At 41.4% G+C, this 72,089-nt stretch overlaps 1 protein-coding gene across 1 annotated transcript; it reads right to left on the bottom strand.

Moving 5' to 3' along the window:
- Positions 1-14,124: 14,124 nt before the first annotated feature.
- On the bottom strand, positions 14,125-45,919 carry gal3st3 (galactose-3-O-sulfotransferase 3). The gene is made up of 4 exons (XM_048236952.1): positions 45,633-45,919; positions 19,120-19,250; positions 14,605-15,671; positions 14,125-14,535 (listed from the first exon to the last, which is right to left on the bottom strand). The coding sequence occupies exons 2-4, from the start codon at positions 19,200-19,202 to the stop codon at positions 14,429-14,431; spliced, it is 1,257 nt and encodes a 418-aa protein (XP_048092909.1). The 5' UTR covers positions 19,203-19,250; positions 45,633-45,919; the 3' UTR covers positions 14,125-14,428.
- Between the last annotated feature and the right edge of the window lie 26,170 nt (positions 45,920-72,089).

The raw sequence follows: 72,089 nt of genomic DNA, 5'->3' as shown, positions 1-72,089 counted from the left end.
TACTCTTTTGATCCCGTGAGGGAAATTTGGTCTCTGCATTTATCCCAATCCGTGAATTAGTGAAACACAATCAGCACACAGTGAACACACAGTGAGGTGAAGCGCTAATCCCGACGCAGTGAGCTGCCTGCTATAGCGGCGCTTGGGGAGCAGTGAGGGGGTTAGGTGCCTTGCTCAAGGCCACTTCAGCCGTTCCTACTGGTCGGGATTTGAATCGGATTTTGAAGTCCGACGCCCTAACCAGTAGGCCACAGCTGCCCCAATTCATCCTCCTCTTCCCTTCTTCTCTCAACCTCTCTTCTCTTCACCCAACATCACTGCTCTCTCCATTTCTTCCTTCTCTTCCTATCTCCTGTCTTGTTTTGCGTTTCTCCTTTCCTTTTCCTCTCCTACTTATCTTTTCGTCTGTTCTCCTCTCTTGGCTCCACCTCTCATTCTCTCCTCTTATCTTCTCTTTTCTCTTCTCCTCCCTCTCCTCCTCCTCTCCTCTCCTCTCAGGAGGTGATGTAGCTTGCTCTTAAGTGTAAGTCTGCTCCTCTGTTTCTCCCTCCATCAGGGGTTGCATTGTGTGTGCTAGGAGGCTATTACCCAGTGCACAATGACAGGGACACATGCATACGCTTACATTGCTATTAGATTGCTATTATCGTCTTTGTGTGTATGCATGTGTCTGTGTCTATGTGTTTAAATGTGTACGTGTGTGAGTTTGTGTGTGTGTGTGAGTTTGTGTGTGTGCATGTGTGTGTGTGTGTGTGTGTGTGTGTGTGTGTGTGTGTGTGTGTATGTGTCTGTGTGCCTTTGTGTGTGTGTCTGTGTGTGTATTTGTCTGTGCATGTGAATGTGTGTGTGTGTGTATGTGTGTGTGTGCGTGCACGCACGCGTGTGTGTGTGTGTGTGTGAAGTGGGCTTATAGCCGGCCCTATTGAGACGAGGTAATCCAATTCGGAGAGCTGTCCCTCACCCTCCCTCTGGGAGGCCAGGCTCCACAGGCCCTCAGCTTTAATGGGAGACAGAGTCAGGTTACCCGGCCACACACACACACACACACACACACACACACATGCATACTAAATACACTTATATGCACATACAGTATGTATGCACACACACATACCCACACACACACAATCACACACACTGGCAGCAAACGCTCTGCCTTGCCATATTGCATGGAATTTACAGTACTAAGCTGTCACTTCATTACGTAAACAGCGCTCGTCACCGCCCCTACAACGCATTTTGCGTGCCCACAGCTGATTCAACCACAAGCGCAGTTGAATGAAGTTAACCGATGGCGACAGAAGAATCAAAAGTTTTGCGATCATACATGATAATACGATGTCAACAAACAGCAACATAGAGAGTAGCCTAGTAGTTCTACTTCACTTTTTTTTTTTAAAAACTCTTTACTGCACATAACAGACAGACTTAGTAGCCTAATACCCTGGTCTAGCAGATTGTGAAATGGATGTCATGAAAGTGAAAATACATTAGAAAGGCAAACAAAAGTTAAGGTTGCTTTTTACATAGTACAATGATAGAAAGCTGGTGCTCTGATTCTAATTCTTCTGTTGTCTCTAAAAGTTTTCCAAGTACGTAGTTTAGTGACAAACCTGGGTAAGTTAACTCAAAGTAAGTGGTAAACCTCCTAATAGAATAGCCGTATGGCTTCATTCTCCTTACAAAAACAATGCATAGGGCTCTTGTTGTAGGAGCTTTTCAAAAAACTTGTTTTTTCTCCTTAGCCCAGTAAGACGCTCTAACCTTGGCTTGACACTAGGAATGTAACACTTGTAGCTCATATGCAGACTCCAGCCTCAGTCCACTCCTTGTGAAGTTTCCCTCAAGTTCTTAAATCGGCTTGACAATTCTCTCTAGGCTGCAGTCATCCTTTGCTTGCCCACCTTTTTCTACCACACTTTCCCCTTTCAGTCAACTTTCCATGAATATGCTTTGACTCTGTGAACACCCTGCCCTTTTTAGCAATGAGCTTATGTGGCTTACCTTCCTTTAAGAGGGGCATGAGTGTCTTCTGGATCAAGTCAGCAGTCTTGTGTTTACTGAACCAGACTAAGAGAATAAAGACTCAGGAAACCGACATTTCTGTATTATAAAATCTTTATTGAAATATTTTGAGAAACTTATTCTTGAATATATATGAAAGATTCACTTTTTGAAATAAATTAGGGGAAATTCAATATTCAAATTGTTTGAGACCCAACAATATTCAAACCAAAACAACTGCACCCTAGAAGCTATGACACTTTTTAACAAGACAAGTCAGTTTTTGCTCCTTTCCGTACCCCATGCCACCTTCAATCCATGCCCAACTGGCATCAGCATGTGCATCCCCCCACACACACACACCCCATCCACACTCTCTATTTGGGCCACTCTGGTGCATCAGCGTGGAAACATTAGAATATCAATAAAGAAGTATTTTGCCTGATGTGCTGGAACAGACAAACCATTTCTGATCTGAATGGCAAATCGATAAATATTGACTACTCTGTATGGTGTTACAACATTAAATGCAATAAATTCTTTGGCAAATCTCTGTAATCAGGTTTCTTCACTCAACTAAGATCATCTCACCCTCTACACTCCCTGTCTCTGTCAGTTATATAATCATTTAGCATAGTATTTTACAGTTTGTGATTACAACTGATTATTTTGGAAAACAGTAAGTGAAATGTATTTATATTTGGTCTGTGTGTGTGTGTGTGTTTGTGTATGGACAATGGGTTTGGAAACGGTCCTGTCCCAAAGGAGCCGTGGAAGTATTGACAGCAGTCACTAAAGAACTATCAGTCTGTTCTCTCTCTCTCTCTCCCTCTATCTCTCACACACACACACACACACACGCACGTACACACACACACACACACACATGCTCTCACCGTTCTCCTTCTCTTTCTATCTTCTCTCCCTATCCTTCAATTCTGTAACCTGAACCCCTCCCTGTCCATCTGTGAGAGACGGGTCAGTGTGTTTACAGAAGAGCCTCTCTGTTTAGACACAAACACACACACACACACACCTTACCATCTATTGATGTCATTGTGGTTCATTTTTTACCTGTTAAGGATTAGCATAGAGGCATGGTTGCCTTTATCGGTGTCCTTTGCTCATCTAAACTTGCTCATCTTTACTTGCGTACTTCACACCAGAGTTGATGCTTCAGCAATAGCCGTCACTGAAATACTGTGAGCTTTTTTGTTCTCACAAACCTACCTAATTACCAATTACTCAGTGTGCCCACACTCCACACACATCTACATTATATATAGTGTATATATATATGTATATATATTAAAATTGATTATATGTTTTAATCATGTGTCGTGAGGCTACACAACAAACTACACAACAAATCGGACAGACCAGATTCAAATGTTTGACGGATCCGACTGATTGTGGGCTAAAATAGCAGACATATTTTAAATACATATACATATTTTAAATACATATACATATATTTTAAATACATGTATCAGAAATACTGCACATCCCTGTGCACAGCTACCAGCTAGCTACCACTACACTCAACACCAACTCATCTACATCCAAGCTGGATTTGAGACTGCACACTGCGCAGATGCACAACTGAAAAAAAAAAACGGCCCCAGCTTAGAGCCAGCCCTGATGCAGGGTACTGTCAAGCAGTGAAGTGATATGCAGGTAGCCAATGTTCATGTCACCTAGCTGAGTTAGACAGAAGACGAGCCCTGCTTGCTCTGTTATGGTATTTCTGTCAGTGTTGTGCCAGTTCACAGCTTTTCTGAACTACTGTAGTTCAAGTTCAGTTCATACATGCTCAAAGTGAACAGTTCAAGTTCAAAGTTCACAATTTTAATTCTGAACTAGTTCAAAGTTCAGTTCATTTTACTTTTTTCGTGAGATATTCAAATAAATACTTTTTGACACTACTTAGCCTAGAAATCACTATAATGCCTTTGAAGCTGCTCATTGTAGACATTTGCTTATGACACTGCAATTGTGGGTTTCTTACCAGGTGATGAAACTTGCAGCAGTACAGACAAGGTAGACCAGTTCTATACTTAGTGCAATGAGGGAGGAACTTTCTCTCGAGAGAAAACAGATGTCACTCAGTTTTCAATGGAAAACAAATTCCAACGTTCATTTACAGTGATGTCTGCCATTCATGACACATAGGGTGTGTTCCAAACGGAAGACAGCTGCCTACTGCCTCCCTCCCTACATAGAGAGCTGTCTCACTAGACATGACTTTGGATTAAATGCATCTTTTAAAAATGAGCGTAGCACTCTAGAATCTTTGGTTAACACTACGGTATGACGTTAGCAAAGGCCTGACGTTAAACTAAATTAGCTTACGTAAGCTAGCAGGCTGACGGTATAAATTAGTTTTACGGCCGACAGATATATCAGACCAGACGCTATTAATGTAATGGTTACATCAATGGCATAATCAGATAGTAAATTGTTTATTTCTAATCTGTAATCTGCAAATCTAAGCAAAATAAGATCACACAAATGACATTTTAAACAGATTCAGCAGCCATTACCGATGTCATCCGCCATGTTTGTTTACCTTTCACAGCTGTTTCAGATGTTGCCGCAAGGGATTATGGGTAGGAGGCAGCATGAAGTGTGCATCGATGCTGCCTTCAAAAATGACCGTTATTTGAGAATTCTAAGATAGGAGAATTTGTTTTTTCGGTTTCGAACCGCACTTGCTGCCTTGCTCCCCAGTTAGATATCTTAAAAGGTAGCAACTTTACCCGTTTCGAACACACCCATAATGTGAACTAATTCACGCTTCAAGTTCTTTATTAAAAATGTGTTATGCCTCAGTTCAACGCTCCGCGAAAAAATGAGCGTGTTCAATGAACGCGTTCTTTTGAACTCATTCACTCACAACACTGATTTCTGTCCCTCCCAAACTGCGTTAAAATGGTGTGTTTAAAAGCACCCCTGGACCCTAATAGGCCAATATGATCCACAATATTAATCATAAGTAATAATAACAATAATATCAATACAATATCAAATATCAATAGTAATAATAAAAAAAGAAAAAGAAAATAAACTGTCTGCACGGAATGTGTCTGGCCGATCATGGTGCGTGTGGGCCGCCTGGACCAAAAATGCCAGGGCTGATTTTTGTCCCAGTCCAGCCCTGCCCTAGCCATCTGTACCCATCAAGGTACACATTATTGTTCTTCAGAAGGGTACTGCCTCAGTGACAAGCATTTGCAAACTTTCACTTCTTGTGTGTGCACATGTTTTTTCTTTGCCGGTATCATAAAAGATGTGAAAGCGGTAAGAGAACATACACCCGTTGGTTTCGTGTAGACGAGCCTTAGTCTATGTGTGCTGTACCCACTCTCTCTCTCTCCCACACCGCCTGGGATCATATGATGTTGTACTGGCACTCTCTTGCCTACGGTACCACACGGTTCCCATCCACCCCTCTCAGAACACACACACACACACACACACACACAAACATACACATGCAAGCACACACACACACTCTCTCTCTAAGCCTTTTCAATAAGCCTAGTCTCCCCATTACCCCTCTGTCATTACCCTTCTTCATGTTTATACACAGTCTTCTGCATGAATATATCTCTGAGCTATGATTAGTTTGTCTTTGATTAATCATCAAATCATCATCACCAGTGTGATGATTAGCAGATCTAAAGTGCTAAAGTGACCTCTAACGCGTAGCCTGGCGTAGCCATACTCAATTCTAGTCAGAATATGAGTCTGATACCGCTCCATTGGGACGTAATTATGGGGCTTGTTTCAACCGATACAGGGGGATGCCTCTACACTCAATTGGATAGACCTAACTAATCAGAGCAACGAAATAACTTACCGTGAGATGTAGGAAGAACACACAAACCATCCTTCTTCTCCACAAATGCCTTAACATTGTTTTCTGGTCTTTTGTAAAAGTTATTGTGCCGTCAATATCTCCTACATATGGAAGCCCGTTTGCGCCACATAATCTGATCTATGATATCTCATTATTGTGAGATACTATCTTGTTATTCTGATAGTATCTCATTATTGTGAGATAGTATCTCGTTATTGAGAGATAGTATCTCATTATTCTGACATAGTATCTCGTTATTGTGAGATAGTATCTCATTATTCTGACATAGTATCTCATTATTGTGAGATACTATCTCGTTATTGTGAATTCTTAATGTAAGTTATTTACTCAGAACCACTTTATTGAGAGTGCTGTCAGAACCGTGATGTTTACCAACACGTAATGTTCAGAAACGAATGGCATTTGGTGATGTTTATCAGCATTTTTCGTTGGTTTCCTTAATCAGTAGTTCAGGCGCCTCGAACAAACTCCAGAGCTAATGTTAGCCTGCTCCTGCTGCATGGGGTAGGCTAGTGTAGGTTTGCTAACGCGCATAATGTGTAGACTTGACGGAAACTGTACATTTCATATAGTCACAATGGGGTAATGATGTTAAAAACCCCTTCAGCCTATGAGGTGATGTTAGCAGTATCATGGCATGGACAATAAAGGTCAGAAATCGGTGGACAACACTCAATACAGTGGTTCTGAGTAAATAACTTACATTAAGAATGGCAAAATGTGCACCCCATCTGCTCGTCAACTGTGGCATGCGTGCGTGGGCAGCGAAACTGAAATTAATATGTTGCCTAATCCTGGTCTATGAACGAGATAGTATCTCACAATAATGAGGTAGTATCTCACAATAACGAGATACTATCTCACAATAACGAGATACTATCTCACAATAATGAGATACTATGTCGGAATAACAATATAGTATCTCACAATAACGAGATACTATCTCAGAATAACGAGATAGTATCTCACAATAATGAGATATCATAGATCAGATTTTTTTTGTATGTGGCGCAAACGGGCTTCCATACCTACAACACTCATTAGCAAAATCTAAGAGTTTTCTTAGTAGGGTACGAAGGGTAGGCTAGGAAAAAACTGACAGGGAGTGTAGAGGGTGAGATGATCTTAGTTGAGTGAAGAAACCTGATTACAGAGATCCGTTTTTAAAAATAATTCTGTTGAACACTGATATGCTACAAACATGTTATAAACAGCTGGGAAAGGCTGTCGCAAATCCCTCAAACAGGTGGTCAATCAGAGATTTCAAACGAATGCACAATGCAACACACTGTTTTCCCTTGATGAAAGTGAAACCATGAGTTTTCCCCACATCTCAACTTTGGCCAAAGTTTTCAGAAATAATGGTTTTCAGTGATAAAAAACTCATTGAAATAATATGCATTTTCCATATGGGGTCTTAGAAGCCATCTGTCTCCTTCTAGCCACAGCGTTTTTGTTGCAAACATAATCAAGCATGCTCAGATGACGTGATAGACGAGGCGCGGTTGCTCACCTGTCCATCATCGTAAAGCCCGATTTGATTGGTCCATCAGATTTGGGGCGAGCATAGTTTCTCCACAACGGAGCAATGCCAGACCGAACTTCCCGAACCTCAAATGTTGTGGGCGGGACTAAGTTCGGCTGGCACCCAGGGTATCTAACGCATGCATGTGCATGTGTGTGTGTGTTTGTTTATTTGTTTGTTTGTTTGTTTGGTTGGTTGGTTCCAGGTGGTCCCTAAAAAATGATGGTATTAATGATAACTGACGCACACACACGCAGAGAGAGAGAGAGAGAGAGAGAGAAGAGATCGAGCGAGCATGTTTATTTATGTGTATTTTGCTCTTCAAAAGGGAAGACACCGTGAGAGGATTACTCAGTCTTTCCAAATCTTCTTCCTTTTTTATCCCTCTCTCGCCAGCCCTTTCCTCTCTTCCTTTCTCTCTCTCTCTCACTGTCCCTTTCCCATCCATCTCTCTCTCCCTCTTTCCCACTGTCTCTGTAGGTGGGCGAAGAGTTTCTGAGAAACTACAGCCTCCTGTCACAACACCAAACACTTCAATCCCAAAGAATAAACATGTCGTTGTTGATGAGGCCAAGCTGCTCTTGCTCTCTAGGTTGAGTTCTGCAGGATGTAGGCTAACATGGCTATGCTAATGTATGAGGATGTAACATGGCTAATATGCTAATGTGTCGGGATGTAACATGGCTAATATGTCAGGCTGAGTAACATGGCTAATATGCTAATGTGTCAGGCTGAGTAACATGGCTAATATGCTAATGTGTCAGGCTCAGTAACATGGTTAATATGCTAATATGTCAGGCTCAGTAACATGGCTAATATGCTTATATGTAAGGCTGAGTAACATGGCTAATATGCTAATATGTCAGGCTGAGTAACATGGTTAATATGCTAATATGCTAATGTGTCAGGCTGAGTAACATGGCTAATTTGCTAATGTGTCAGGCTGAGAGTGAGTGAGAAAAAAAAACAGTGGATGCATGACGACCTGTCTCTCTTTTTTATGCCTCCTTTTCCTCTTTCTCACAGTGTGTGGGCAGATATGAGTATAGTCACTGGAGTTTTTTTCCAGCCAGACACACACACACACACAGCACTGTCTATTGGAGTGTGTGATAATTGTGGTGAGATGAGAACTGGCTGCGTATCACACAAGAGGAGGGATTCAATCTGTAGCTCATCAGTGTCTCCCTCTCGCTCTCTCTCTCTCTCACACACACACTTATGTGTGTGTTCTGTACATTGTACAATTTACCGTACATTCTCAGGGAGCTACAAGTGAGCATTTTGGAAAATGGCCAGACATGAATAAAGACCACTTTACACAGAGCAATAGTGATGCGTTGTGAGTATGAATGTTAGTATGCACAAATATGGCCAATTATAAATTATTATGTGCATACAGTACACACTTGCATGAGTATAATGGTATCATGTCTGACTCGTATGTCTGTGTAATATGTCATATGCTGGTAGATATGTGTGATTGCCTAATTTCAGTCTGTGTGTATGTGTATGTGTGTGTTTCTGTGTGTGTGAATGTGTTTCTCTGTGAGTGTGTGTGTGTGTGTGTACCACAGTGTTCCACGGGAGGAGACGCGTGTTACTTTGTGTTCCCTTTCAATCAGCCACCTTATCATCCCTGGCCGAGGCCTTTGCTGGGTGCTTCTGAAGCTTTACACATCACAGAGACGCCAGTAAGCATCATCCTCGCATCCTCACCTCATCACCATGGCAACAGTCAAATGAGAGATGTGTTGACGATGACGATGGCATTGTTGAGCTTTATCCCATGCTGTTCCACTCCTGTGAGCCAACAGTGTATCTTTGATTCTCTCTCTCTCACACACACACACACACAATAGCACACTGGAAACTGGAGGCACACACAAACACTCCAACAATAATGTTTACAGCAGAAACACAAACACATGTGCCCATGCACACACACACACAGACACACACACACGCACACACACACACACACAAAGAGAACTTGGCTGTGTGTATCTGAGTCAGGTTCAGATCTGTCTGAGGAACAGTCAGCACACACACACACACACATCCATCACAGTATTTGAGTCAGCAGGGTCTTGTCTTGTAGACAGATCACAGTGGGAGGAATGGACAGATCAGAGACTAAGCATCAATCTACTGCACCTCACTGCGGCAGACATGACTGATTAGAATAACAAGGGCTGGCTGTTTATCGCAATCACATTTCTCACAAGATTTGTCTTCTTCTTGCCTTGAGCAGAGAGCACTGCGCTTTTCAAAAGCAAAGCAATTCAACCCCAAAGACACTCAATTAGGTTATTAATTTGATGGTAGTCTCAGAGGCATGGATGATAGGGATCTATTTTGAGGAAGGTGTGTATTGTTGCTCAAAGACTGGACTCTTCTCATTCGGCTTACTGCTTGGTTCTGTTCCAAATTCTGTTCCTGAGAGAGACCTACAGCACTACATGTCTGTGGTATGTCTCTGGTCCAGCAACTTGATTTTATAGTAGTGTTGTGTTTTCAACAAATCAGGAGCAAGAGTTAAATGTCAACCAATCAAGAGTACAACTCTCTTGGGGTGTTGTGGCTCAACTGGCTACAGCGCCCGTACCATTTGGATTTAAGTGCCCACGGTGACCCGGGTTCATGTCCGACCTCGGCCATTTCCTAACCCCACCCTATTTCTCTCTCTCGCTTGCTTCCTGTCAGTCTTCTCCTCACTATCCCATCATAATAAATCAAAATAAAGCCCCCCCCCAAAAAAAAAACAAAAGTGTAACCCATACAGTACTGGGAAACATTGTGTGTCCCTAAGCATTCCGACAGGAAGCAGCACAGCCATGAAGGACACCTCACCATCACCACTGGACAGAGGAAAAAAAGTAGCCTCTTCTTTTCTTTTTTTTTTTTTTTTTAGTATGGCAAAGGCAAAGCTCATCCACGGACTAAACTTACAAATCTCCATTGAAATTCAGCAAGTCAGCGGAGCAGGCATGGTTCTTTAATCCCTGTCCGGGAAGCACTCCAAAACTGCAGCAGGCCATTCCGCTGCCTTTAGGGGGAAAAAAATGAAAATACGCCTCTCGAGTTGATCTGCTTATGAAAGACTTGCGGCGGGGTTTAAGGTTAGGTGTGGGGTGAATGGGTCAGCCAGGATTTGAGTGCACTGCTGAGCTATGAGTCACTGCTTGAGTCACAGAGTGTGTGTGCGTATGTAAAATTGCAAGTGTACAGTATGTCTGTGTGTATCCATGTCAGTGCATATGTGTCAACAATTCACAGTACACAAGTTTATCTCAGGGTGTCTACAGGTATGTGCGTTTGAACTGACGTTTAATTCCATGTACAGTGTGTGTAAACCCATAGTATGTGTATATATGTGTGGTTCTGTATAAAAATTAAACCAAAGGAAGAGGGCCGAGAGAAAAGAGCAGATTAGGAAAATACACAACAAATCACAGTGAGAGACACACTGATCATGTACAAGAGACAGGATCCTTTGTTCACTCTCAGACACGCTTCGGGCCCGAGTTTGGCTGCGATTTAGGTAGCGGGAATCTATGTATGTCAAGGTAGGGACACTGAAATGGGCAAGATCACATGCAACGAGTGTTAATTTCGGATCTTTCTATCTATCTATCTATCAATCTATCTATCTATCTTTCTATCTATCTATCTATCTATCTATCTATCTATCTATCTATCTATCTTTTATTAATTAACTTCGGCCTGACTCTGCCCACTTTGTGTGTCTGACTTCGCTCTGGCCACAGTGTGCATGCACTGTCGTCAAAATATAATGTCAAACTCGCACCCACCATCGTTCTCTCTCTCTCTCTCTGTCCTTTCTGTCTCCTTCTTTCCTTCTATAAGAAAAAACAGAGCTGCTGTGTTCATTCTCATGAAAGACAATAGACATCATCATCCATGGCAACATTCCGAGATTGTTTTATTTAAATAACTCCTATCAAGAATGTCCAGAAAAGAAAAAGAAAACAAACAGCCCAAAGTAACCAAATTGAATAATGAGATGAAAAACAAAAAAAACTGTACCGCTATTTCAAGAATGTACTTATTGGTTCTTCTTAAAACACCTAAGATAACAAGTCTGTGTGTTCCTTAATACAAAACAAAACAAAACAAAAAAATACAAAGAAGCAAATCCCAAACTAATCAGAAAAGCACATCTGTACCATATATAAATATGTACATTTAAAGAGCACTTTTGATTCCAACCAGGCATACCATTTTCCCTTTTATACAATAATAATAATAATTAAAAAAAAAAAAAACGACAACTTCATACAGGCCTAAGGCTCATCATTTTGTCAATCACTTGGTGGAAGGAATTCACCAGTCCACGGACAGGTGCTGCTGTTAAAATTCTAGGTCCAGTCACAGAAGATGAGCACAGATGGTCACCATTCAGAGCTCAGTCCTTGAGGTCCTTCTCTTACTCATGAAAACAACAATATTAAAGCAGCAAATTCATTTTCTTTTCCCTTCATCAACTTCAAAAAGCAGAGTTCCTTCACCAGCAAGTAGCCTTGGTAAGTACAGTACAGTATGTGTTTCGTGTGTCCTTAAAGGGATATTCAACCATTTGGGGAATTACACTCATTTTCCACCTCCCCTTGAGTTAAACAATTAATTTTTACCTTTCTCCATTTCATTCAGCCGTTCTCGGAGTCTGGCGATATCAGTTTTAGCTCCAGCCTAGCATAGATCATTGAATCTTTTACCAATCTTCTGTTGGTCTTATTACACTTTCTAACTTGAGAGGAGACACGTTTTAAACAGAAAAATTATCGGAAATGCTAGCAGGCGAGAAGCTAATGGTCTAATCAGATTCAATGATCTATGCTAGGCTGGAGCTAAAATGGTATCGCCAGACTCAGAAAACAGCTGGATGAACTGGAGAAAGGTAAAAATCAATTGTTTAACTCAGGAGGTGGAAAATGAGTGTAATTCCCCAAATGATGCCCTTTAAAACTTTTACCTATAGGCCTATGTGTTTCATGTAGTATGCTGTGGAATGCCGTTTGTATGTACACCTATACTAAGTACTGTGTGGAGTTTATTTGGTATGGTGTCCAGGATATCCGCTTCTGAGAGATAGTAAGAGTGAAGGAATAAACACAGCACGCCCTCCATGTACAGTATTGCTCTAAGTGCAAAATGCAAACTATATTCTTCCCCCTTCAACCATTCTTCTTCTTTAAAAATAAAATACGTCACATTTGAAGTTGCAACATATACATGACATTTTGACAGTCTAACCGAATTCTTGGTAAATATATATGATCAAATCATTATTGATTAACAGTGTTTTCTGTGTCCTTGTGAGGCTAAGTGAAGCTATGTCCCCCTTGATTGTCCTGCATGAATGTCTGTCCACCATCTTTCGCAAAACCAGATATAATTGTTCAAAGAACGAACGTTTATAACCGACACCGTAGCCGTTGACTACAGAGGCAGGGATAATCGAGATGGTGTGAGAACTGCCTGAGGGGGAAATAAATATTCAAATGCTAAAGGGTCTGGATCCTCCAGGAGCATGGCACCTTTTCTTATGTTGCCATGTCAACAGTGTAGTAGGCTTCCGATTGGGGAGAGAGCAACCTAAGTCCCACTCTTGGAACTCAAGGTCACACACACACACACACACACACTGTGTACGATGTCAAGCTGCTCAAAAATAAATACACATACGTACACAAACCTTTTAGGATAAATAATTACAAATAATAACTACATCTTAGGCTTGAGATCACAGTTAAAAGACTTTAACCTGGTCCATAGGGACAAAGTGGACTGTAGTGTAGACTGAAGAATTACCAGTGTAAGCATGTGTGTCTGTGTGTATGTATGTGCTTGTGCGTATATTTGTTTGTTTGTGTGTGTGTGTGTCTGTGTGTGTGTGTGTGTGTGTGTGTGTGTGTGTGTCGCGTGACCGAGACCCAGGAGATTGACTGATGAAATATTCAGGTGCGGCTGACACACGAGTAGGGCTTCGGTGAGACGAGACGGACCGCAGCTCTCCCACAGCTACTGTACCAGTAATTTCTTACTGGCACAGTACTCTTAGTTACTTTCACTAGTGCTTTAGAACACACACACACACTACACAAAGCTCTCTCTTATTTGTAAAGCCACTTTTTTTAGTAAACAAATTACATATTTCTTTCTTTCTGTCACATACACACTCACTGTCCTGGACGGACACACACACACACACACAAAGACATATTCCAGTGTGACTCAAAATAAACATTAGACAAAGGAGGGTTCTCCGCGCTTCTGTCAAACAAACCGGTGCAACCAGGCCAGGACAGATATTTCAGAGAGAAGGAGGGACGCTGGTGCAGCTCAGATGTCTTCTTAATTTTCAATTTATTTAGTACAAGGTGCAAAACATACGACTAACGTTTCGATGTAGTACTTGAGTACTCTGATGAAGATGTGACTACATCGAAACGTTAGTCGTATGTTTTGCACCTTGTACTAATTAAATTGAAAATTAAGAAGACATCTGAGCTGCACCGGCGTCCCTCCTTCTCTTCAAAATAAACATTGCTTGGAATCATTGCATTTTATATTGCCTGAATGGTGGTCCTAGACTGGCTGGCACAAGGGCCGGCTGTCTATCTCTGGTGTAGATGGATGATGGGATGAAAGTGTTCACACACTTTCTGCCCTGTCACTGTCTGGGGGCAATCTTTCCATGTTTTAGTATCTTTAGGGGAATCAAGGTATTTGAAGCAGCTTCCTCTTGAGGTGAAGGCAGGGAATTCTGGGTAATTGTTTCACTTGTCCCTTGAAGGAGGAATAACTGAGAGTTCAAATCGGGGGCTTGATCTTAGAGAGTGATTTCCGGTCCATGTCGGAGTGATCCCAGGAGAGGTCTGCCTGTCCCTCGGAGGCCTTCACCAGAGGTCTGTGCTTTTCTATACTTGTTTATATTTATGTGTTTGTAAATTTATCACGGGGTGTGTGTGGGGGGAGGGGGCGGCTGGGGGTCAGTGCGGGTGTGGGTGAGTGCGCCGGTATCGTATCATCTGTGACCTTAGCAACAGCCGTGAGTACTGCACCTCTGGCATGACCATCTTCACGCACATGTCTTTTGCTATGACTCCTCCCCCTAACTCCCCTTTGCGCCCTCCTCCTCCTCCTCCACCACCTCCTCCCCCCTGGCCCGTGGTGGCGGCGGCCCCGGAGCCGTTAACCGGCAGGTCGTAGCCGACGATGGCCACTTTGCTGCTGGGCTGCCATGGCCGCAGGTCCTTGTTGCGTATCTGCATGCTGGAGCGCAGCGGCGGCGTGTCCTCGCCGAAGCACTCGCGCACCAGGGACTCCTGCGCGCGGCGCATCAGCCGCAGCTCGCGCTCCACGCACGGCCGGCCCATCTGCTCCAGCTGACGCCACAGCGTGGCGTTGAAGTGGTCGTAGAGTGCGCTGTCCAGCCAGTTCCACGCCCGAATCTGGGCCGGCACCGGCCCGTGCAGCGTCAGGCGCGACTCCTCCGTGCGCATGTTGAGCTTCAGGTACAGCACGTCCTCGGGCTCCCAGTTGAGCAGCCGGCGCAGAAGCACCAGCGACTCGTCAAAGTGCTCGGCGATCATCACCAGCGAGAAGACCGACTCGATGCGCGTGACAAACCCCTGAACATACTCGCCGTCGCCCGCCGGCTGATGGTCCTTGTCGCCGCCAAGGTCGAAGGCGACCGTGTTGCGCGCGTACATGGAGTCCTTTTCCTCGGCACGGTAGTAGCGCGTCGGATGGCGGAGGAACTCCTCGAGCGAGCCGTTGGGCACACGATGGAAGCTCTGGCAATGCTGGTTGTAGTAGCTGAAGAGCGACTCGAACATGGCCGCCGGCTCGCGGAGGATGGTCACGTAGCGCGTGCTGTTGGGCATGAGCCGCCGCATCTCACCTACGTTGAGCCGCATGTGGCTGGTCAGTATGTCCGGCGGGACCGTGTTCGGGTGGACGAAGCGGCCGCTGAACATGTGCGGGTAGCAGAACTGGTGGCCGCAGGAGGGCACGGGCAGCGCCACGGTCAGGTTGTGCCGCTCGGCGAAGCGGAACAGGATGTTCTGCACCGTGCTGCTGGCCGTCTTGTGCGTCTTCAGGAAGGCCACGCTGGTGTGCTTGGGCTTACCAGGCGCTGTCATTGTGAGGCCGAAACCGCCGCCGGCATTGGTGAGACGCCACGAGCTCAGGGGAAGCGAGGAGCATCCCAAACTGAAGGCCGACATGGTCCTAAAAACACAAACACACACACACACACATTTGATTTATTTTGAATGACTAATAGTGATTAAAACAAGACAGCATCCAAATATGAGGAATGAACACACACAACTCCCCCATCACACACACACACACACGCTGGAGATTTTAACCATGCAGATCATAAACCTGTTCTTCCAAAGCTACACCAGCATGTTGATTTTCCAACAACAGGAGACAACATCATGGACCTGGTCTACACTACACACAAAGGAGCATACAAAGCCACCCCACTCCCCCACATTGGACTGACCATATCACTGTTAAGCTAATTCCCGGATACAGACAAAGAGTGAAAGCAAACAAACTGGGTCGCAAGCAGGTAAAAGTGCCTGAGGGAGCCTCTGATGCTCTTCAAGACTGCTTTGACACAACAGACTGGGAAATGTTTAAGCAGGCAGCCACTTACAACAACCAGACAGACATAGAGGGAGTATACAGACACTGTAACCTCTTACATCACCAAGTGCATTGATGATGTGACCCACACAAAAAGACATCATCACTGGCTAACTGGAAGCCATGGCTGACAGGGGATGTCCTCAGGCTGCTGAGGGCCAGAGACAAAGCCTACAGAGCTGGGGATGAAGCTGGCATGAGAACAGCAAGAGCCAACCTGTCCCGCGGGCATCAAGGAAGCAAAAAAGGAATACACTCACAAGATAACCACCCACTTCAAAGACAGCAGGAACGCACAAAGCCTATGGCAGGGCATTCAGGCCCTCACAAACTACAAGCCCGCGCCACAGAGCTGTGAGAGCAACATCCCTCTGCTCAACAATCTGAACCGCTTCTTTGCTCGCTTTGAAGCACAAAACAGCACCTGCCCACAGAAGACCCCTCCCCCTCCACACGAGCAGCCCCTGTGCCTCTCTGCCGACAGTGTGAAGAGGACACTTGCTGCTATCAACACCCGTAAAGCAGCAGGCCCAGACAACATCCCAGGTCGTGCGCTGAAGGACTGCGCTGAGGAGCTTAAGGATGTCTTCACAGACATCTTTAACACTTCCCTGAAGCAAGCCATCGTCCCATCATGTTTCAAAGCTGCCACCATTATACCTGTGCCGAAGAAAACTGCTCCATCCTGCTTCAATGACTACTGCCCCGTGGCATTGACACCCATCATCATGAAGTGCTTTGAGCGGCTTGTCATGTCACACATCAAATCCATTCTCCCCCCCACCCTGGACCCCTTCCAGTTTGCATACCGAGCCAAACGGTCCACAGAGGATGCAATCTGCTCTGCCCTCCACCCAGCCCTCACCCACATGGAAAAAAGAGACTCATATGTGAGATTGCTGCTTATAGACTTGAGTTCTGCATTCAACACCATAATACCACAACAACTCATCTGCAAACTTGACAAACTGGGACTCAGTACCTACCTCTGCAACTGGCTACTGGACTTCCTGTCAGAGGCCTCAAGTAGTACGTGTTGGCAACAATATCTCAAGCAGCATCACACTAAGCACGGGAGCCCCCAAGGCTGCGTGCTCAGTCCGCTGCTCTTCACCCTGCTGACGCATGACTGCACTGCAACCTACAGCAACAACCACATAGTGAAATTTGCTGACTGACACAACTCTGGTGGGTCTCATCACCAAGGGCGACGAGACTCAATACAGGATGGAGGTCGACCTTCTGACCACGTGGTGCAGGGACAACAACCTCCTGCTGAGCGTCCAGCAAGACCAAGGAGATTGTTGTTGACTTCCGTGAGGGTCACACCCAACACCTGCCACTGACCATCGGCGGTTGCTGTGGTGGAGAGAGTGAGCAGCACCAAATTCCTGGGGTGCACATCAGTGAAGACCTCTCCTGGACCACCAACACTGCATCACTGGCGAAGAAAGCTCAGCGCCGCCTGTACTTCCCGCGGAAACTCAGGCGAGCAAGTGCTCCACCAGCCATCATGACCACATTCTACCGAGGCACCATTGAGAGCATCCTCTCCAGCTGTATCGCTGTGTGGGGCGGAAGCTGCACTGAATACAACAGGAAAGCCCTGCAGCTCATAGTGAACACAGCTGGAAGGATTATTGGTGCTTCACTCCGCTCCCTGAAGGACATTTACACCTCCCACCTCACCCGCAAGGCGACCACAATTGTGAGTGATGCCAGTCACCCCGCTCACAATTTGTTTGATCCACTGCCCTCTGGGAAGAGGTACAGAAGCCTGCGCTCCCGCACCACCAGACTCACCAACTGCTGAACTCTCTCCCCCCTCAGCCATATAACATCCTGGACTTTTGGACCCACAATGGCTGCCTTGCACTACTCCACTTGTACACTTGCACACTTTGCAACTTGTTGTTGTTGTCCTGTTGTCCTGAAAACACTTCTGAACACACTTCTGCTGCTCTTACATAACTTGCACTACTATGCCACTTGCATATTTAGGTCAAACAGAACTACCTCAGCCATTTATTGGCCTGACTTTTGCACTATTATATTGACTGTCTACTGTATGCACAATTGCACAATTTCAACCCAAATTTTGCTGCTCTTATTTCTTCATTGTATGTGCCTTCTTATTTACTTTTTATATTGTTTACTTGAATGTTATGTTTGTCTGTGGACCTTATTGGTAAAATATGTCTTGTCTCCACCGTGGGATAGTGGAAAACGTAATTTCGATCTCTTTGTATGTCTTGACATGTGAAGAAATTGACAATAAAGCAGACTTTGACTTTGACTTTGACTTTGACACACACATATGAATTCTGAGAGGTTCTTGTTGAAAAGGAGAGGCTTGTTGTTGATAATGTTTCCCTTCTACACTGCCAAACTTTCCCTTTTTATATTTTATATTTTATAATACTTAGGCAACAATCCAATGCCCCTTGAAGTGCCACCTTTTCAAGCAAGAATTCTCAGTGGAATTTCAGGCCAACAAAGGTTTTAAGTTTGAGGTGTTTAATCTTATCATGTATCATTATTAATATCATGCTCATGTTTGATTTAAATGATGGTCATACAGAATCAATCATTCTGGGCAACATTTGCAAACCACAGCGAGACAATGGAAAACTGTTTAAAGACTCACACACATGCAAGTACTTCACAGTGCACACTTGCACGCACGTCGCACGCACATGTACACACACACACCACACACAGACAAACACACAGACACACACACACACACCACACACAAACACATAGACACACACACACACACACACACCACACACAGACAAACACATAGACACACACACACACACACACACACACACACACACACACACACACACACACACACACACAGACAAACACATAGACACACACACACACTCTCACGCACACATACACCACACACAGACAAACACATAGACACACACACACACACTCACACACACACACACACACACACACACACACACACACACACACACACACACACACTCACTGTACTCACCAGTTAAGATGACCTCCCCGGTGAAGAAGCAGACTGACTGTGCTGACAGCCACCAAAACCAGGAAAATCTTCTTCTGAGACATCTCTCTCTCTCTCTCTCTCTCTCTCGCTGTAGCTCTGTGTCACTGTACCTGAGAGAACACAAACACAGAAAAATGACACCGGTGATCATGAGATTAGAGGGGATCATTCCTAGATTATGAAACAGAAATACATTTAAATTCTAAATTTAAATGTATTTCTGTTTCATAATCTAAACACTTACAATGGCACTCGCTAGTTTGAAAACAGTAAACTCGAAAGGCCGCTTTAATGATTAATATTCACGGTTTGAGTTGCTGTTGGGTTGATTTAAATATGGGCACCCCTGCTTAGAGGTGCCATTTGTTCTTACCCAGATAGCAAAAGTAGTGGGCAGGCGTGGCCTACTGGTTAGCGCTTCAGACTTGTAACCGGAGGGTTGCCGGTCGAGTTCTGTGCTGAGTGTTTCACTAATTCACAGATTGGGATAAATAAGTAAGTATAAGTGATAGGTATATAAGTATAAGTATATATACTCTTTTGATCCCATGAGGGAAATTTGGTCTCTGCATTTATCCCAATCTGTGAATTAGTGAAACACCAAATGCAGACCAAATTTCAAAAGAGTATATATACTTATACTTAAAATCAGATTGGTAGATAGCGGACCGCTGGTGGTATGCTGCCGGTGACGTGTTCCGCCATTGGACCACCATCTCTTTAAATTTTACTTGTCATGAATATTAAGAAAAGCTATTAAAATTATATATGGAGTATAATTGAACAAATGAAAAAGATTTTAGACCAATAGTGGCAAAATATTGGGCAATTTGTCTGCAACCCGCCAGCAGACCGCCAGAGAACCGATGAGCAAAATGCCAGCAGACCGCCAGCTATGCCCCCAGTGGTCCGCCAGCCCCTTGCTATCTGGGTAACTGATTGTGGTGTTCCCAATTACTGTAATAATGAAAGACAACACTTTCTGGACAAAAAAACTGAAGACTGAAGAGACAAAGTGATTCAAATAATAGTCAGGAAAATACAGGAATATCTTCCTGAAACTATAAGAAAATGTTCCAAGAGCTTTTATAAGTCCAGCACTGAGCAGCAGTGGACCCAGATGACAGTGGGTAGCCTAAAGGAGTTGCATCACATTATCCAGATGCTTTATAGTAAACGGTGACGCCTAAACCAGGTAAGAAGAACATATTTACAAAGGAGAAGGGTCAACATAGTCAAGCAATTGCCCCTTAAAATATACAGTTCACTGTCTGTTACTTGTGTTACTGGGAGTTGCTTGTGTAGGAGTCCACAATCATAAGGGCCATCTATAAAACTGAACTTTATTGGAGGGTGGCAAATTAAGCCAGAAAATTGCGTAAAATATCCACGTCATAGCATTTACTGATATTGCTAAAAACACGAGGAAGGATTTTCTTGACACATTAAACTGAGATAAAACCTTTACAGTTACAGGCTACTGCAAATAATTAAAAAGACACTAGAAGCACCATCCCACCAGTGAAATAACATCATTGGGTGGGGTTGGGGATTTGTTATCTCTACTGTGGACACTAGGGAAGCTTTTAGAATTGAAGGGACAATGAATAGCGATAAAGTTTTGACAGTGGCTTGTAGCTCGAGTAACTCAGTCAATGGAAGGACCATTATTCCATATACATTTTACGAGAAGGAATTGTGTTTTTTTTTCTCATTTATTTCTTTTTAGTTAGCCTTTAAAAGTTCTCTAAATAACAAATGTTTACGGTGAAATTACTGAATGGGAAAATATGTGTATCTTTTTTCAACGAGTAAATTGGTGATTTGCAGTTGGCTAAAATACTTTAGCAAGCCACTATACCTTAAATCTGGGCAGTAGTGTGTGTGTATGCATGTGTGTGTGTGTATGTGAGTGTGTGTATATCACATTCAGCAATCATCTCCTCACAACCCGCTAGCTGCCCATTCCATGAGTACACTGTACAAAATCTGATCACTGTAGGCAGCCCAGGCTCCGAAAACTGGAAACAAACAAAGTGGGGGCAGGCTGTCCCTTAACAAAAACGAAACCCCAGTTTCTCTGGGAATACTGAAGGGATGGGAGAGCTACCTCTCTGGTGTGTTTTGTTTTGTCCTTGGTTAAAATATAATGTATGTTGTTTTGGACAAAAGTGTAATTTTAAATATAATCATTTAACAAACACGACTCCCGTCAAATTCGCTGGCTGCATCTTTCATTGTCTCTCTGTACCCCATTCCATACACGTGATTTTAACACACGATAGACCTCTTATCCAAACTCATTATACTCTTCAGCACTCACAAGCACATTGCATTGATTTCACACAGTCACTTGCCCCCCCCACTCCCACATTCTCTCTCTCTCTCTCTCTCTCTCTCTCTCTTTCTGTCACTCACAAACACACACACACGGTTCTGTGTTAAATCACGAGGCCGGTGCAGAGGGCAGGCGGCTCATGTTTCGCCCTCTCTGTGCCGTCATATCTCCGCTTGATCATTAGAAACCCAATCACCCTGCTTTTTTAATTAAAGGTGAGTGTGTGGGGGGGTAGATAGAGACAGTTTCTCTGTGTGTGTGAGAGAGAGAGAGGGGGTAGATAGAGACAGTTTCTCTGTGTGTGTGTGTGTGAGAGGGGGGGGTAAATAGAGACAGTTTCAGTGTGTGTGTGTGTGTCTGTATATGTGTATGTGTCTGTATATGTGTGTGTGTGTGTGTGTGAGAGAGAGAGAGAGAGGGTGGGGTAGATAAATACAGTTTCAGTGTGTGTGTGTGTGTGTGAGAGAGAGAGAGTGGGGTAGATAGAGAGAGTTTCAGTGTGGTAGTGTGTGTCACAGAAAAGGGAGAGAGCATGGGAGAGTGAAAGAAAGAGTAAAAGACGTGTGTGTGTGTGTGGGAGGGGGGTGCATTTGCGTGTGAGAGAGACTGTGGACATGTCTGTGAGTGTGTTTTGAGCACCATCTTGTTTCTGAGTGTGATCCAGCTGGTGTGTTTGTGTGTGTGTGTGTGTGTGTAAAATGACATAAAAGCCCACTCTTCTCGCTGAGTGGGGTCTTTGAGCTGTGATTTCTCCTGGGGCAGGATAGTTTTACCCCTTTTACAACTGATCTGTGTGTGTGTGTGTGTATGAGAAAGACATAGAGAGATAGCCATCATGTCCCAGTTCACCTCTATATGTGCGTTTGTTGAAAGGCCTTGCCGTCTAACTTTACTTCTTTTTCTTCCTCTCTCTTATAATCTTCACTCTCTTCTCTCTCTCTCTTTTCTCCCTAATCCTTTCCTAAACTCACCCTGCATTCTATTCACTCCTACCTCACTCCCACACTCTCCTCTCTTTCCCTCTCTCCCTCTTCCTGATTCATTTTTCATTCTGCTCCTCTCCCCTCTTCCCCCTCTCTGTCTTCCTTCTTTTTTAGTTCTGCATTTCTTTGTAGTCATCCTGTTCCTACCTCTCTCTGGTTCACCCTGTTCAATTTTCTCCCTTTGATCTTTTCCCCCACTCCTTCTCTTTCTGTCTTCCTCCTCTCGTCCGCCATCCTCTCCTCTCCTCTCCTCTCCCCTCCTCTCTGTTCCCGTCATCTCGCTCCTTTGTCCTGCTTCCGTCCTCTCTCTTCATTACCAGTCTGCCACCACTCATTTTACTCCCCTCTCATCGCTCTCTTTCTCTCTCTCTCCATCTCTTTTCCACCCTCTTTCCTTTCACTCTCCCCCCTCTCTCTCTCTCTCTCTCTCTCTATATATATATATATATATATAACTGACCCTTGTAGCCAAGGGATCTTATGTGAACCAGCTGACCTCTCCCCCCATCACTATGTCTATAGTGTCCTATTTTAGTTTGATAGTTTCCCTTCCAGTTTCCCAGTTCTGTGATCTCGGCAAATATGGCTGGCTTTATTATTGAAGTCACATGTGAGATCCATATAATGACTGACTCAGTGAGGCTTCAGCTCTGTTTCAACTGCACTTTAGTTACAGTTAGGGCACAGCCTGTCCTTCTCTCTCTCTTTCTTTTTCTTACACTTCCTCTGTCTGTCTTCATCTCTCACTGTCCTTCTCTCTATCTCGATCTTTCTCTGTCTCAGTCTGTCTTTCTTACACTTATTTTATCTGTCTTCATCTCTCTCACTCTCTTTCGGGGCTGCCTACTGGAGTCCAACCCTCACAGATCTGATAAGGAGCGGACCGGGCCAGAAGTGACCATTGTTGGAGGGCCGCGCTGAGATATGCCAATGAAGCCTCAGGGAGACGGACACATAGAGCGATTCACAGAGGAACCTTTCACTTCACTCTACTCTCTTTCTATTCTCTGCAATCTTTCTCTCTCCTTTCTCTGACTGACATGTTCCCCCTTTTCTAGTTTTGACTATCCCTTTCACCATCACTGCTTGTGACAAAGCGACAAAACATGTCCTTTTCTCTAACACACAGTCTCTCTATCTCTCTCTCTCTTCCCTCCATAGCATTTCCAAGTTCTCTCTCACGGCCTCTCACTCCTTCGCACTGTATATGTAGTCATTTCACTCTCATTATGCTTTTATCTCTTTAATGCAGTTTATTTGTATTATTAGCAGTATAGCAAAAGTGTTTGAAAAGATAATATTCAACCAAGTATATTAATGAATTTTCTATCTTATCTCCATACCAATCCACAACTACTGCCCTTCTAAAGTTTACAAATTATGTTTTATCAGCTCTGGTTAACAATATGTCTGGTCTAATACTGGTGCAATATTCATGGATCTTACAAAGGTCTTTGAATGGTTGATCATTACCCTGTTCTTAATAAGCTACACGCTATAAATCTTTCCAATTATTCTCTTTTATAGTTCGACTCATATCTGCACTACAGATCAGTGTGTACCTTTTCATGGTGGTCAATCAGAATTCATAATTATGGCTAAAGGTGTACTGCAAGGTTCTTTCTTAGGGCCTCTTCTTTTTTCTATTTTTATTATGACCTCCCAAAAATATTTGCAGGCTGTCACATTAATTTATATGCTGATGACATGCTGACATGCGACCACCTAAATCTCGAAGACTTTCCATTCACAAGTTCCATTGACTATTTTGCATTTCTTTAATTACCCTTCTTACTTACTTACAAACTGTATCTAATTCCTTACAGGTCAACATATAGCTTAAGACATACTGATCATCCTTGTGATCTTTTCCCAGTATAGCTAAAGAAGTTGGGTCACGTGCATTTTAATTTAAAACCCCCTCAGACTGGAATAATTTGCCCCGTTCTATTAGATCTATCACCTCTTTCCATCATTTCAATTCATCTCTTTGTACCCATCTGCAGACAAGCTGTACTCGTCTCAAACTCATTTATTTATTAAACGTTTATTTGTTTTTATCTTCTTTCTTTTTCCCTTTTTTTCTAATGTGCAAGCACAGGCCTTGATCCAGTACAGAATCATACAGCCTAAATCTACGGTGTGTATTCAAAACTACTGTAACCAATCTAACTGTATAATCTGTTCCTATTGGTGGAACAGTGGGTGTGGATGTGGTTAGCTTTTGACTGAATATGTAGTGTATCTGTGAGTGTATCTGTGACTTGTCTTGTGTATTGTTCTGTTTTTTTTTCTGTCTGTGTGTACAAAGGGATGAGACCATCTCAAGGGGTAGATCCTATTAATAAACTTCATAAACTTCATTCCAAATCAATTTCACTTACTTTATTTACTTGTAACTTCCTCAACTTTGTCTTTCCTCCTCATTTGCTCCCACCCTCCCCTACTGCTCATCTCTCTCTCTCCTCTATTCCTTCTAACCCAAGGATACGCTCTCTCTCTCTCTCTCTCTCTCTCTCTCTCTCTCTCTCTCTCTCTCCTCTCCTATTCCTTCTAACCCAAGGATACACTCCCTCTCTCTCTCTCTCCCTCAGGCCTCTCCAGCTGTTCTCCAGCCTGCTCAAAACCTCCCCTGAGTCCCACCAGGGTCACTTGGGGTCATCCCCACCCCCCCCATGCTCTGCAACCCCCGAGGGCTCCAGTGTCTTGCCTGTGAGTACTCTCTGGCCATCCTCTCTGTCCCGTATCCGTTTGCCCCCCCCTCGCCCTCCACGGTGGCAGCTGTGCCGTCTGCTGCCACATCTGTCGGCCTCGCCCTCGGAATCTTAAACCTGCTCTTCTCTCAGCTTTCCACTTTAACGGCGAGGGCCAGTTTCACATGCATGCCTTACGCCTAGTCCTATATATTTTAAAAGACTAAGACTAGGCTTATGCCATGCGCGGGAAAACATTCTGCTAGTATTTAACTGCCTCTTATGCCCTTGTAAAAACAAGAGAAAAGACAGCTCAAAAAGATAAAAAGGTTCACAAATAGTTGTTTACGTATCCCATATCTACTGTACCACCATCGTTAGCATCTGTGTCCATTTGTTCATGCTAAAGCCCACCTTTGTCACTATGTACACACGCAGTGTCTTCCTCCATCCTATGGACCCTTTCAACAATAAAAACAAAAACAATGCTTGAACGTTCTATTTGGGCCCCAATCTACTTCCTCTGCATTAAGATAACATATGGAATGTTAAAACGGAAGTCTTGTGGGGCCAACTATAATGCTGATAATGTAACTCTCTTGAAAGGGTCTATACACTCTAACTGTGCATCCTTCCCTCCTACGTCTCCTATGCAGTTTATCTCCTCTCCCCCTTGCTGACCTGTGTGCTGACTACAACGCTGCCCCTCTGGGAGATGCTCACTCGCTCATCTCCATTTCTGCTGGCCGTGCCCTCGCTACTCCCTCTCTCTCTCTCTCTCTCTCTCTCTCTTTTTTTTCTGCCCACAGTGCCAACCCTGACCTCTTTGTTCTGCCCACTCAGTCTTGCCCTCTCCTCTCCTCTCGTCTAACTGGGCCCTCTGGGTTTCAGATCATCTCTCACTCCCCTGCCACACACACTTTCTCTCTCTCTCTCTCTGTCTTCTTCCTCCCTCCATCTCTCACTCTCTTCCTCTATCTCTCTATACGACTCTCTCTCACTCTCTCTTCCTCTATCCCTCCCTCTCTCTCCTTTCAGCCATGCATCTCTTCAGCCAGCTATCTCTACTCAGCCTCCCTCTAAGGGTGGGTAAATTTGGACGGTTGAGTGTGTGTGTGTGTGTCTGTGTGTGTGTGTGTGTGGCGGTGATGGTGAGCTAAGCTCAAGGGTGCCAGTGTGAAATCCAGCCTGGACACCCTGGCTTGACATTGGCACTCATATGTGGGCACTGCTATGGTCAGCTAACCAGAGGGAGGGGGGTGTGGTTTCCTAAAATGCCCCAAATTGAAAAAAAGTCATTCACCCCCCATAATTCCATTGGGTTAACTGGAACGGCAGACTTGCCATGCCAATAATACCCCACAGCTTCATGTTTAAATGTGTGTCTGGTGTGTGTGTGTGTGTGTGTATGTGTGTGTGTGTGTGTGTGTGTGTGTGTGTGTGTGTGTGTGTGTGTGTGTGTGTGTGTAATAGGGTCACAGTAACCCTGTCATTAAGCCATTAAGCTCACTGATGAACAGGATTAATTGGCTTGTTAACACTAATGTAGGGGTTAGCTGAAGGCCTTAAAGGTATTGGACTGACTGTTGATTACAAACAGACAAACACACACACACACACACACACACACACACACACACACACTCACACACACACTCTAACAGACGATAATGGTTGTATTGATGGCTGATAATAGCCGGCTGGTGAGATGGAGGCCATCAGATCAAACAAATGGTGGGAACAGACAATGGAGAGAGAGAGGGAGAGGGGGGGAAGAACAGGGGGAGACAGAGGAAGAGAGGGCTGTAAAGAAATGGAAAGAGAGCAAGAAACCAAGAAAGAGAGGGCAGCGGCAGAGAGAGTGGATGGATGGAGAGAGTGAAGCAGCGAGGGGATGAGAAAGGGAGCGAGGGAGAGAGAGAGTGATGGAGAAAGAGAGAATGAGTAAAAACAAGCAGGAAATGCAGTGCAGTATCCCCCCAAACACAGACACACATACACACACACACACACCCCACCACCCACTGGGCACTGCCTGTAGGCACACAGGGGAAGTGGGTACACTGTCACAGTGGGAGGCAGGGAAACAGCGAACCCAGCACACAGAGCACAGGGACATCAGAGGTGTGTGTGGTCCCACCTCACCTGCCCCAGGCACTGCAGCACAGGAGACAGTGTGTGTATGCGTGTGTGTGCGTGTGTGCCATGCAAACTGATTTGCAGCTTCCTCAGTACCGCCTTCTCCTCACACACATTTAACAACCAAACCCAATTTAGGTGACATGACACACATGCATTTAAATAAATCACTTGAAATCGTATATACATCGCATTTGTATGGTTTTGTTTACATCCTGATGCATGTATGAATTCATCTGCCCACTTTGGATTCTCTCTTCTCCTCCTCAACACACATACATACACAAACATACAAGTTAGCTCAAACACCCACACAAACATTCAAGTTAGCTCAAACACACACACAAACATACAAGTTAGCTCAAACACACACAGAAACATACAAGTTTAGCTCACTCACACGCAAACACACACATACACAAACATACAAGTTTAGCTCACTCACACGCAAACACACACATACACAAACATACAAGTTTAGCTCACTCACACGCAAACACACACACACACACAAACATACAAGTTTAGCTCACTCACACGCAAACACACACATACACAAACATACAAGTTAGCTCACTCACACGCAAACACACACATACACAAACATACAAGTTAGCTCACTCAGAAACAAACACAAACACACATACTGTACACACCCAAATTAAGTCATAAACTTAAAAACTCTTTCACCAAAAATTTCAAGCACTACCAATAAAACCCTTGGGAAAAAATGGAAACTTTGCTTTCTCTCCTTTTCAGAACCATTTCATACCAGCCCAAACCAAAGATTTCCCATTACACGGGGTAGGCGCAGAACCATTTCATACCAGCCCAAACCAAAAATTTCTCATTACACGGGGTCGGCGCAGAACCATTTCATACCAGCCCAAACCAAAAATTTCTCATTACACGGGGTCGGCGCAGAACCATTTCATACCAGCCCAAACCAAAGATTTCCCATTAAACACATTCACGGGGTCGCCGCAGAAGAGGTCCATTTTCTGCTACAGTTTCACTCTTCTTTTGAGTGACCGCCCCTGCACTAGCACATATTATACGAGGAACATGAGACCCTTAAGCGCTCCTTTGAGCTTCGGGCGCCTGTGGTCCAGCAGGGTTTGCCTCGTGGGTTTTGTGCAAAAGGGGGGTTGCATTCAGTGAGCAGTCACTATTTTTTTTTTCAGTCACTCTTTTTCACTCTTCCTTTCATTCTTTCATTCTCACTGAATAAAGCAAACAAGGCTCGCAAAACAAACAGCTCGTTCCCGGCGACACACATCAATACGTTCAGCGATCGCTAATGGACTTCAATGTCTGTAGAGTGGTCGTGGTGGCTAGAGTGGGGGGTTGCTATACTGTCCAACCCCCTCCCAAACTCACCCCCTTGGTCTTAAGGGGGGGCTCAAGCTACCACGCTTTCAAAAGCTGCATTGTGCCGTTTCATTGGACCAACAACAACAGCTTCTGGTTGATGGTGGTTAAGTAAATGTGACAGTACAAAAGAGACCAAGTTGAACCTAAGACCTGAGATGTGAAAGGTAGCACACTGACTCTAAATCTAGGTCAATCACATCAGCAACACACAATTAATGTATTGTGAAACTTAATTACTGTACTCTTATTATATTGAAACATTGAAATTAAGTTTACATTGAAGTACTAAATAATTCTAACATTAATTTGTTTGCATAACATCACTGAGTTGTTATTCAGCTGTCATGAATGTCTTTCATGGTCGTATGTTATATTTAATGATGTGATGGCAAAGTAATAATACCACTCTGATTAAAGCAGTGGTTCTTAACTGATCTGGCATTGGAACCCACAATTTCCCATGTTCATTAAATCGCGACCCATATATTTTTTTAGCGTTCAAGCCATGCAAAGTGGCTGTAGGCTTACTTGGTTGGAACATGCGGATGTTTGGCATTACATCTGTGAAGTCTTCAACTTTCAAAGTACTCGACAGGTTTGACTTTGACAGCGGTGCCTTGTTTCCATGTGGCATTTTAGTTTTGATGGTTTCATGCTGTCATGTGCCAGCAATTCGCTGCACACTGGGATTTCTGTCCTAATTTGTCCTCAATTTAAGTGAATCCATATCCTAGCCTACTTCAAATATTCAGGGTTGCAACCTACTTGCGTTCACCTCTAAAATTATGTCTTAACATGACCCGTCACATAAACATTGTCTATGTCCATGGCAATGATTGACATAGGCTACAAATGAAGTCTATAAAAATAAAGGTCTAACATTAGATCTGATTAAGGTAGCATTTTAATTTGGCCATTTAATAATAACAAGAATAATAATAATAATTATTAAACCACAAGCTTAAGAAACACTGTTAAAGTATGTTTTTGTTGATATTTTCTTTATAGGTTTTGATCTGTAGAGTTCAGCAGTCCCCCCAAAAACATCTAATTCATCAATTTGAGAAGTGCTGGTAAACAGAAGAAGGAACAGACACAAAAACAAACAAACAAACCACCAGACTAACGCTGAGACTGACTCCCATTCGATCTGTCTAAACTCCCTGCTGTTTCATTTACCCACAAATCCCCCATCTTCCCTGGAGAGAGAGAGAGAGAGAGAGATGCAAACAGAGGAGGAGGGATGGAGGGGTTGGTTGGTTGGTGTCCACTTGCTTGGGTTTATCCTCTTAAATCCTCTGAAATGACTATGGGATATGAAAAGACCAAACAACTCCACCTTAGTAGACACACATCAGAAATAGGAAGCTGGACTAGGAAGCGGACTAGCTGGACCAACTGACCATCATACATCATAGTGCGTGTTGATGTTTGACACATCAAATGTTATAACCATGACAAACAATGTCTGTGACCTTGCCTTGTAAATTATTAACAGTAATGGGTGTTATGTCAAAACAATAGGTAACTACGACGGAGTATTAGGGCCACACATGAAGGAAAAAATATTTTTGCCATGACGAGATTAAACTCGCCATGTCGACATTAAACTCGACATTTCGAGAATAAAGTTGAAATGTAATGTCGACTTTAATCTCAAAGTATCGACTTTAAAGTTGCCATGTCGACATTAAACTCGACAACTTGAAATATCATATCTAGCCTACTTTAATCTCGACGTGTCGACTTTAAAGTCGACATGCTGACATTAAACTCGAAATAAAGTTTAAACATAGCCTACAGTTTAAACTATGTAGCCTACATGTAATTGTAGGTTTATTTCAGATAGATTGCTAGATTGCAGATATTCAGGTAGATTGCGTCTTCTCATTGCCGTCATCGTGAAGCGCTGTATCTCGCGGTTATACCATGCACTATTATATAGCTAGAATAATACATGTTTCCAATGATATAATGTTTCTATAGTAGGCTACAAAATGTTATTTCACTCTGTTTTACGTGGGTAAGGCCACCGCACATCCAAATAACGGCCCTCATGACCCACAGACCGTTAACATGGCAAAACTATTTGTTCTAAAACTGCTTTTCCATGTCTCACCTGCAATACATATAGGAGGCTATAAACACAGATATGTATAAGTATATAGGCCTATACTCTTTTGATCCTGTGAGGGAATATGTGTGCATTTACTTAGAATACATGGGGTTGCCTGGTCGGGATGACAGCTTCATTCGTCCCTCCAGACATTTAGCAGTTTGCATCCATTACAAACAAACATGCAATGTGAAAGTCTGGGATTGGGGAGCACTTAGTATACCTAGTCTAGTGCATAAGCATGAAGTTGAACCTTAGATGAAAAACACTATTTAATAATAGGCCTACAATAAATAAATAAACTGCTAATGACGTTGACTTTTGACCATCGCATTTATCGCCTGTAACTCCGTGATAACAGGAAAGCATTTGGCTGAGCAACGGATATTATGTTCTATGTTTTGTCCACATGATGTAGGCCTAGGCCTATGTCTAATCATTGTCTAATCCTCCCTTTCAATCGTCCCGAGCGGTCGTTCTCTCTCCAAACTAACTTTATTCTCAAAATGTTGAGTTTAATGTCAACACGTCGAGATTAAAGTCGACATGATATTTCAACTTTATTCTCGAAATTGTCGACTTTAAAGTCGACATGTCGAGTTTAATCTCGCCATGGCAAAAAAAAAAAAATTCTTCATGTGTGGCCCTAATACTCCATGTAGGTGATGCCTTTAATCTAGCCATCTAAATAATCTTATCTTTTTATAAAAGGCATATTTCCATAACAATAATTTCCTTGGCCTGTAAGGGAGTTGGGATATCCAAACAGACCAAACACCTTTCATCACGTTGCTTTAAAATGACTATAATTATTATCACTAAGGATATTAAAAAAAAATTTATTGTCATATTATCCTCAACAAGTTGGAAAATCACTATACCTATCCTGTCGTTTATTTGGTGGATTTCTTTGACAGATTAGCAGTAACATTGCACTTTGATGGCCTTCTATGTTGATGAACACCTGCTGGAACAGCAACACTCTGTCAGACAGCAGCTCGTTTTCACAGTTTTTGTAACTCCAAATTCACTGCAAGCTTCTCACTCCCCTCTAGAAGAAAATCAATACGTTTCGGAGTGGGATTGCTTCTGTTGGCCTGTGCCTTGCTGATTGATCTGACTTGGCAGGGGGCTCAGCATTTCGGTGCGGTGGGGGATCTGTAGCTGCCATAGCCTACAGCCGCAGTGGTGACCATTTCTAGCAAGCAAGATGTTCCACTTCTTTCATTTCAAGTCTGACAAGTGCTTTATTCCCACCACGTGGACAGATAATAAACACCTCAAAGGAAGATAAGACACCAATAAAAAAAAAGTCTGTTCTGGCGGATATGTAGTCCCAGATGCTCCGGGACCAAGGAGTGAATCGAGATGTGTTTACATAAGACACAAAGATGATGCTGCCAAATTGGACCAGAAATAGCAAACAGCCACACTATAATCACACTCTCATCAAGTGCCTCTCACGGCCGATTAATAGCAGCGCTGTAAACAGTTTTCACTGCTTACAAAACCACATTACCGGCTTTTTCGCGCAACCCCATCCCCCGTCCCGATGGCCACTGTGGCAGGAAAAAGCTGGCATTACTGCAATTACTGATGCTCTTGTAAAATGCCGAGCGCCTCTGCTTGTTTTGTGTTACAGGCTAGTGCCGAGGCCGTCTGTTCTCTTTATCTGCAGACTACAGGGAGAGGGGAAGAAGAGCTCCAAAGTTGGATGGGCACGCATGCTCATCAAGATGCAACAAGGGCATCTTTTAAAAATAGCCTGTTATCACAGGGGGGCATTTGATGTATGCCCATACACTTACCACATGCATCTGGGTGGTCGTAATTAAACTTACACATTTTTACCACTGTTAGTTTACGACTGCACAATGTTATCTGACACAGGAGAAGAGAGAGACTGGAAGGTTAGGAGGAGCTTGTTTCTCATTAAAATAATTTTCAACAGTCAGCGGTTTTTAAGAGAGGTGGAATTAAAATACTATGGAAAGTTGAAAAATTGTAAAACAAATAGTGAGTCTCTGTCCATACAAAGTGCCTTGAATGAGTTTTTTCACAGGGATGACATGCAAAATAGAAAGATGTGGTCCGCCTTCACCTCACCACAAGTCGTAAACTTTACCCTTACATAAAATGCCATAATATGACCGCCACATGATGTTGCCTACTAATGCAATCATTTCCAATCCCAATTCCTATGTGTGTGTGTATTGAAAGTTGACGGTTACAACACGTTATAAAATACAACATTGCACCTTCATCATGTCTATTACTTATTACAGAGTCCTGGTTAATGATTCCATGGAAGTCCGTGGACTACTGGCTTCATTGGATGTAGTGAGTTTTTTTTCCATCTCACATAAAAAATAAAATAAAATTAGCTGTTTTATTATGTCAACATACCTTATTGTTTCCCATTTATTGACTTATTTGTGGCGGCCCACCACAATATCAACAATGACCACCACACAATGATTTTCTATGTTGTACTATTTAAATGGGATGAAATCCTTTCATTGTATAGCTATGTGCACCTTTGCGCAGTCTCTTCTTGTCTCTCTCTCTCTCTCTCAATGAACCTGCATGCATGTTTAAAGAAAACATTAATAATTGTTGTTGGCATCATAACAATGCTGCACAGATTTGTTTAAAACCGTTGCATTCAAGTTAACTCTGTAATCCCCCCCTCCCTCATCGATCATATAGGGCGCCCTGGTTAATAATTAAATGGCGCATCGAACCCGATGGTGAAACAACGACCACAGAGTCATTCAGAATGTGACTTATTAAAACGATGTGGTCAGACTAGTCACAGTAAATACCTTACGAAATTCACATGTAAACCAGACGTCACTGCTATGTGGCTGACGATGACCATGACCAGAGCGCGAGCACCAGGAGCGCAGGCCCCGCGGCGTCCCGACGGGGATAATCTCTGCGGCCGAGCAGCAGCATCGGGCGTGCTCTCATGTGGACATCACGTCCAGCCGGAGGACGGCATTACAAAACGAGAATGTAACAATCAGGGTCCCGACTTCCCGCACGGTCTTTACAAGAGCGGCTCAAGCAGATGGCGCGGCCTCGGGCTGAGCTTTGTTGTCCGGTGCAATGAGACGGAGAGACGGAGAGAGAGAGGGAGAGAGGGAGGGAGAGAGAGAGGGAGAGAGGGAGGGAGAGAAGGAGGGAGGACAAAAACACAGACTGTAGATTGAAAACGACTGAAACGATTGAAATGGCTGAGAATAATGCATTGAAGGAGTGATAGATAGATCACAACAGGAGATGTGGGAAATAAATAGATATGTGAGATAGAAATAGACAGAGAGAGGAGTAGTTCGCACACTGAAAGAAAAGACTTAAACAAAGTCTACAGAAAGGAGTTTTCCATTTAATTTTGGGAGCAAGAGCAGACGTTTCAGCCGTCCGGCTATTCTCAATGCTACATAGAAATAGACAGAAATGGGGATTCTGAACGATAAAGTTAGTGTGTGTGTGTGTGCATGAATATGTGTGTGTATGCTTGTGTGTGTGTACTGTATGTGTGTGTGTGTGTGTGTGTGTGTGTGTGTGTGTGTGTGTGTGTGTGTGTGCATGCGCGCATGTGTGTGAGTGAGAGAGAAAGATAGCGAGCGGGAGTAATGTGATTTCATTGGAGCGGCCGCAGAGGGCCTCTGTTAAGTCCATTATCAGATCTCATCTGACACCCCTGTGGTCACTGAGATGGACTCGGGAAGAACAGACTAGACTGACACTGTGTGTGTGTGGGTGGAGGTAGAGAGCAGTGGCAAGATCTAGCTGTAACAGGCTGATACTTTTAGAGGATGGTTTGAAAAACAGGGGTGGAGGTAGAGAGCAGTGGCAAGATCTAGCTGTAACAGGCTGATACTTTAGAGGATGGTTTGAAAAACAGGGGGTGGAGGTAGAGAGCAGTGGCAAGATCTAGCTGTAACAGGCTGATACTTTAGAGGATGGTTTGAAAAACAGGGGGGGGCGGTAACTGAGATGGCTCTTAAACCCCCCAATAAGAGACACAGTCTGCTCCATCTCACTGAAATCTGCAGACGGGTTAGAGATAGATGCAAACAACAGTACACACACGTACAATAGAGCAACCCTTCACCAAACAGGTAGCTGTTTTGCTGTGTGCCTTTTTCTCACACTCACCTGTGGGCACTACTCTCATTCACACACAAACGAAACCGGAACACATTTAGAGTTGGCCCTTCTCACACACACATACACACACACAGACATAGAGACACCGACACACACTGTAATAAGTCTTAAGTCCTAAAAAAAAACATAGTTCCACTGTCCGGTGAAATACCATCTGTGCGCTGAGAGGGTCCCTGAGTGGCTATTTTGTCTGTTTTATTGTCTAATGTGGTAAAGACAGAGAACTGAAATGAACAGAGACCCTCAGACAGACAGAGAGGAGAGATGACACAATTAGCTGCTCCATACTGCAGTCCGGGGACCACTGGCTTTATAAGATGGGCTTTCTGGCTTTCTCTATGAATGTGTGTGTGACAGAGAGAAAGTGTGAGAGAGAGTGAGAGTGAGAGAAATTGTTGGGTAAAACAGTTTTTCCACACATGCCCCAGACACCTAACACTGATTAACAGTTTTAACTTTGTCAGATCTGTTGTCATTTACAGGACCAAAATGGCACTGTGATATCTGAAATCCAGGATGTCTTCTCCACTCACGCATGGCTAAGTATCTCATTGAACTTTCTCTTAATTACATGCTATCCTCTTCCTTTGGCTTGACCTTCCGGAGCACTGGGATGTCTTTCAGAACACACATCCCATACGGGATCACTATGGACTGGAACCAGAGCCTTCCGGTCTTTTCCGTCCCCAATGATTATAAAAATATACAGTATTTAACTGTATGTAAAAAGTATAGGGCATGTATCAGGAGTAGAGAACAAAATAACAGGTAAATGGTACTATCATATTACATTTCAACAGTGAAACTGTATTTACTCTATCCCTCTCACACATGCACATGTAACTCTGACTGTGCTACCATCTTAGTCCAACTTTGAATCCAGAAAAATGTTTACCTAACTGACATGTCTATCTATACTAGCCTTCATCGGGCACCTTCAACAATTGTGTGGTATGAGCTCTGTTGAACCTTGAGTCCAGAAAGTGTTGTGCGTGGTGTACCTATGGGTGTTTTGTCCTCCTCTCCAGAGACTGGCTAGTCTTTCACCGTGGGAACTCTAAAGGAGTACCAATTCAAGAGAACACCACCGGTGACAGGGAGACTACGGTGTGTGTGTGTGTGTGAGTGAGTGAGAGAAAGAGAGAGAGTATTTTTAAGAGAGGAGTTGCATTTCGGTGGATAGGAGAGTTGTTTGTGTGTGTGTGTGTGTGTGTGTTTGTCGAACAGTGGTAGCCACCTGAGATGTCCAAAATTACTGTGTCCATGTTCCATGACGCTACCCATACAAAAAAGCCAGGTATCATACACTTTTAGGCCCATGTCATGTAGCTCCCCATGACAACCCCGTGGGTCTATATGATGACAAATTAACAGAATAATGACAACAATTCTTCAACAAATATAGTATACGATAGTATTTCAGCAAAAAATACTATCCAGAAAAAAAGTTATCTCTGCAGTGTTCGTTAGACGGATTGATATAAGAAATCATACACACAGCACACATCCTAACTGTAGAGAAAGTATCTGCACTAGAAATATGTATACTGAAAGGGTGGGAGTGTTTGATTGATTAAATAAATAAATACTGATAACAGAATCAGCAAATTAGAGTGTATACATGTACTGTACAGCCCCCGAATGCTCGATGGTTTTTTAAGCCCCCACCGTCGACTTCAAGGCAGTGCTGCGTCTGTCGACTTCAAGGCACCTAATCCTAACCTTAACCCTGACCCTAGCCTAACCCTAGTGCCTTCCATGCAGCGCTGCCTGGAAGACAAATACTATGTCTAAAACGTGTTCTTAAGGCTAAAATGCTTTATGGAATAGCCATCATTGACATCTGTGGCTTTGAAAATACTGCATGTAACATGACTTAGTTTCCATGTTTGGAAAGGATAATGTTCACCTGTAGGGGCCAAAGGCTGAAGAGAGACAAACATATTAAACTCTATGGTACACTATCCAATACAGCATAAATACTGCATTTACATTGTAATTAAAGTAGTCTGTTCATGTTTTTCCTATGATAAAACATTTTTATGATGCTAATGACCTACATCCTACCATTTAATAGCTTAACTGGGTTATCAAAGTCCATCTTCAAGCTAGGTGGTGTAATTTATTTTATATATATAAAACAGAATTGAATTGAATATTTCTCTCTCCAGTGGGGTTAAGGCCATAGGAAAGAAGAATGGTTGATTAGAGTAAACAGAAAACAGGTTAAATAGTTTAAATAGGTTAAATAGTAGAAATAGTGTTTCACTGCTCTTATCTGAAATCAACTTGATGATTGTACAAAAGGCTCTTGTTGGGGTTGTTTAATACACCTGGATTCAGGGTCTTGGTGCATTCATGATTTACTATGGCCAGAATTTGTAAGGTCTGCCGCATTATTAAGCTGCCATTGACCTCTGAAGTTCGCCTACAAAAAATGGGCAAAGATAGTAGCTTTTTGTAGGCAAACGTCTATGGCTGAGAAATAAAACAAGGAATTTACCACGAGTAACTACAACATGTGGCTAAAAAGTCCAAGCTCCTAGATATAACTAATATGTGGCTAAAAAGTCCAAGCTCCTACATATAACTAATATGTGGCTAAAAATTCCAAGCTCCTAGATATACACCAATCCGCCGCGAACTTTATGGGCGCTGCCATCTTGCCTGCCGCCATTACTGCGTTCCTGCGGAGTGTGACGGTGTGACACTTGCCAGTGCCTTCTAATGGCTTTTCAATGAAAGCATCCTGTCAGAGAATATCAAATAGGAGATCCTGCTCATGAAAAAATGTCAGGTGAAAGGGAACATTGGGTAGATGTCAGGCAGTGGCCAAAACTTACCAATGAAGGTAATTTACTGACAACATAATGTATTAAGACGTGTATTAATTAATGACAACAATAAGCCGAATGCTATCATTAGTAGCTGTGTTGCTAATATCACAAGCTTCAGAAGTTGCAAATAACTATTAGCCACGACCACTTGTAGCAGTTAAATACATGTTCTTACAGGTATTCAGGATTATTTTATTAATCGTATGTATTTCATCCACTTTTAACGCACATCTTGGTCCTCCACTCGACAAGGAACTCTGTGTAATCCGTAAGCCTGTAAACATGGGCACTCAATGTGCAACAAAGGTTTGTGAATTTCACAAACGGTTTAATTCTAGGTCTGTATATTCTTACTGTTGTTAAAACAGCCGACCACACAACACGCTTTTCCTGGCATCACTGGACAGCATACGTACTAAATAAAAATTAAGAAAAAGAAGATTTCACATCTACAGCTAACGTCTGCTACAGCCGCCTACAGGACCAACACATTACTTTGCTACTTCCTTAGCAGCAATGCAACGCAGTAATGGCGGCGCTGCTTTACTTCCGTGTTTCGCCGGATTTGTGTATAACTAACATGTGGCTAAAAAGTTCAAGCTCCTAGATTTAACTAATATGTGGCTGGCTCTCTTAATACTAATATTTTTCAATGAACACTGAATGTATAAGTAGGCCTTCCAAAATAATAAGAAAAAAAACCCTCTGCAAACACCAGAAAGAATATTTTGAAGATCAATACACAAAACAACACTGTGATCTTTTTAAATATGATTACCGGTACTGTATGTTGTTACATAGTCATAAATATGGAGATATTATATAAGTTTGTCAACATCTTATTATATTTATGTTTATTGTATTTCGCAGATGCTTTTGTCCAAGCAAATATTGATATTATTTTGAGTAAGAGAAGGACAACAGAATATACTCACAGGTGCAGGCTACAATTGCAATTCAAAACACGTATGGTCAGATTCAGCGTCCTGCTCCTGAATTCATCCTCTAGCTGTCTGCTCTGTGTGAGCCCTCAAAAACAAGTGTTCATACGGACTCTGCAAACAGGAAATACAGTCGTTCGGGCCATAAACCAAGTCATAACCCATTCCAGCCAACCAGAGAACACACTGCTTCAGGAGCATGGCAAGAAGGGTGTAATGAGATTGACTGTTGAGCTAAATATTTTGGCCATAATCGAGCCAGAGTGGCGGTCTCCAGCCCCTTTTGATATCTCTCTTTTATCCGACCACTGGCTACGCCCCAGTTCTGCCAACCACCATCATCCTGCACTGACCCTAAGCTGACCTCAGTCTATAGGAGCCAAGCATGGGCAATACATAATTACTGAAACTAAGAAACAGACACCAGTGCAGATAAAGACACATCAGAAGACGGGTGGACAGAAAACAACGGAGTAGATCAAATAAGAAATGTAGTCAACTGCATGTCAAACAGAGGAAAACCAGAGCAAACCAGAGAGATTTGAGAAGCGAGCATTTTTAAAGTGAGAAATGAGAAGCACAAAGCTGTGGAGAGGAAAGAGGGGTGCCAAATCAGGGTAAACCTACTCTAATGCTGATGGATGGCAACCAATCAATCCTCCATCCATCATTCCATCTCTCTATCCCTCTATCTTTCTATCCTTCCTTCCTCTGCATTTGTGATTTCTGTGGCCTTCCGACAGGCCATGCACGCTACTGCAGAAGCTGCCAAGTTAGCAAAGAGGTGTTAGCGCAGCACTAATCCAGGCCAGGGGTTTGTTTAATCTGGGAGGTCTTTGGGATGCTGGACGATGGCTGTCCAAAAGGGAGATAAAACAGAGGCAAGGCACGGGCCTTTTTGATGCTTACTTGGTATTTAATTACTGAGACAGCTGTAGGGGGACAACATTTCGTTGCAGCCCCTCTTCATGCAAGAGGTGTGGTAAAAAGTAGTGCCCCAGCCCATAGATGTGATATGTTCTTTCATTAACTTTTTTTGGCTGAGAAATCAAGTCAAGTCAAGTCACTTTTATTTATATAGCGCAGAAAGAGCATCTCTGTTCACACAAGCTGACATTATATTGATATTTGTTAACAACTGTCGCACAACCATGTCTTAGTCATATTTTCATATACAGACACAGGGAAGTCAGAGTCAGAGTCTATTTGTAAATTCCACTGTTACAATGAACAAAAAATAATTCAAGAACAAGAGTAAGAGAAAGAAAATAGTAGAAAACAATAATTCATTAATTAATCATATATCACTGTAACAGAAGAAAAAGGAAAATGAAAAACTTTAAGGAAATGTTTTACTAAATTTCTGGCACTTTTGAATCTTTAAAGGCAGACATAAGGTGTTCTACTCTGTGGCGATGCTGTTGCCATGGTGAATGCCCTAGTATTTCTTAGCCCATGAATCAGGGACTGAACAGGGTCATCGGAAATATTTTCTGGCACAAACGTACTACAGACACTAATGAACTCATTAAAAAGTTAATCATAGGACATTTTAGCAAAGCCCCAGATGTCAGAAAAAGCAGAATCAAAATGCAGCCTGCCCGACTCCCTTTCGGAAACAGCACCTCTCACTTTTCCATCTTGCTAGGAAGGCCTGGAAGCTCTTTTGAGAAAGCAATGAAAGGAAGGAGTCACTGGAACAAACAGATGTTGAAGTTGCTTATTTTTTTCATCTCTGAACGGTGCAGTAAAAGACTAACGTTTTGATGGTTTACATCTTCATCAGAGTCCCTCTCTTCACCTCATTTTGTGACCATTCTACTATTGGACAGACCACCGCACCAATTTATATTCCTGTGAAGCCAAATCTACACACTGAGCCTGTAGCCTTCAGGCATGCGATGGTCATTTCCCTTCTCCAACGAGTAATGTCTGTACACCCAGAAGAAGCTTACTGTGTTAGAGGCTCAGTAGCTGGGGATGTCTTCGGGCCAATCCCTTGAAGGATGCAATTAAAAGTTAACCTATGAGATGAACCGTGATGAAAGACCCCTCCGCCCATTTGAAAGCTCACTGACCCGGATGGGACATAAACAGACTCAGGTTAAGGACGTACAGATTTGTTGGAGCGTATGAAACCCACTGGTCAAAACAAGAGAGAACTACAAGAAGAAGCTTGAAACAATTCAGCGGTCATGACATTTTTCATCTCAACCATTTTGAATGCTGCATGAATGATGACGGACCAAGTCATACACCAACTAACTGTCCAATTTTCAGAGAAAAACCTAGATTACATAACAAAATATGGTTATGCTTAGTCCAAAACACAAGACAGGATAGAAAAAATAAGAGTGTCACCATGATTAAGTAGCTCTTTGTTTAAGACCCATAAAAGGAAAGAACATTCACACACTTGTAGGCTCACACTTCTTAAAGCACTCGTTATGCTCCTTAGAAATTTTAGGCGAATTACAAATGAGCTTGTATATGTTAGCCATGCCCGCCCAGAGTAACAAGATCCCACAAAAAGCCATCTCAAACCATGTTGCATGCCGGAGCTGTAAAAGTGCAAACCAGGTTTTTAGCACCACTTGGGCACACGGCAGAGAAGGCTGATTTTTAAAATGTGCAAATGAACAGGCATCTGGAGTTACAGATGACGGTAATGCTAAATAAGAAAGAGAGAAAATAGCTTGTGGCTAACCAGGCGGCACTAAATAGATCAGGGTAGTCCAGTAAAAGAGCTGGTCTAGTAAGTTAACCACAATGTGAAAAGTTGAATAGCCTCTAAAAGAGTGTGCCTACACTACCTGTCCTCTTCTTGAATTCTCCCATCAAGAGTCTTGGGTTCATTTGAATATTTCATGTTTATGTATTACTGTGCCATGCCAGTAAAGCAATAAAATTTGCATCACCTAATGATACTGTGGATCAGGAGTACTGTTTTTTTCTATGTCTGACGGGAGAGCGAGGATGCTCAGATCAGCATAACTGCATGGGAACAGCAGTGGCATGTGCTGTGTGCATGTGTTTTAGATCCCTAGCCCCTCTTACATTACCCACAAGTTATTGATAACATTAACAAGTTTGATCAATCATGTTCTTTTAAAACATTGCCTTTGACCAGGCGTAGTTTTTTCGCCAATGCCACAGATATGCACAGACTTGCCGTCCAGATTAGACTAGGCACAGAGGCAGTCAATAATTTATTATTTGGTAATGTGATGGCCCCTTGCAGTAAAATACATCACCGTAATGACTTTCACTGAGGTAGGTTTGTTGTCTAAGCACCGCCATATTGAGCTATGAGAAGATGAAATGGCTTAACGCTATGCAGGGCTACTGGACTTGTGAGAGGAAAGTGTTTGTCCTATGTCCACTATATACTGAGTTAAAGTTCAACTCTTAAATACAAGAGTGCACTGAAGGTGTAGAATAGGTGTAGCCTACTCAGAAACCTTTTCTAAAGGTATGAAAGAGGAGGGTTTTAAGGAATGCCAGTGACCTACACGAAACAACAACAGTGGAACATGTTGTTCAATACACCAAGAGCCATTTTCCCCTAAAGTTTTGGTCTTTATGGTGTATGGACCTGTTTGACATTTAAAAAATTCTACATTAATTAACTTCACAGACCATATATAGGCCAACGCTTGACATTTAACATCCAATTACTCCAAATAAATTATGAGAACTCTTTAGTGATTCAAGCACAGTTTATGAAACAAATACCTCGGCTTGGTGATGCTTAGACAACGGTCATTTGTTTGTATAGTCCATTGGATGTTATGCTTTAGAGAGGCAACCGATGTAAGTTTTAAAATGACTATGTATTTCAGTACAGTCAGGCGTGCTGTGTGAGGGCACATTTATATTTTGGTCCCCTTCAAATAATGTTCACAAAGCACTGAATATGAACTACTGTCCACAAACATTCTACCCTCCTATTACTGTATGTTGTGTTTGTCAAAATACATGTTAACTTTTCCCCCCTAAAATCTACACCCACTGTTGCTGATTGTATGTACTGTATTTTTCTGTACACCTACTGATGTCTGCTGGTCAATGTGACTCAGACGCTTTCATTTGTTCTTGTCTGTGTAAACAGTTAACTTCACAATTGCATTGTTGTTATGACAGCTTTTAGTAAGTGGGACGTTGGACATCAGCATTGTCTCAAGCGAAACAAGGACAATAGATGAACTGGTGCAGGGTTGAGAGCAGTGGGCCGTGGATGCTAACTGCATGAAATTCTTATTTTACATGATGTTCTTCCAACTTCAAAGAGGCTCAGTCAATGGGTTGGTGCGACAGAAGCTGTAAGTTTTACACCATGGCTCTTTAAAACATATTCTGTCTGGTTGTAAAACAAGCCTGACCCAGGGTCACTACACCTGCAGACATAATCAAGATTTAAAGGATAATTCAGGTGTGATTTTGACCTAAAGTGTGTTGAAACATGATAACGAGTGTGAATGTATATCTCATAGCTCACCTCGGCTTGTCCCCTGCACTCAGAAATCTGGCGCTAGTTAGCCAATGCTACCAACACAGTGTTTCGTTGTGGTGCCTCGGGCATCGGCCTAGCCATGCAAATAAATCACCGTTTTACACCATTTACGAGGCTCAAAGTAGCTCCATACTTCATTGGTAGACTTCCGAGGGCCTTGACATTTAAAACGAGACATAGAGAACTTTGAAAAAGCACTGGTAGTTTATTTACAAGACGATTTATACAGACAGTACCTTAAGGAATTTTACTGTTCGACGCCATCTTGAATTTAGTCACGATAAGTCGAGCGACGAGTATGACCGAACAGGCTTTGCATTAGAACAGACGAATATGAACGAACAGACTTTGCATTAGCATTATGACATCATAAAGATTAGAATGCAATCAACCGCACCTGTGCTCTCACTTACTGCAGCAACTTCAATGGAACCTAATCCATTGAACTGGATAGCTCACTTTTCTCTTCCTCACTTTCATTCACTTCTTTTTCTTCACTGCATCCATTAAACTACCTGTCTATCAACATCTATTAAACTATCTTCCTATACACATCTATTAATTCACTATTAAATCATTTTACTATTTAAACTACTCAACTATTGATCTGTTCAGCCATTCCGACTGTCAGTTGTCATCAGTTATGACTCCCGCCAACTGTTTTCTCTGCCTAAAACTGTTTCAAAATAAAAGTCCTCACTACAATTATTCCCTATTAAATAATTTAACCATTTAAGCTACTAAACTATTTAACTATTCAGCCATTCCAACTGTCAGTTGTCATCAACTATGGCTCCCGTCAACTGTTTCTTTTCCCCATAGTCTTTGCATTGGCACTATGACATCACAATGGGCTAATTAAATTGATTTGCACCTGTATCTGCTAGCTGCTCAACTAGGCCCCATCAAAGAGCCAGTTAAACTGATTGCAACTGTATCAACTGCTTTCTGGTCAACTAGGCCAACTCTCTCTGTCTCTCCATTCTACAAGAATATAAGGCATATTCCATCCAACTTTCTATCCATTCATCCTCTTCAAACCATTCACTCATCCACCCATTAAACTATCTACAGTATCAACATCCATTAAACAATCTGCCTATCAACATCCATTCAACTTTCGGTCTATCAACATCCATTACACTATCTACATTCAACTTTTAAACTATATACTCTGTTTCAGGCTTTAAACAATCTGGCTCTCTTAAGACTACAGATCCTGTTCAACTATTTCCTCTGCCCACAACTGTTTCAGAAATAAATGTCCTCACAATTCACTATTAAATAATTTAACTATTTTAACTACTTAACTATTTAACTATTCAGCCATTTCAACGGTCAGTTGTCATCAACTATGACTTTCTCTGCCCACAACTGTTTCCAAATAAAAGTTTGTTTTGCATTTTTATGTTAATATATGTTTTGCATTTTCATGCACAAGTAATTGTAATTTCCTCGAAATTACATTTTCTAGTTAACGTTCATTGCCTTAAGTCACCTTAAAAATACTCTGATTGGATATTCGTTGTAGCTTAAATTGAGTAAATAATTTACAAATGTCAAGGTGATTACTTTCCTCAAATATTTAGAGTTAGTTTGCCTTTTGGGATTTTCAGATTGAGCATCTGAAATGTAAAGTTGTCTTATGCCAGCTGAAAACGTTAAAGCCACCTAAATCTATAGGGTAATTTTACAAGTCATGCTGTTAAACTTGACTGCAGAGGCACATTGCTGTAGCATAATTAACATAATCACGCTATTCATATTGATGATCGTTTTTCCATAGTCTGTAGAATGTAGACTTCCAGGTTTTACACATTTTCTCAGGTGACCAGTAGGCTATTGGAATGGATTACAACTCCAATAATATTCTGAAGAATCATGGAAAATATCGCAGGCCCATAAGCAATGATTCCTAGGCTTTTGCAACCTCACTCCTCCGTTGTAATAAAATATTTTTCCCGGTGACGTTTCCAATTTTTTAATCAGAATAGGCTAATGTGCTACATATCGACCCAGCAGCCTGAATGTTTGTGTCCGAGAAAAGACTGACAAGGACATGTGGATTATAGCTCGCATAACGATGGGTTTATGATATAATTGCAGCCAAAAGGGTGCATGGAAGCCTCGTATTGAGTCATCTACAGACTAGCCGTGGGTTATCCTATTGCAGGGTCGCTGTAGGCTGCTACGTTGGACAATAGCCTAATAGACTGCAGAAACAACGTTTCTTTCTGCAATCACCTGATAGCTACACCAGCTTTAGATGTCGCCGGTTAAATTCATTGTTGAATGACACAAAAGCATAAAACGCGAGTTGTCACTGCTTTTGAATCGCAGTTGCAAACTGAACAAAGGCAAAATGGTATTTACACCCACCTTTGTCATGTCGCGACAGCGCGGAGATTGATTGAACTGCCGTTATCCTCAGCGGACGGCTGGGTTTGTGGTCGTCTCACCGGCGTCCTATCTGCAGTCAAACCTGAAATCTCCCGACTTTCCCCGTTCAAACTAATGTTAAAGAACAACAAGAGTAGAGGACTTTTGGAGCGCTATAGGCTACCGAAATAGAAGGATTGGACAATTGTCTTGCGGGAGGCGACAGCGTCTCGTGTGAGCTACAGTGCGTTGTGCTTGCCAGGTCGGCACTGTCAACGGTGCTCCAAGACTCCTCGTGCGCAGACAGACTGGCATGCCTCCCCAACCGGTTTTTTTTTTTTTTTGCCTCTGCGCGAGCACACACACACACACACATGAATGAGAGGAGGGGGGAGTCGACGGCAGTGCATTAAAAAGCCGCGATTATTAAATTGGAGATTAGAAACTAGAGACCAGGGGTCGCGGATCGGTTTTTATAGCACATCTTCAGGGTTATGAAGTGCGCAGCACAACGGACTACGTGCTTTACTGTACAGCGAAGGCAGGAATTCTTTCGGGACACAATGGACCACTGTGGTGCGGTCAATTTGCGTCTATCGCTCAAGAACCTGTTCAGCAAGTCGTGCGCTCGCCATGCTTGAACATATTCGATCATGGGCGTATATTTGCGTAGGGACTTAAGGACGTGTCCACACCAATGTCAAATGACGACTGAAATGTCCCCACCGAAAAAGCGCCTCGTGCGAATGGTTAAATAATTTCCCACTTCCTTCACTGACGCCTATAGACTAAACGGGCTCCCAAAACCACGATCGTTGATCCCCAAATTTCTCTCTCATATTGCTCCTCATACCCCCTGAAAACTGTCAAAAAATCTAGCCCGACGTTTTTATCATTTTTGATGCACGTCTAATCCCAGGACAAAGCACTGACCTCTTCCTGAGGGTAGGCTACTTCAAGGTATAATTCCAAAGGAGCCAGATATAGGCTATAGCCTACACCTACCCGAACTTTGAAATTGCAATCAGTGACTGCACTGTAAAAAACTCTCTGCGTTTACTTAAAAAAACAAGTCAACACATTTCACTAGCTTTTTTGAGTAATTTCAACTTGACAGTGAAGAACTCAAATAATCAAGTTAAATCAACAAATGCTCCCAACTTGAAATATCTAGTAATGCAAACTTAGTATTGTGAGTAAGGTGGACTTACAGTAGGTTAGCAACTCAAAAAGTCAAGTTGAATCAAGTGCTTTTAACTTGAAATATCTAGTAATGCCAATTTAGTATTGTAAGTAAGGTGGACTTACAATAGGTTGGCAACTCAAAAATTCAAGTTGAATCAAAAGTTCTTCCAACTTAAAAAAAACAAGTCAACACATTTCACTAGCTTTTTTGAGTAAGTTTTACTTGACAGTAAATAACTTAGATAATCAAGTTGAATCAACAAATGCTCCCAACTTGAAAATATATATCAATTCCAACTAATACATTGACTCTAACAAGAAAAAACAAGTCTATCGGGAGAATGAAGCTTTTCAAAGTTGAAACATAGCTATTAAAAACTATTTTCGCAGCCCCATGTCACAGGAGAGATGTGGGCTCACCCTTCTATTAATTGAAAAAGACTTTACCTGCAAGCTGACCTATGCTTTCATTGCTGAGTTTGCGGCAAAGAAAGCAAGAAATGTTTTTTTTTTTTTATTAATGTTTTTGGCAGACAGCAGAACATACAGAGCATAGACATCCGGTGCAGTGGAAATTACAAACATACAATCAGCTCCCTGTCTTTTTTTTTTTTTTTTTTTTTGATAAAGCATTAAACAACACACACACATATACAAAAAAAAAAAAAAAACACACAAACAAGAACAAAGTGCCTACAAACTTACATTAACAAAGACCTCTGGTTATATCAAACACTTACATCCAATATAATACAAGGATACAAGGATACAAGGAAGTTTATTGTCACATGCATATAGTTACTGGAAGTAAGAAATGCAGTGAAATTATGTCTGGTGTCAGCCTATTTGTGCATTAATGGGGGGGGGGGTGCAAAAGTAGAAGAAGGGGTTTAGTAGATTAAGTGGCAAGGGCTGCATAAAAAAGGTGGGGGAGGATTGGGATTGGGTGGAGGGCACCAACAAGGAGCACCCAAGAGCAACAGGGGCAAGGAAAAACTCCCTTACCAAGGATACCAGTATCAGTTATCTACACTCTAAGAAATGGAAGTACCAGTGTGTACCTAAGTCGGTACAAATGCTTGTCGCTGGGGCAGTACCCTTTTGAAGAACAATAATGTACCCATGAATGCAGGTACATTTGTGTACCCTAGCCATCTGTACCCATCAAGGTACACTTGTGTACCTGCAATGACTAAAATGTACCTGTATATATCGTTATCACATAGTTCCCTTAAAAGGTACTAATCGGTACTTCAAGGGTACAACCCCAGTGAAAATTTAAGGTGGTACAACTAAAATATATGCACAACCAATAAGTACATTTAAATGTTTATTCTGGGGGATATTACACACATTACTCCACATGAATACAGGTACAATAAATGTTAACATGTTCATATTAAAAACACATTCATATCAAAACATCAAAGTATCTTATACCATATCAATATACATATTCACGTAAAACATGTTATGACTCTTAATTTAAGTGTAAATAATAAAACACTTTGGTTTACAATATTTTGCCTGAGTAGCCACATTGTGTTTATATGCAGAAGGAAAAAAATATATTCATTTGCACGATAGCACTAATAACACCTTTATATGATCTATAAAATACCAATATTTGAGTTAGTAATCACTCCAACAAACCTTGTGCTTTCAAGTTCATGTTAAAGGAATTATCCGGGTAAAATGCACTTTAGATCAATTTACGGATGATTGGGAGTACATACGTCGAGTTGACATCAAAATCATGTCATTCGGATGTGTTTTGAGAAAGTTCGATTTTACCGTTTTTAGTCAAAACTCGTTAGCCTGGAAGTGACCAGGGCAAGTCATTTCGCCGCTACAAAACGCTATTTTTATACCTCTTCTACAGTTCCAAACAACATTACACTTACGTGGTAGTGAGTAGAGGGTCCCTAAAGCCAAACCGAAGTGTCCCGAGGTCTTTATGTGGTCGGATAGAGAGTCGAGAATGAATTTCATCAAGCCAGTACCTTTCCGTAAATGTTGCTGCTGCAGCTGGCGTCTTTAGGGGAAAGTCCGTAGGAGTCGATTGCCGAGTGTGGAGTAACACGCTCTGGAAATTCACAATTTCGTCGCCTTTAAAAAAAAATAAATAAAAAAAAAGTCCAGTCCATACAATATACTACGACTGAAATTTGTAATTCAAGTCCAGTGCAGAACTGAATAAGAAAATCACACGGCTATGTATCTTGAAGTTCCAGTATGTGAGAGACTTGACATGCCTCAATATCCAACCTCAAGTATGCAGCTAATAAGGAAATAGAATTGTTATTTAATAAAACAAGGTGAACTTCTCCCCACTGTAGAATGCAGAAAAGAATGCTACAAGGAAGGGAATTCCAACACACTCAACACCTTACCATCTATTGATGTCATTGTGGTTGAGATATCTGACATTTTTCTGTTGAAGATTGGCATGGAGACAATGGGCAACGTGATCACAAAGCCATGTACGAAAAGTCGTGTCACGATAGATAGTACACAGCTGTACGATTTAACGCGTTGTTAACCACACCCCCATTGTCCACGGTCTTTCCTCCATATTGGATCTTTTCTAAATGAGATTTACTATTGATTTAATTGTACTGATAGTTGATTATTTACTGTGTTTCATGTTATGAATGACTACAATTTTGAAACGAAGATCAATTATATCATAGGTTTCTCATGGTGAATGAAATCATGAGTCATGACTCATCATAGTTTGTGTTTGCGAAGGTGTTTCTCCGGCAGATTTATTAGCACTAAAAGCTAGCAACTGGCTATGTACGTCAATGCGTCAGAACCGGTCAGAACGCTTCTGGAACGTGGAGTGATGACGAGGTATGTAAACAGGAAACGGTGAAGTGCGTGATGGTTGCTGTCATGTGACACACGCCACCACAAGAAAGCGGAAACGCATCGTAGAGCGAGAGTCAAGGGAGGGAAAGTGAAAACCAGCGCCCCAAGTGGTTGCGTTCCTATCGAAGAGCAGCTCCAATGTTAAGTCCCATAGACCTATTTTTTTTTAAAATACCGTGAAGCCAAATCAGCGATCTTATCCACCAAAAATATTTTTCAGTGTTTATACAGTAATAATCTTCTAACTGTGAAAATGTCAGACCATATTCTGCCTTATTTAAAAAAATCGAAATTGCTCATTTTGTTTCATAAACGAACTACAAAAAAAAAAAAAAAATCCACGTGACTTTACCCTTCGACGTTACTCACGGTAGCATGGTTTGTTTATTAGCCTGGTTAGCATTGCCACTTAACACTTACTGCCAGCTCTTCATGTGAGTAGAAGCACAACACCAGTTATCCAGACATAAAGGTTATCACCACGCGGTTTACATCACCTTCCGTTATTACAAAAATATGTAAGCCAGTTAAGCAAATTGCTGTATTGATCAGTTAGAGATTAAGCGCCCAAACCTGTGACGTCACATGCAACTGTAGTTTGTTATCACCATGTTACGACAAAAACTCAAAACAATTCAACTGATCCTAAAAATAAGGTATGACCACTTGAAGCAATAGAGGTGACCCCAGTGCCTAACATATGGAAGGCATTAAATTAAGATCCCAATGTGCACCGATATATATTTTTTCTAAAAAAAAATCCCATCCCCTCCGCTAAACTCTAGGAACGCAACCACTAGATGGCGATGAGATTACTTTCCCTCCCTATGTGGGGTAAGTTAAACTACGTAAATTTAGTAAATAATAATAATGTTGTTGGTTTTTGTTGTTTCGAATAAAATATAGGGATACTTATCCTGACCAAAACTTCTTCATGCTGTAAAACGAACGGTCTGGGTAATTCATGTGACAAATTCTGTTATAGGCTACTACCGTTTTTCTGAAAAACAAACCAGTACAACAACGTTTCTATCTCCAAAATAGCGCATTTCTGCAGTGTACTACGTAGTGCAATACAGCTTTGTCCAAAGTAGCCTATACTGTATTTTCCTGCATAAGAACTAATACTTGAAGTTGTGGATAGTTTAGTAGCCTATTCCAGTATTTGAGGGGAGGGGGCAGGGAGTAATGCATTAAAAAAGTAATGTAATTACAGAAATGCGTTTTTTTGCTGTAATGCAGTAACGTAAGACATTACCAATACAATTAAAGTAATATTTTACTCGGTACAATTCTCAGTAACTGAAGTTACTTTGCTTTTTAATCCAAAGTTGAGAAATGCTCAATTGACACCAGAGAAGATTATCCAAGAATTAAAAAAAGTAATCTATGCTGGTCCTGGAATTGTCTTGTTTAGATGACTGTAGAAAGGAAATTTGAGTTATCTCTGCCATTCATGCAACAGATCTAACATGGTTAGGCTTTACTTCTTATTTCAAGCAGTGAGAATAACTAAAATGTTGCTTTTACAGACAAAGATCGTAGCCATTATTCTCAAATTATTTGCATTAAGTCTACACCACTGTAAGTGGAAGGAAAGGCAACCAGCAATGATGAGAACCATTTAAAATCAACATACAATTTCACTATGGCTATATTTTACTATATTAAGTTGTGAGTGACCTTTGGCCTTTGGGACCGACATTGAGCCATAACTGCAACCATTATATTGTTCTTTTGTTAGCCTTAAAGGAGAATTCCGGTGTGATATTGACCTAAAGTGTATTGAAACATGATACCGAGTGTGAACGTTATGTCTCATAGCCCATCTCGGCTTGTCCCCTGCACTCCAAAATCTGGTGCTAGTTAGCCGATGCTACCAACAGCTGAAGTGTGGAGATACATTGAGCCTCGTAAATGGGTGTAAAACAGTGATTTATTTGCATGGCTAGCCCGATGCCGAAGCACCACTATTGAAAAAGCTGTTGGTAGCATCGGCTAACTAGCGCCAGATTTTGGAGTGCAGGGGACAAGCCGAGATGGGCTATGAGACATAATGCTCACACTCGGTATCATGTTTCAATACACTTTAGGTCAATATCACACCGGAATTCTCCTTTAAGCCTAACTCAGTCATTATGCCATACCACATCACCTCCTGCCGTGTAATGAGCTGCATTGAACACATGAAGATCTATTGAGAACACCAAATCCATATTTTCTGTTATTTTGGTGAAAGTAATGTAAACGTAGTGTAATGCCTTACAATTAAAAGACAGTAATATTGTAATGTAACAAATTACTGACAGTAACAAGTAATAAATAATGCATTACGCTTTTGAAGTAACTTGCCCAATGCTGTTGTTTAGGGATGGTCATGTAACGTTTTCTTGACGTATCTTTATGTTTTTTTTCTCCCCTCTACTATGTTTTCACAGATCCTTGCTCCTGATATCCTGATGTATGGGTTGCATTTCATTATATGACTCCAACAGAACACTCACAGAAAGGAGAATGGTGTCAAACTACAAGACAGCCAGCATGTAAACAAGGCCTTGTTTGTCTTTGTTTGGCTACTCATTTGTTTACTTCCTGAAGAGGCTGAAGCATGCTGGTCTTGACACCTCAGTCCTTGCTTCCATTAACAGGTGTTTTACGGAGCGCATCCTCACATCATGATCTACTGCAGTGGTGGAAACAGAGGACAATTGGCAGGTATTTTACGTCATTTTTACATTACTTTTACTGCTATGGTATGGTTGTTGCTGTGCTAAATATAGGCCCATATTGTTTGACCACCTAAACCAATGTTCATTGCACATTGCATATTCAACTTTTTTCTGCAATAAGCTATTCAGCTCAAATTTAAGCTTAATTAATTTATTCCATATTTCCGTCTCAGGATGCTGTGTGTGTTGTCTCTCAAATACCTTAATGTCCTGTTCTAATTTCAACAATGTATTCCTCTGAGCTTTTTTGATCGAGGAGCTATACTGAATAAGATGACCCCTTACGTAAGCCTTAAAAGCATCCCAGGTTATTCCAACATCATCTATAGAACATTCATTGCAAACCCAAAAGTCGTTCATTATTATTCTTATATATTCACAATAACCCTTGTTTTGTAATAGTGAGTTGTTTAGACGCCACCTAAGTGAAGGTTTCACTCCTTCTCTGCTAGATAAGACAAACTCTATAGGGGCATGGTCAGTTACAACTATGTTACCAATGGAGGACCCAATAGTTTGACTCACCAAAGAGCAAGAGACAAGGAAATAATCTATCCTAGAAGTAGAATGTGGATGGGAGAAGAATGTATAGTCTCTTTCTTGAGGATGGAGCAATCTCCATATATCCACTAGGCCCAATTCTTCTGACAAAACATCCACTGCAACATATACAGGGTCATTATTTCGCCTGGGTTGGGAAGATTTATCCAAAAACACATCCCTGACCTGGTTGAAATCCCCCCCAATTACAATATTTGTATTTCCAATATTCCGTACTAGGTTACAAACTGTGTGAAAGAATTCTGGTTGAGGAGAGTTGGGGGCATAGATATTGACCATAGTCATTTTCTGACCCTTCAGGCATGCATCCAAGACCACCCATCGACCTTCTTGATCAGCATAATGCTTAAATACCCTGAAATCCAAGTTCCTCCTAATCAATATGATCACCCCTCTTTTCCTACTGGAATATGTACTATAAAACACTTGGCCCACCCAATCTCTTTTCAGTTTTAAAGATTCTTCTTCATCAAGATGTGTCTTCTGAATAAGAACAATGTCTGTCTTCTTGTGCTTTAAATATGTTAGGATTTTTTTTCTTTTAACAACATTATGGCAACCAGCTATATTCCATGACACTATTTTACATAAAGCCATGGAGCCCTAAAAACCACATTATTGTTAATGGATAAATAGTCCAGAGGACTTCAGTTTGTGTATTCATTACCATATGACAAATTTCCTGATTAAACCCAGAGGTCATTATAGATTCATCTGTACAAAACAGTAGGCACAACAATGTGAAAAAATAAAACAAAACAAACATTAACAGTAACAGTTGGGCAAAACCGGGCCCAGAATAACAAGAATTAAGCAGGTCCGTAGTACTCATTAATCCCATATATGGCCTCCCTCCTCCCCCTGTATTAGTATCTCAACAGAAAAACGTCGGAAAATAACTTAAGTGTCCCGGATCGCATTTTCAACGGAATCAAACTGCAGGAAACTCCTGAGTATTTCCGCCATAGACAATCGTCCCAAGCCTTATTAGAGGCAGCTTTGTATTCTATAATCCAAATGAAAAAGGAGATATGCATAGGCATAGCTACACAGTTTGTGAAAGGCTGGGAATAGCATATAACGTCCGGGAGAAAAAGCAGATATCCAAGCAATAACATATCGTTATATTTAGCTGAACTGTGGGCCTAGTAGGTGTATTAACCACTGCCATCTGCGTTGGAAAGCACCTGACCTCCATCGTCACCTGCCGGGAAATTAGCCAATGCCAGGCCGCTGAGAAACCGCTTCACCGCTGTTGGAGTTGAAAACTGATGTCGTTGATTATCCAAAGAGAAGGTCATGATGGCAGGATAGCGAAGAGAGTAGTCGATATTGCGTTGTTGTAGCAAGCGTCGAACCTCATCAAATTTCCTGCGTTTCTCTTGCACCTCCTGCGCGTAATCCTGGAAAAAACGAACTCTCATGTCTTGCCAGATTATCGGTTTCTTTTTTCTAGCAGCAGTCAGAACAGACATCTTGGCTTTGTCCCGCAGAAAGCGGACGATGATCTGTCTCGGTCTCGCGTCCTCAGCTGTTGGTGTGGGGCCCCACACGATGGATTCTGTCTACTTCGTACCAAGCATCCACCTCAATATTCAATGCCTCGTACAGCAGAGTTTTCAAACATCCCTCTAAATCAGAGCCCTCAGCTCCTTCTTTGACACCAGAGATTCTGATATTCTGGCGTCGGGAGAATCCCTCCAACGACGTCAGTTTTTCTTGCAGCCGCTGGTTCTGTTTCACCATGTCCTTTCTAATTGAGCTAGCTTTAGCCTCTTCATCTTCTAACCGGGATATTCTTGACTCAGCTTCTTCCACCCTAGTGCCGAGGTTGCTCATAGTTTCATTAAGAGACTCGATACCACCTTTCACCGCATTCATGTCATGAGCTAGCTGCTCAAGAATAGATCTTATAGTAGTCAACTCAGTGGCAACGTTATCTTTAGATGAACTCGTGGATGCAACAGGTGACTCAGCCATTACAGATAACGAATTAGCCTGGGAGTTGTGAGCAACTGTCCCTCGCGAGGCAGACGGCTGGTTGCGCGTAAAATAATGACTTTTCTGACTCATCCCACTGTATTTGCACGATCTTGACCAAAATAAAACGAATCTATCGTCGTTAACATATTTTTTATAAGGGTTTGGAGGAATAACAAGCTCCGCTCTGATTTAAGCAGCCATCCTGGGCGGGTGTACCACGTGACAAGACAAGCTGGTGTAGCCTATTAGTAATAATCAGGTAATAATGTTCGCAGCGGCCATTTTGTTGATATAGAAAATGCATAGGTAGGTCTATTTAATGCAGCTGTCAATTGACAAGCGACTTTTCTGCATATTATCGCTGTAGGCTATTTATTTATTTGTACAAAATTTAACGTGATGGTAGGCCTATGTTGTTCAATAGGCTACAGGCCGTTCTAACAACAGCAATAGAGTGTCCCAGTAACGCCACTTCCATTTGCCTCCATGGGACCTATCTTTCAAAAAGTTTGAACGCCAGTCTATGGCGAAAAAGAAATTATTTTCTGGTCCCGGTTGACTTGTGCCTTGAATTACCCATATCATGTTTGTCAATTTTAAAGAGAATTTTTCATGTAAAGACATTTGCAGTTTGTTTCGTAACTATTGAATTACAACATTGTGAAAGATCGTAATTCCCGACTACAAACCCATCAGTCGCTACTAGTGACGTTAGCTCATTCACAGCCACACTAGATTGTACAAGCATACCAGCAACAGGTCTTAATTGGGCTTTCCTTGCCGATGAAAATACCATGAGTCAGAGGATTAAACACATCAGGTAAGTTGTATTCGTCCATAGACTGTACATTAGATACTGTTAAGTGATATTGCAGGCTGCAAGATGCAACCGTTAACTAGCATAACAGCTAATCTTATCTTTAATAGCATACAGTCTATGGTTAATAGAGTCCCGAAGTGTGACGTAGCGTTTCCATGACGGTAGAATCACTGGATCTAAACAAACTTTCGAAGTGGCATAAATAGCATTGGATGTAGACATGTGGCATCATTTCTAGCTAATAAAAATAAATATATCCATTTAAACGTGTTTTACCTGCTAGGCAGCAGCTTACCCACATAACACAGATTCCATGGCAGGTGTAATAGAAAGAAAGAAAATTCCAGTGGATATTTTACGTCTTCTCAAAGACTGGCGGTTGTTAAGAGCGAGGTTTTTTGCCAAAAAAATAAAGGCAAAACACGTCCGTGAATTTAAGGATTTTAACCGCATGCTGTGAAGTTACATGCAGGTCTCTTTTACGGAGGAAACCCATGCTAACATAAAACTCTGTAGTCACGAATTTGATCGTGTTGGTATGAATATATGTTGTAGTATGTGATTCCTACCGTGTAAAAAAATATACTAACGTCTTAGAAACGTTTTAAATTATTGAAATAGATTAAGAAAGCCACCGCTATGGCGATTTCAATGGTTAGATTGATTTGTTTAGATCCAGTGAAATTGCTGCCTTGGCAACACTACGTCATGGCTTCGGGACTCTATTACGTTGGTGACGTACATCGTTCGAGACGAGAGATGTAGTCCACTGAGCGGATTCGCACAAAACCAACATAACCTTTGAAGTCTATCGAACAACAGTACTTTCTTGACGTGAAAAATTATCTTTTAAATTCACACACATCATATGTAAAATTCGTGGCACAATTCAAACTGGACCAAAAAATAATTGTTATCTCTCCATTAACTCCCGTTCATATTTTTTTGAAAGATAGGTCCCTTGTAGCGGAAGTAAAACGGAAGTCACTGGGACACTCTATACATGCCGTTCTAACCATAGACATAATATACATAGACGCCGCATCGACCGCTATTGCTTGGGTACACTTTGGCTAAGAAAAAAGTGCTTCAGACAGCAGGTGGGCAAATAAGATAGCAGTACATAGTGAAACTGGGTAAACTCCCTAAAAGAGGACTGAGTCAACCAGACGATGGGAAAATGGGACACAGAGTGGTGAATGCAGGTGATGAAGGTGGAGCTCATAAATCAAATATTCAATCACAGTGTAGCAGATGCCCTGCAATACTGCAATGAAGAGCTGCACCTTCCTCAGTTCCAGGGATGTGAGGAGACTATTCAGTTCATTCACAGTCTCCTTGAGCAAGGCAGTTGTTCTGGGGAGATATAAAATAAATAAATGAAAGGAATTTGAGAGGCATCTTATTCTTGTTAGGGTAAATGACATGTGAATAATACAGTGTTGGGCAAGCTACTTAGAAATTGTAGTGAGCTAAACTATCAATTACTCTGCCATGAATAAAACACTACACAATACTACCACCCAGTCAAATGTATTAGTAACACAAACACAGCAGTACCCTGCTGGCATTTCAACATTGATTCAACGGTTAATAACCGTCATAAACGTTTAAAAAAAAAAAAAACGTTATAACAGGTGAATCAACGTTGAATTATGTGTTGGATTTGCAAATTGAATCAACGTTGATATCGCAACATTATTTCAACATCCGCCATTTCAACATTGGGGCTGATTTCCTTGATTTCTTATTTTACAACCATTTGTCAACATTTTACAATTAGCATTAAAACAGTGTTTCAACATTGACACAACAACTGACATTATTTCACCTATAATTCAACATTGATTTTCTTGACCTTTTTACAACCAACGTTGTTTCAATGTCTGTCTACATACCCTTTTACAACCATTTAGCATTAAACATTGTTTCAACATGGTTTCAACATTGACGCAACAACTGACGTTATTTCCCCTATATTTCAACGTTGAAGGTCGGTCGTGTGCCGGCTGGGTAGGCTAGTTCTCTACATAGGAAGCTACTTTAAATTGTGCCAATTACACATGACAAGAAAAGTGTAGCTTGTGTGGCTAAGCCACTTGATAAATAAAGAAGTTAAGCTATTGAAAAGTTACTTTATTCAGGAAATAGTGAAGCTACCAACACGCTTAGGCTACAAGTAGCAGCTAGCGATTGCCCAATAATATAGGCTACAGTCTGTGCCACTTGTGTAAAAATTCGCCGCCAAATCTAGTATGATTTATTTCTACAATAGCCTTTTTGTGTCAGTTGTAATCTAAGTCAGTGTTATGGAATATGACTTATCAAGTCTCAGTTCATAGCCGGGTGAACACCGAGTAAACAGCCTAGCTAGCTGGCTACGATTCTCATACAGAAATATCAAAGATCCTTGCTCCTTCTCAACTCTCTGGTAATATTGTATTCACAAAATGCAACCATTAGTACGGTAATGTTAAATCTTACTTGTGAAAAGTAAATCCCCCGAGCCCTGTTTGCGATGGTCCGTCGATTTGAGCAGGAACATGCTGCACAGTACTGGCATCTTGTGTCTTCTGCTGCAACGCAACGAAGAGTATGACCGGTCCAAGATGGCGGCCGCATTTCTCGTTTCCAGCAGCCAATGCTGCGTCTTATGTCTATGGTTCTAACAACAGCAAAGAGCCCTAGAGTCACCCACTGTCAGAAACATACCTGTCAACTTTTTTCCAGCTGTCTTCCTGTTTTAATATTTTTCCGTAAAATATCCCATATTTTATTACTCTCATTACATTAGCCCGAAAGACGAATGTTGAAATTTCCCTGTATTTTGGGTGAGTAAACTGGAAAATCTCCCTTATTTTCAATGCTCAATGTTGACAGCTACAGCATGGTCAGAAAACGAGAAGAAAATGACTAAGGAGTTGAGTCAGCGCAGGAGACTTGTGGCTAGATAGGATAAATAGGCTAAACTTACAGCCAACTCCTCACATCCATCGCCATTATTATATTTGTATTAAGCTATTAATAATATATTAAGTTAAATACGTTTAAGACAGTACAGACAGCAGACAGCTGCCCCTATGCAATATGCGGAGACATCAGCAGTAGCTGATGTAGTCGCCTAGATTACCTTTGGACGTATTGCATTTGCATATAGCATTGCTAGGTAGGCAATGTTAGCCAACGTTTTACAGTAGCCAAGGCTAATGTTTTTATTGATGGTGCGCCCTTGTCAGCTCGTCGGCTATGCACGGCAAGTGGCAAATAATAGGAACAAACTCAGCGGAGAAAGATATCAGTAGATAATTCGGATATGTATTGTGTTTTGTTCACTTGGATTGTGGAAATGTAGAGAAATATGTTAGCCTTTTCTGCCTCCAGAACATTGCATCATAGATCCTCTTGTAGCCTAGAAGTTATCAGACAAGAAAGATCACTGGCTAACCCACTTTAAACTACTTTAGCAAAGTCCTTGGGTGCAGGTTGTGAGCAACAGGCAAACGCAAGATACAATTGCAGTCCAATGAGATGCAGCTTTATTCTCTGTGATCATGGCAATGTTAGACGATGTCGTTGGTGGAACAAATATATATTGGCTGAGATTCCTGATACCATAAATATAAATTATAATATTATAAATATAAATGTATAGCTGTGTTGTAGGATTATAAATGGTAAATATGAATATGAATAATTATAAATACAAATTTAGTAGCGGGTGCCTCCACTGTAAAAATAGTATACTTACCTTAGGCTAGTGTATTATGCACTTCTACAGAATTTAAATAACAATGAATGTGTAATTACACTAGTGGTGAATGCAGTCACAATGAATTGTCACCTGTAAATAATGTAATATAATGATCATATGTTTATTTAATAATAATAGCCACGTCATATACGTGACAACCCAAAAGCAACCCATTAGCTAATGGTTGGCCCACACAGTTAGCCTCAGCTAAACACTTAACGTCACCAGTATGAAAGACAGACGACAATACACAAGAAATTACAAGAATACACAACTCAAAGTATATAAAGTATTAACCATTATATAAAGTATCGAAACAACATTGGTTTATAGTTTATATTGCCATAATCGATAGAGCATCGATACATAGTTCAGTAAAAGATATTGAAAAGTCATGGATGTATGGTTTACTGGGAAATTTTGACGTGGTGATTGAAAAGTAGTGGATTTTTTAGTTGACCCAAGCGGCGGCGTTTGAACTGTCCGCGGGGAGATCATTTTGAGCAACGGTTCAGTCAGACCAACCGTGTTCAGCTCTCTGTCAAGTTAAGCCGCTCCACCTTAATGGTAAGCAAGCATTTATTTATCTAACGATAATGTTTCAATGTGAAATTGTACTACATTAAATTCGGCATGTTTACAGTCTATGTACATCGTAGCCTACTGTCTAACTTACAAACTCATTCATGCTTGAGTCAACTTACGCTAGCTACGTTATCGTTGCTGGTCAAATTAATGTTTTACGTTAACGTTAGCAGTTCATCATAATGTTATGTTAACGTTAACGCGTTACTTTCGGCAGTCTGATTTATAATTAGGCCTTCCTTAACGTTAGTTGTCAGTAAGTTAGAGTTTATTATATTCATATGATTTACATAAAATGTTTGTTGAGTTTTAAACTTATACTAGTAAACGTAGTAAACTTTTACTGTCAAAATGATGGCTGAAGATGATGTGCTGCTGGCTAACGTGAACCATTACTTACCAGCTAGCTAGCCTAAATTGACTCAAGCACAGGCTCGACTGGTAATCTGTACAACCCGGGCAAATGCCGGTGGGCCGGTCCATATGTGGGCGGTGACCTCGGGATTTTTTTTTTTTTTTTTTTAAGTTATTTAGCCTATTTGCGGCCCGTCATGTAGACCTAGGCTTAGCCTATACATGCAGTTGCATCCATTTGGATTGGGGGGTGACAGGTCAATCATTTTGGCCTCTTCATGTTCAGTGTGTGTTACGATCGCGCCCCTGCCCCACCCCTCAAGTGGATTTGTCCAAGCAGCCGCTTGGTTTGTGGGTATATATAGCCCTCTGAGTCCATGCATGGTAGCCTAGGCTATATAAGTGCCCTCCGCTGGCTGGTGTTCACATCATCGCAGTTTAACCGTAAACAGCAATCAGAGGTGTCTAATTTTATTCCATAAATATATTGTTTTCATAGACGTAAGTTGCACGCGCTACTTAAGAGCTTCCATTTACTGCACCATGTAGGCTACTGTAGTGCGGTTTGTCTGTCAACATAAAAAAAACTCCGGGTACCTACAATTTTCGCACAACTTGGTGGAAACGTGTAGCACAGGTTAAAGAAAACCTATTCATGTTTGGACTCAAAAAGGAATTTCCCATATAGTAGCCTTTAGCTCACAACGACAAATGAAAGTGGAACTTGGAAAGTGGAAGTATCTCCACCGAAAACGTTACATTAGATGCACAATCAATCTCGATGCACGTAAAAAGTATCAACTGGTAGGTTAGTAACGAAGGTAGCCTAATTTTGCAAAATGTGATGACGGCACACAAACTTTTAGGTAACTTTGGGTTACAATATACAGGTAGTGGGCTCTCTGTTGATTTTAATGAGTAGGCCTAAGCCTACAGTTACAGCATTTCTATCACAATTGACCAGACTTTGACCTTTTACCTTCTTTTAACAAAATTCTGGCTATGATTGTTCCTTGTATTGCATCATGAGCCATCACTGCACCTATTGCATTCTACTGTAGCCTTAAGCCTAGCTCAGTCATTATGTTGTACCACATCACCCTCCATTAGAAGTGCAATGAGCTGCATTGAGCATAATAAACTGCATTTAGAATTCCAAATCCATATTTCCAGATATTTTTCGTGGTAAAAGTAACTTAAAAGTAATACAATAGTAGTGTAATGCCTTACAATTCAGAGACAGTAATATTATAATGTAATGAATTACTTTGAATAAGTAATACATAATATATTACGATTTTGAAGTAACTTGCCCAACACTGATTAAACCACATGTCACTGCTTGACTAAATGAAAATATAGGCTACTGAACATGCATGGAGATCGTCATAGTTGACAGAAATTACTTGAAAATTACTAGATACTGATTATATAATAACCTATAGGTCCAAATCTAAATGTTTGGGTTCAGTTTATGAAGTGTTGCTACAGCATGATACTGTGTGTTTGTTATTTATGGGGGAATCAGGGGGATTTTGGTATCGGGTGGGCTTGTGTGTGTGTGTGTGTGTGGGGGTCCAGGAGAAAATTGCCAGGGCCGAATTTTGTTCCCAGTCCGACCCTGCTCAAGCATGAATGAGTTTGTAAGTTAGGCTCTACGATGTACATAGGCGGAATATGATTATTCTAAAGTTTCACTTGTAAGTAGCCTTCAGTTTAACATATTTATCTAACACTGTATATCTTTTCTTCTATTTCTGTTAGGTGCCGCTTCACTCAACTGGATGGTCAGGCTGACTGCAACCGTAGGGCCTACTGAATAGATGGCAGGGAAGCACAACACACGGGAATTTATAAATGAAGAAGAGTGAATAAATGCACTTGCTTTTCAAACTGATAACAAGTTGTCAATGGTTATTTATGCAAGCTTGTGTAGCCTAAACCAGACATACCTAGGCCTAGCCAAATGTATCCTGGCTGTAGATAAAGCAGGGTATGAATTTCCCAATATTTTTAGTGGTTTACTGCGGTTTAATATGAATTGAAATACCATTGAAATCGCATTGATCTTTAGTTTGGTTGTAATTTCAACATTGTTTCAATATTTATTTTAATTGAAATACAATTGAAATTCCGCTGGTCTATAGTTAATAAATCAACATTGTTTCAATATTAACTGAGGGTGCAAACTGATGTTAAATCAACATCGAAATCCGACATTGATTCAATGATGTATGGTTGACAATGTAATGTTGATTCTACATAGTTTCAATGCCCGTCTGCTATCTGGGGAGAGTTATCTGTGTGTCAACGAGGTTAAGGGTAACATTAAGTTCCCTCATTTTGCTAATTCCAGTTAAACGGCCAGAACCGTCTCGAGTGTAGGCTACTCATTGTAGAACTGCTTTCAATGGCCGGACTGTGTAACTTGGTTTGGCAAGCTACCCAGCAAAAACGTCCATGTGGGGCCCACATGGGCCTTACTTGGGTTAGTTGGGCTTCAGCTGGGCATGGGCTTAGAGTGGGCTTTGATGTTGGGGCCCACATGGGCAACCCAGATAAAATACACCGCTAAAACTAAACATGGGCACGACATGGGTCCCAACTGGGCCACAATTAAAAAAAAAAATATATAAAAAAAACAACGATAAAGTATGTTGATATGACATGCTGGTTTGCAGTTATATAAAATTAACAATATATATTTAAAAATCTATTAGGGTAATATGTTAGTATTCCGTAATGAGCCTTAAACCATTTTAATGTGGCTTTACAATCTGTTTAGCTTTGTTTTACTTAGTTAAACTTAGTTTACTTAGTTAAAAAATGAATCGTTTTTGATTTTGCACCCAAAGTTCTCGTGGTAAGCGCCTGCGCAAAGAAACTCCTCCCCAAGAACCGTAGGAAAAGTTGAAACGTGACAGAAAAAAAGGTTAGGCTGTGACTAGTTTTATTCTTCTCAAATGAATTCTTCTCCACGATTACCTACTTGGACGCACTGGAAGAGGCTGCTTTCGTCTCGCAAAAGGTAAGAACAACTACAGTCCTTGTATAGATTCTAGGCCTAATAACTGAAAAATGCTAGCACTAGAATCTACATTCTGTAGAAAACTATCATGGCATAAGTGAACCAAACACTTGGCAAGTTGGAGGGAGTGACAGTTGGCATAAAGTTAGTTCTACAGCTAACAAGGCGAAAATCGCTATTTAGCTAGCAGGGATGCAAACAGAGATATGGTCAAAAAGGAGTGAGATTATCGAAGCCCACGCCCCCACAGGAAATATCATATAATTACATTTTGCCACCACCTCTGCAGGGGCGGAGTCAGAAGGGTGGCACAGGCCACCCTTTAGATTTGATTGGCCACCCCCAAATCTTAGTCTACAATTGGCCATTAACATGGTCTAAGGCAGGACCTTTCTTGATGCACTTGCAGCAGTTTGAAGTATCGGACGTCAGAAATGTAAGTGGCAAACACGCTTGCCTTTATTGGCCTACAGGCTACTGCTTGTGCTAACACGCAAAGATATCTATTTACCTATTGCATCTGCCAGTGCCAATTTATCTAATCACACACTTAAGTCGCCGACATTTGAGAGGTCATTAAGTGTTAACTGTAGGCTAGGCCTATACTTTTGTAAAAGTGTTTAATGGTAATAATGTCCTAATGTAATGTTAAGAAAACTTTTCATTTATGGTTCATCAAGCTTAGGCCTACTCACTAAACACTCAAATTAAGATCTAGGCTACAGGTAGCGATATTCTGATGACATGTATGAACATTCAACCAGTCAAGCATTTGTTGTAAAATATTGAAATTATTGGAAGTTTACATAGCTTAGGCTAAACTGTATGCTTATTTCGTCCCCAATACCTGTTTTATTAAGTCCCGACCAGGAGGGATAAATGAAACATTGTGCACGCGTCTACTTTTGCTTATAATAATTAAATAATTCCTGAACGCCCGGGGCTGGACTGGCCATCTGGCATACTTTTTCCTTTTTTTTTTATTGGCCGAGCCAGTCTTTATAAAGTTCATTTTCCATAGTAGTGCGTGACAACAAAATCATAAGTAGTATATTATCATGAACTATCTGTCAAAATAAGCCCCGCCCCCTGAAATGTCATAAATCACATCATAACCACGCCTCCTTTTATGCAAATTAGCCACGTGGTTGTTGCCACGTGTTGTTTGTTATTGTTATTGTTTTGTGAGTCATGTGACAGTCATGTGACTGGTGTCAAACCCCTGGGCAGCCATATTGGATGTAAAGTCATGTGACAGTCATGTGTCTGTTGTCAAACAATGCCACGCCCCCCTTGGCATCCATATTGGATGTAGTGTCATGTGACAGTCATGTGCCTGATGTCATACCCCTGGGCGGCCATATTGGCCCCCAAACCCACATGTGTGTTTTGTGGATAATGGGGAATCAGATAAACTTTGTAAGAGTTGTATCTTGTATCCATCAGAGAGCTCTCTAAGTGAACTAATGTAATGCTCATCCAGAACTATTTGTTTTATAAATTAGTCTGATCTGTAAGAGCGCTAGCTGTTGTTCAACAATTCTCAAATGATTTTCATTGGCTTATTTGTTTTAATTGCACATATTTTCAAGTTCACATGTGCAAACAGTAGGGCAGTAGGCCTAACCATGTGATGTGACCACCACACATGGCGATGCTCTGACAGACCTCTGAAGTTCGCCTACAAAAAGCTACCATCTATGCCCATACAAGGAGATCACCTGTTAAATTCTCAAGGGGAGGCGACTAAATCGGAGACGCAGACGTTTTCCTCAACACACTTTTGTCCTCAACCTTCGAGTAGATATTATAATCAATGGTGCGTGAAGGCGTACAATTTGATTTTTTGCTACCCCAGAGCTAACTTGTGACTTGTTAGCAAGTTAGAGAAAATCAGCTAGACTCCAGAGGTCTATGATGGTCGGACGTGACAAACTTCGCATGCAGAAGACTCCTACCAGAAAATGCAGTCTAGATTTGGCCCAGTGAAACCAAGTGAAACGGTGTGTGGGTATGAAGGATTGTGCAGAACTTGCCACCCGCGAAAACTCAGAGAAGGTACATTAACATTTTGGTAATTTGCTAACGTTCTTGCATATTTTTAGACTCAATATATAATTGAACAACCTGACGAAGCAGCACAGAAAGTTAGCTAGCTAGTTAATGTTAGCTACTTGTAAGTTACATCACTGGCTGTGCAGCTTGTATATAAAGCTAACGTTAGACAATTTAACGTTGCTAGCTTACTTTGCCTTATACAGCTTTAGTCTGTATGTTTTGAATGGTGTTAAGCCATGCTGTAGCCAAAATGCACGGAATTTTAAAATGTCTTTGGGATGTCAGTCAAGATGATGAAGCTAACGTTATTGCCACTGGTTTAAACTGGTTCCAGCTCAATTCCACTGAAAAGAGGCCGCAGCTCTGGAAGACTACGGCTAGACCATCAGATCAAATTGCTGAACAAACAGCGCACCAAAATGGTCAGTATATTTTCCCCACAATATGTTCTCACTTTTGTTTAACCTGCTATAAATTACAGCATATTTTAACAGGAGTGAAAGGGCATTCTTGTAACCCAGGTAAACTAGGAAGTAGCGTTGCTGCAGTGGAGGGATCGTGAAATAGGCAAGTCAGCATCTGCAGTCATGAATAACTTGCCAGTCAACATTTCTTTTGCAATTAATAGAATCTGTAGCATGCAAATCAAACCAGCTATTAGCCTAATATAAAACCATGATATATCTAGGTATGGTGAAGGGTATGTGATGTGGGGTTATCTATCTATCTTTTAATTACAAAGGCCAAGGGAACTTTATCAGGATGCATAGTATCCTGAGTCCATTCAATAACTGGCCTTTAAAAATAAAAATCTGCCTGCCTCTATGGGATTTATTAATTTACGATACCTGGTTCATTCACAAAGAATATTGGTGTGTTTTAAAGGTTGGATTTTTCCTCATTTTTTAATTGAGGCATTAAGATCAATTTCCAACAGATGATTTATTGTATTCCTCTGGTTGTCTTAACTTATGCACAGTTGATGGTTTTATAAAGACACCCCTACACCAATAAATAGTTCATGTAGACTGTCACACAATGGTAAGTGGAACATTGGCCACAGCTTGTAACAACTTCATTTTTACCATTCTTTGCGTAGGGATGTGTACACAAGGATGTGTAACCTTTGTAACTTTGTGTAACTTGGGAATTACAACAGAAAGGAACACGTTTCAGCTAATCAAAATCAATGACTGAAAGTGTCAGTTTCAGAGCTATTATTACCACACTGATAGATTGATTTTGCTTTTTATTTGCAGCCCACGTTATGCACTGTGGAACGCCTCTGGATGGACAGCTGTGGAATCCGCAAAGGTCAAGAAGGCTTTTGTTACGAGGGCTGGGTTTCCAAAACATCCATGAAGCTGGGGTAATTTTCTCTTATTTTAAATTATTTCCAATTGTGGTGAGCATTATTGGTGGGCTTTTTATAAAGGGTAGACCTCTATTGCACTAAAATTATTCAACCTTTATACAGTTAACATCAAACTGTGTAGCTATGAAAGCTACAAAATCACATTGTCATAGAAATGATAGAGGCTAAAATTTCCACTAGGTTTTATGAAGATATTTTACAGATGGGCTGAACATACATCAAAAGTAAAACAAAATGACATGGCCAAAATGATTAACTCACCAACAATATTTGTTGTATGGTGTATACCAGGGATCACCAAATGGTGGACCCATGATCAAGTCCGGACCGTGGCGTGATCCTATCCGGACCCAGACCATAATAGCCTAATTTAGATTTTCACGTAAGATTTCAAAGCTGCTAAATGTTTAGATTGGTTAGGATAACAGCATTTACTTCCAGGAGCTTCAGGAACCATCATTTAAACTGCTGCTACTCAGCCAGTGAAATCTGTGAATTCTGATAAAGTCGAGTCAGTGAGTAAAGTAGCCTAGCCTACTATGGGAAAGAGACTGATAGCCTGAAACGAGCGAGGAGGAGAGGAGACGGACGAGAAACAATCAGATGGATATCTAAGTTAACGATAAGTAAGTTATTTTCAAATCATCGATTGCTCAAAGGGGAGGAAGCTAGACAGCGAGAACAGAGCTTTATATAACGATACGGGGGCAATACCACGCAAAACTGTCCGTCCCGTAACGCCAACTAGGTTAAATATGGATGTGACAGTTTTGCACAGAATTGCCCTGACCTCTTCTATTCTGAGACAGGCGATTTTTAAAAAGCCAATTTGAAGCACCTCTACTAGACAAAGCATATTGAGCAAGCATAGGGTAGGCTAGGCCCATTCAACAGTGAACTGAGACCACAGAATATTTTATGATTTAAGAAGGCAATATGATTGATCCACCACAATCTAGTTAAGCCGACATGCATTCACTGCCCAACAACGTGATGTTCCTGGGTTTCCAGGATTTCGGGTCAACATAAAAAAAAAAACTAAAAAAATTAAATTAAACTTGCTGATTAATGGGTTCAAGGAACCAGCCTTGTCTCAGCTCAAATTTTATTTTAAGTTCACGTTAAGATCTTTAAAATAGCCAAGGCTACTCAGTTTTCTCCCCAATCACTCTTATCTTGCCTTATTTCTCCTCATTTCGAATGTTGCTTTTAGGCTACTTATTTTATTTCACATTAAACATTAGGCCTAGGCCTACAATCTTCTTGAATTTCCCTTGGGGATCAATAAAGTATCTATCTATCTATCTATCTATCTACAACTAGGCTCCATCCATCCATCCTAATATTATATATACACAGTGGCGATTCTAGACATTTTTAACAAGGGTGGCACTAGTGAGGCACTGATTCAAGGGTGGCATGAGGCAAAACATCCAGATAAACAGAAACAGGCTCAAGATGTGAAATTAGCACAAATACATTAGGGGAAACCAGATGCAAACACCATACTCATAAATTGAAGGACAAAAAACACAAATACCTTACTCACATAAAATGTCTTTGTACTTGAATAAAATTTAATACAAACATATTAAAGTTAATTATCTAAGTTGTCTGTCACTGGGCTATGCTGTTCTAAAAAAATTCCATCATGGGGACATTAAAATATAATCAATTTTATTATATTACTGTAAATGAAGATATACAAAATATACTCATCCAAGACATTTCCCCCACTCTATGGCCATCTATTTTTGTAGCTGTTACAATAATTTGACCTGCTTTTTTGTCTATTTGTTTATTTTCTCAAGAAACTTGAGGTTGGTATGAAGGAGTGTATTGTGTATGTGAGCAATTTCATCTTCCTGAATCTCAATATTACGATCACAAGTCTGGGCAAATTATTAATTAAATTTTCACGTGGGGTAACTTGTTGCAGGGCAACCATAACCGGTTCCATGTCTTCCGATTAGATGATTAATCATCAGTTTCTTGAGAACTTTAAAGTTCTCAAGAAACTTGAGGTTAGTATGAAGGAGTGTATTGTGGATGTGTGCAAACATTGTGCCGGTTCCATGTGTTTGAATTGGATGACTTCCATGTGTTTGAATTGGATGACTAAAGTTCTCAAGAAACTTATCTACCTGAATCTCAATATTCTGATCACAACAACTCTGGGCAAATTACAAGTCAGCACCAGTGCTGCATTCCTTGTTTTGCACTTTTATAATCACATCACCAAAAGTAGGTTATTGGTTTTACCAAAATAATTTGGCACTATTTTTAAACTACAAACCTATAAAGTATTTTGATACAAAAATATGATGCCATTTTTTCCAACTAAATAAAATAAAAATGACCACATACTATTTTGTATTTTACATACATGTATCAGACATACTGCCTATCCCCTGGCTGTTGGCTGCAGCAACTCAAGCTAGGTAGTACTGATTGTTTTGTGTTTGTTTTGTGTTTATGTTAGTTTTGATCCAATTTGACAGCTTTGCTATGTTGCCCACCCAAAATTTCTACCAGCCCACCCAAATATAGTAGCCTAGCCTAGGTTAGAACCAGCCCTGCCCTGCATGGAGACATATTTTACGATAATAATGGAAAAATGTTAGCAAAACTTTTGGGTTTTGTTAACGAATCTCCCCTCCCTCATTCATCTATTTAAGAACAGCCCACATTCTGCCTTCAATCCAGCGAGAGACAAGTGAAATAAATGTTTTTTTTTTAAAAGCTGTCATCGTCATAGGCACGATATTTAGGCTACCTCTGTTAGGCCTACAAAAAGTTGCAAATTAAGGAGTATTTCCTGATGGGAAACCTTTCGGTCCATGGGTTCTATAATATCATTCAATTGTGCCGAAATTAACAGACAGAAGTGGGGCGTAATTTAAATTCATGGCTCCATAGACCAGCAATCTACTTGTCGAGGAGGCTCATAATTTGAGAAACGCTTGCAGATCATAGACAGAGAAAGCTCTAGGAACAGAACGCAGGCATATGATAGTAGTATATTATCATGAACTATCTGTCAAAAATAAGCCCCTCCCCCCGAAATGTCATAAATCACGTCATAACCACGCCTCCTTTTTATGCAAATTAGCCATTGGTTGTCGCCACGTTTGTTTGTTATTGTTATTGTTTTGTGAGTCATGTGACAGTCATGTGCACTGGTGTCAAACCCTGGGCAGCCATATTGGATGTAAAGTCATGTGACAGTCATGTGTCTGTTGTCAAACAATGCCATCCCCCTTGGCATCCATATTGGATGTAGTGTCATGTGACAGTCATGTGCCTGATGTCATACCCTGGTGTGTTTTGTGGATATTGGCCCCAAAAAAACATGTGTGTTTGTTTAGTGGATAATGGGGAATCAGATAAACTTTGTTGTTTCTCCTAAGAGTTGTATCTTGTATCCATCAGAGAGCTCTCTAAGTGAACTAATGTAATGCTCATCCAGAAAATAATGCTATTTGTTTTATAAATTAGTCTGATCTGTAAGAGCTGTTTCAGCTGTTGTTCAACAATTCTCAAATGATTTTCATTGGCTTATTTGTTTTAATTCAGCACATATTTTACTCAGGCTTAGTTCACATGTGCATCAAACAGTTTTATAAATTAGTCTGATCTGTAACAATGTGACAACAATTCTCAAATGATTTTCACCACACATGCAAACGATGCTCTGACAGACCTCTGAAGTTGACAGACCTACAAAAAAAGCTACCATCTATGCCCATACAAGGAGATCACCTGTTAAATTCGGCGCGGGAGGCGACTAAATCGGAGACGCATGACGCGAACTCAACACACTTTTGTCCTCAACCTTCGAGTAGATATTATAATCAATGGTAGTGCGTGAAGGCGCAATTTGATTTTTTGCTGCCCCAGAGCTAACTTGTGACTTGTTAGCAAGTTAGAGAAACAGGATAGACTCCAGAGGTCTATGATGGTCGGACGTGACAAACTCGCGTGCAGAAGACTCCTACCAGAAAATGCAGTCTAGATTTGTTCCAGTGAAACCAAGTGAAACGGTGTGTGGGTATGAAGATTGTTGCAGAACTTGCACCAATGAAAACTCAGAGAAGGTACATTAACATTTTGGTAATTTGCTAACGTTTGCATATTTTTAGACTCAATATATAATTGAACAACCTGGACGGCTTGGCACAGTTTGTTATTTAGCTAGTTAATGTTAGCTACTTGTAGGTTACATCACTGGCTGCCGCTTGTATACTCAACGCTAGGACAATTTAACGTTGTTTAGCTTACTTTGCCTTATACAGCTTTAGTCTGTAAGGTTTTGAATGGTGTTAAGCCATGCTGTAACAAAATGCACGGAATTTTTAAAATGTCTTTGGGATGTCAGTCAAGATGATGAAGCTAACGTTATTGCCACTGGTTTAAACTGGTTCCAGCTCAATTCCACTGAAAAGAGGTACGGGCAGCTCTGGAAGACTAAAAGACCATCAGATCAAATTGTTGAACAAACAGCTTACCAAAATGGTAAGTATATTTTCCCCACAATATGTTTCTCACTTTGTTTAACCTGCTATAAATTACAACATATTGTAACAGGAGGAAAGGGCATTCTTGTAACCCAGGTAAACTAGGAAGAAGCGTTGCTGCAGTGGAGGGATCGTGAAATAGGCAAGTCAGCATCTGCAGTCATGAATAACTTGCCAGTCAACATTTCTTTGCAATTAATAGAATCTGTAGCATGCAAATCAAACCAGCTATTAGCCCTAATATAAAACCATGATATATCTAGGTATGGTGAAGGGTATGTGATGTGGGGTTATCTATCTATCTTTTTAATTACAAGGCCAAGGGAACTTTATCAGGATGCATAGTATCCTGGAGTCCATTCAATAACTGGCCTTTAAAAATAAAAAATCTGCCTGCTATGGGATTTATTAATTTCTACGATACCTGGTTCATTCACAAAGAATATTGGGTGTGTTTAAAGGTTGGATTTTTTTTTTTTCCTCATTTTTAATTGAGGCATTAAGATCAATTTCCAACAGATGATTTATTGTATTCCTCTGGTTGTCTTAACTTATGCACAGTTGATGGTTTTATAAAGACACCCCCTTCACCAATAAATAGTTCATGTAGACTGTCACACAATGGTAAGTGGAACAT

This window comes from Alosa alosa, chromosome 24 (genome assembly GCF_017589495.1).
Source record: "Alosa alosa isolate M-15738 ecotype Scorff River chromosome 24, AALO_Geno_1.1, whole genome shotgun sequence".
Lineage (NCBI taxonomy): Eukaryota > Metazoa > Chordata > Actinopteri > Clupeiformes > Clupeidae > Alosa > Alosa alosa.
This window is presented reverse-complemented; position numbering and strand designations above follow the sequence as displayed.

What these genes read in the sequence shown, in the direction of transcription:
- gal3st3 (XM_048236952.1), bottom strand. Translation starts at nt 19,202, where the DNA reads ATGTCTCAGAAGAAGATTTTCCTGGTTTTGGTGGCTGTCAGCACAGTC. An exon ending in CGGGGAGGTCATCTTAACTG is followed by an intron (nt 15,672 to 19,119) that starts GTGAGTACAGTG and finishes TTGTGTTTTTAG; the next exon opens with GACCATGTCGGCCTTCAGTT. An exon ending in CGGGGCCGCCGCCACCACGG is followed by an intron (nt 14,536 to 14,604) that starts GCCAGGGGGGAG and finishes GAGGAGTCATAG; the next exon opens with CAAAAGACATGTGCGTGAAG.